This window comes from Cannabis sativa, chromosome 5, assembly GCF_029168945.1.
Source record: "Cannabis sativa cultivar Pink pepper isolate KNU-18-1 chromosome 5, ASM2916894v1, whole genome shotgun sequence".
Taxonomy (NCBI): Eukaryota; Viridiplantae; Streptophyta; class Magnoliopsida; order Rosales; family Cannabaceae; genus Cannabis; species Cannabis sativa.
This window is the reverse complement of record NC_083605.1, coordinates 10808729-10880817: the sequence shown is the minus strand read 5'-3', so window position 1 is coordinate 10880817 and position 72089 is coordinate 10808729. Positions and strand designations below refer to the sequence as shown.

The following is a 72089-nucleotide window of genomic DNA, read 5'->3' as shown; positions in this document are numbered from 1 at the left end:
GCTTAATCAGGAAATTAACACTAGTAGTTTAAGGCAATTTGGAATGGTTCCAAAGATGTATAGAACTTTCCTTAGACTGAATAAGTACCTTTCCTGCAGCTTTAACATTCAGTCTCTCTCTGGTAGACCTAGAGACTTCATATAGGTTTTTACACTTCTCCAAAATCACTATTCCACCCCTAGAGTAATCACCATCTTATCAGAAAGATTTTCTAGCACAAAGGCAAATTTCGAAATCTGATATGGTGTAGTCTAAGAGTTTTAAACACACCCTTATAGACTAACATATAGTTCCTCTTCTTAATCTTAAAATTTACTTGATTGTCTTCCAATGTTCTTCTCCTGGATTAATCTGATACCTACTCATTACTCCCACTCAACGGTACAGTGTCTGGTCTAAGGCATACAAAAGCATATCTAAGACCTCTCACTGTTGATATAAGAAATTCTTTCATGGCTTTATCTTTTCTGGAATAGTTAAGACTTTTCCTTAGATAAAATCTATGCCTAAGAAGTTGTGAAGCTTCTATAGATTGCCATTAGAAAGAAAATGCTTCAGCATCTTACTAGAGTAAGTTGCTTGCATTAGAGTAAGTAATTACCAGGTATACCACAAGCCATAGGTTGAGATAAACTCAAACCTATAATACTAGGAACAGGAAGTTTCGTTAAGTCCATTGAATGGACTTATAAACGAAAATTTCCTTTTATGTCCTTGTAATAGAAAACTTTAGGTTACTCCATGTCAATGAATTAAACCATAGTTCTATTGGCTTTCTTCTTATTTTCTTATCTTGACAATCCATTACTTGTTTAAACTCACAATGGATTTTAATCACTAGTGTCTCCCAAGTCATAAGAAGGTGAGTTCCTAGAAACTTTCCCACTACGACAAGGCACCGTGAATTATGTCTAAGAAAACTAAATCGTATTTATCTCTTCAGTTGTGACAAGACAACAGAGGCAGTGGGATCATCATGTGTTATATAAGATGATAGAACACTTTTGGAATCAAGAGTTATATATCTCCTTTATTTGCTACTTGTTTTTCAGACTTAGTCATTTTCTTAGAAAAGTAGTATTTGTTTGAACAAACACTTTCTTATCTATTGACAATGGGATGGTCCACCCCTAATCACTTAGAATAGCTAACAAACCATGGTTAACAGTTCTAGCTTTTCTTAAGATTTTGATTAGGTCATCCATGAATCTAGTAATGATTTACATTAAGTATACAACCATTACATCATTCTGAAATTGTATTATCATAGAAGGAATTAGGCAACGACTAGTAACTAATCATCAACATGCAACTCGAAATTTCTGGGGAGGTAAGTTTGGATATAATTCAAAAATCAAATTAATGATCTTTGAACTGCATATCTACTAACTATTTCTCCACCCCTATCAGTTCGCAAGATCTTAAACCACTTACCTTAATGGTTTTAACCATTGCTAGAAATTAATGAAATTTTTCAAACATTTCAAATTTCTTTGCTAAAAGGTATAATCTAGAGTTATCGTTTTAAGAATACAACGAAAAACTCATATCCACCCCTGAATGTGCATCCATCTGCGAATGAGATGAACTTACTTTCAGTGGATATAGGCATATTAACTCTTTGTAGAGATTGATCTTGTCAAATCCACTATGAACAAGATACAAGTGCCATAGATTAAAAAAATGTGGTAGTGTCTATGATGACATAGGTTTAGTTACATCAAAGAGTTCTTAGAATACTGCAAGTGGATCCTGGTCACAGAATACCTAACTCATATTCCATACAGTTTGAATCCATTAATAAAAGATGGATATTAAACACTTGAGAAAGTGTAAGTGTATTGTATCTGGAATTAGAAATATAAGAAAATTTCTGTTTGGATTCTAAAATTAAAGTCAAAGACTTAAATTCAACCAAATATAATGAGTAATTCTTTCTTGGACCACCACTACTAATACAAACTCTAAGTCAGATTTGCCCATACAAGTAGGAGATTTCTAAGATTGAGGATTTATATCAATTGGGAATAGAATTTTGGGATTATAATCATATGCGTCATTTAATTTCTTAAGAGAAAATATAGAATGACATGAAATGATTTATAGACCATTCATCCAATGATATGTTTTGAAGCTAATTCGAAATGAATAAGCTAAGAGGAATTAGGATAATTTCGTTTATAAATAAGAATCCAACGATGCTTCGATTAGCGAAAGACAAAGTAATCTTATTTATGTAATCTTCTTGTTTCATATTGTAAAAATACTAGTCTAAGGTGTCATCAATTGATGAACAGTTAGATGTCGCATATACAATACTTATCTTTCGAGATCTTACACTATTATGTATGTCTAATGGTGAAAATCCATTAGGGATTTATCTCATTAGAAAAACAAACATGTTAGACCAACAATGAAGATTCGAAATTAAACTACAACTTAATAACAGAAAATAACATGGTTCAATATAAATTCATACACAATTCAGAAATTATAAACATATAGCAAGTAGGAATGAATAGTGAAAATACTAAAACATACAATCCTAAATAATTTCCAAGGTTTTCAACAACCGATACGAGTGTCCGGTAGGCGAGAGTCAAAGCATCATTTATTGAATAGAGTTGTCAGCTCATCTAAAATAGAAACCATTCTAGCAACCTTTTATTCGATCAAAATAAGAATCCAACGTTGTCCCGGTAGGCGAGAGTCAAGGTTATTCTCATTTCATGAGCCTCTACCATTGTTTCATGTTTCATAAGTTTATCTCTAAGTAGTCACCGTAGGGGAGAGTCTAATAGAGACGAAAACTTACAAAACACTTATCAAATGAAATCTTACGGTGTTAAATGCGTTCAACGAATAACCATCCATAGGGGGACGAAGTCTAGCGTCTCGAGGTTATATTGAAAACATTTAACTTTTGTAAGACCAACAATGGAGATCGAATATCTTAATAATAATCAAGCTCATTATTTAAAGTGAGTTGTATTTTCTTTGATTCTCTTAATTTATTCTATTTATTTTTAAATATATATATTTATTTAATTAAAATTTCTAATTTAGAATGAAAAATTCTAAATATAAATTTTAATTTAATATTTATAAATTTTACTTAGATGGATATGAAATAATATGAATTATTTCCATCTTAGTAATAATTTCCAATAAATATTTAGAAAAATATTCAATTTAAGTTGTTACAAAATTAATATAAATTAATTTACAACTCAAATTTAATTTTCTATTAATATATATTGCATTTCGAAAAATTAAAGTATTTAAAAATACAATTTTCGAAAAAATGCATATTAAAATAAAGAATAAATCCTGGAAAAATTATTCTAATTTAATGTTGGCCCAAAATTAATTAATAAAATTAATTTACAACAAAAAAAATATAATTTTCCTATTTAATTAAATATATAAGAAAAATTACAAATATTTAAGTATGATGATGAAAATCAACTTAAATATTAATTTTCTATTTAATTAAATACACTAAAAAAAATACTTCAAGCAAAAATATCACCTATCTAGATTTTCCTTTGACTAATTAATTCAATTTCTAATAATATACTTTAATTCAATTTATTTTAAATTAATCAATAAATGAAAAAATCATTGATTTAAGTTGATCCAAGAATTAATTAAAATAATTAATTTACAACTTAATCTATTTTTCAAGATAAAATTCGAAATTCTAGCATTTAAGAAATGCAATTTCGAAAATTGATTAATAAAATAAAGAAAAAATATATTTTGAAAATTATTTAAATTTAGTTGAAAAATTAAATTTCAACTAAAAATAATTTTCTATTTAATTAAATGTCATGAAAAAGAAATATTTAAGTATGATGATAAAAATCAACTTAGATATTTAATTTTCAAATTAATTAAATGTATTAAATTCAAGAAATAAATAATTAAGTGTAGAGAAGGCTTAATTATTAATCTCTAGTTTAATACTAGGAAAAATATACTTAAAATAAATTGTACCAAAATTAATTAATAAATAATTAATTTCACAATGTATAATATTTCCTATTTAATATTAGAAATAATAAGTAGTCTAGAAATAACTATCTAGAAAATATCTTATTTAACTAAGTATCTTTCCACAAAATTTGAAAAAATATCTAATTTAAGTTGTATTAGAAAAAATCTAGAACTTAAATATTTTTCAAATTTAAATTTAATTAAATATCAAAAATTAAGTTGTAACCACTTAATTTGAAAATATTCCATTTTAAGTTAATATTCGAAAAGATATTAACTTAAAAAATATCTAAAGAATCTTAATAACCAATGCCTAAAATTCCTCAACTTAATTTTGAAATTTGAAATTCAAAAAATATTCAGATTTAAGTTGGTTAGTTGAAGATAACTAAATATCAACTTAAATAGGAATATTTAATGAAGAATTTAAATTAAGTTCCAGAAAGAATCTAGATGGTTATAATTCTATATTTAATTAAATACAAGAAAATACATATAGTTTAGCTTAGAATATAAAATTCCTTAAACTATATTTTTCTTAAATTAATTTCAAAATAAATGAAATTAATTATGTTGCTGATCAATTTTACTAGGTTAAACTAGTTTAATTAACCTAGTACAGTTATTCAAATCAGGCAAATGGGCCTTCACAATTGTGGTGGTTTGTGTGAGGGGGTGCTGGGTTCAATATGTCGTACCCACTTCTATGGCTCCCAACTCTCACACAAGGCCCAAAAGAGAGGAATTTAACCTTAATAGAACAACTGTTATTAATTGAATAGGCCCAAAAACTAAATGTGCCTAAATAAATTCTATGAAAAACTATGATAATTTATTTTAGCAACATTAACCTATATGCATCTATAATAAAATTAAACACATAGGCTCACACAGGCACACTTTGGATGGGTCCTATCATGTTGCTAGGTCATACACAGATGAAAGAAGATTGTAAATATACCTGTTACAAATTATTATCTTGACCAAGGGAGCCATCAGATCATTAGATCTGGCAAAAGGTAACCATGGCTATTTGCAATCAAGTAATAATAGGTTTTAAAAACTTACACATAAGCTAAAACACATACTCCTGCAACAAGGTTAGCTGGATAGTTGGATGTAGGATTTATTTAATTTTAAATTAAATAATTAATTTCGAAATAATTAATTAAATAAATAAAATATTTATTTTTCGAAAATTTAAAAAAAATAATAAAATTCGAAAATTTAAAAAAAAAAATTAAAATTAAACCTACAATTTTTGAAAAATTAGGTTTCAACCAACCTAAATTTCATTTCAAAAAAAAAAAAAAAATTGCTAACTACTTTTAAATTTTAAATGTTATTTTATAAATAAAAATTAAATAAAAATTAGAAAAGATAAATGAAATATCTTTTCAGATTTTAAATTTAATTTAAATAAATAAAATAACAGAATTTAAAAGTTAGCAAAATATCTTACATCTATTTAAAATTACATGATTATAAATATCTTATTTTAAATTTAAATAAGGTCAAAATATCTAAAAATATTTTAAAAAAAAATCTTAAAAGATAAGATATAATTAAAAATATCTTAAAAGATAAGATATCTTAAAAATATCTTAAAAGATTTTATAAATATCTTATAAAATCTGACCTTAAAATTAAAAAAAAATAAGATATAATCAAATTTAAAAAATAAGATAGATTTTTAAGCAAGAAGATAGATACTAATTCTATTCAAATTCAAATTACACTAATATCTTGAATTAAATTTAAAAAATATTAAATTAATTCAAAATGATAATTAGAATTGAATTAGGAATAGTAATAGTATAAATACAAAACTATACAAAAAATTGGAAGTTAATTCCATGAAAAAGCATGAAAAATTGAAGAAAAACAAAAAATTTCGAAACTGTACGGACAGATTTGCGATTGCAGGAAAATATCAGCACAGCCCCGATTTTTTCAAATCTTCAAAAAATCATAACTAATTCAAATAAAATCCAAATTAAGTTCTGTAAAAGGCTAAGAGCATGTTTGGTATTGTTTTCTGTTTTTTGTTTTAAAAAATTGTTTTTAGAAATGAGAACAAAAAATAGTTTTTAAAGTTTTTAAAACACAAGTCATGTTTGGTTAGTGATTTTTAAAAACAATATTGACTAAAGGTGGATTGGTTTTTAAAACAGAAAACAACATTTTGTTGTTTTTAAAATTCTTGTTTTTTGTAACTTTGTTTTCTGAAAACTGTTTTTAAAAAACAAGGCCAAACAAGCCAAATTGTTTTTAAAAACAATTTTCTGTTTTTAAAAACAAAAAACAGTTTTTTAGTTATGATGCCAAACATGCACTAACTTGCTTAATTTTTTCCATACTATCCAATAAAAATAATTCCAGAGATGAAATCGCAATTATGTTTCACGAAAATTTCACAAACATCAATCAATCATCAAATAACACTCAATACAACATGATACCATCCAAAGAACATACAAACAATCATTTTAAAGTCCAAATTTCTTGCAAGTAAATCAATTACCATGGCTCTGAGGCCAGTTGTTGGAAATTATTTTACCAGGATCTTAGATCTACTCACAAGTATGTTTATTAACATCCTAAATATGAACTTTCTAAAACGATGAAATAAACACATATAAAGTTTAAGAAACCTTACATTGGTTGCAGCGGAATAATATGACTCCTTCCGTTCAGATATCTAGCCCTTGATTCCTTTCTGTAGCAGAGCATTATCAATATCTGAACCTGGATCTCTTTCTCTGAATCTTTGATGCTGAAACTCCTTTGCTAATGATCTTTCTTCACGATCTTCCTCACTATGATTGAGGTATCACTTGATGTGTGTGGGCACTACTCATACACTAAGGATTTTGAAATTCTAAGGAAGAAGAGAGAGAGTGGTCAGCTAAAGATAGGGAGAGAGAAGGCTCAGTTTTTTCTAATTCAGAAAGTCTGAAGAAAAGTGTAATTTTCCTGAAGCCTTCACTATCTATTTATAGCATTCCACTAGGGTTAGATTTGAATTATATGGCATTAAAATAATGAAAAAATCAATTTAAAATGCTACAATAGGTGGTCGGCCATGCCTTTAATGGATTGGGCCTTGGGCTTTGCAATTTTGCAATTTTTAACACCTTTTGTATCTGATTTTCTCAAAAATGCCAATTTCCTAATTCAATCATTTAAATGCCAATTCTAACTATTTAATAACTATAAATAATTATTAAATAATATTGTCATTTATCATATTTATTAATTGAACCATACAAAGTATCATAATTAACAAATATGCCCCTATAAACTCTTTCTTTACAATTTCGCCCTTACTTAGTGAAAATTTCACAAATAGACATAGTCTAATTCGTGAATTATAATTGATTAATAAAAACCAATTACATGAGTCTTACAAGCAATATTATCTCAACTAGTGGGGGGACCATGGGTCTATATAACCGAGCTTCCAATAAGTAGATCAAGAATTTAGCACTAAAATTCACTAACTTATTAATTCCTCGTTGAATCCACGCATAGAACTTAGAATTGCACTCTCAGTATATAGAATGCTCTATATGTTCCACCATATAGACACATCATTAGTTATCCATTGTTATAATTCTAATGTGATCAATGATCCTCTATATGAATGATCTACACTGTAAAGGGATTAAATTACCGTTACACCCTACAATGTATTTATTCCTTAAAACACTTGACCCCGTATAAATGATATTTCAGCTAATGTGAAATGAGTACTCCACCATTTATGTTCGTTTGGTCAAGCTCGAAGGAGATCATCCTTTGCTTACTATTCGCCAGATAGAAGCTATAGATTCCATGTTTATGATAGCACTCCCACTCAATTGCACTACCGTGTTCCCAAAATGTACGTATCACCCTGACCTAAAAGTAGGCTTAACTAACAAATCAAAGAACACGAATAGCCTCTCGAGATTGAGCCTAATCATACCAGGATTAAGATCATTTGATCTAGGATCAACTAGGCGATATTGACTTGAATAGATATTACGGTAAGTTTAATAAATCTAAGTCAAAGTTCAATATCGGTCCCTTCCGATGCATACTCCATGCATCCAACCTGAGCTTTACTTTAACCAATGTTCTGGAAAGAACATAGTATTTCTCCAAATACAAGTAAACTCTTGTTGTAGATTATCATATCAGTAAAACCCTGTGTCTGATAAATCTAGGAAACTTTATTCACATAGTCATGTTTACTTTCCAATGTGTTGACGGCACAATAAACAGGATCAAGTATGTGAAAAGGGTTTCAGATGAATTTATACATTATGTACATATAATCATGAAATAAATCATGTGAACCATGCAACATTAAATGTTATTTCTGATCTATATTAATAAGTAAATCTGATTATATTGAAATGAGTTTTATTTAGGGCATAAAACCCAACACAACTAAGTTAAGATATTACAAACTTACCGTTATACATATCTTTCCAAGTCAATATCAGTAGTTGATCTTAAGATTAAAAGAATCTAAATCCTGATATGCTTAGGCTCAACTCAGGAGTGCTATTCATGTTCTTTGATTTATTAGTTAAGCCTACTTTTGGGTCAGGGTGATACGTATATTTTGGGAACATGATAGTATAATTGAGTGGGAGTGCTGAACATAAATATGGAATCTATAGCTTCTACTGGTGTATAGAAGTCAAGTGATGATTCCCTTCGAGCTTAGCAAATAGAAGTAAATGGATGAGCTCTTGTTTAACTGACTAATTATTAGATCACTAAACACCATTTACAGGTAGCTAAGTGTTTTAAGGGGCAAAATACATTGAGGGGTGAGAACGGTAAAGAAATCCCATCTCGATGTAGATCATCTATATAGAGGATCTTTAAATCACAATAAGATTATAACAATGGTTAAATGAGATAGTATATTGATATCGTGGAACATACAATATGCTCTATATAAGTCTGAGAGTGCAATTCTAAGTTCTAAGAGTGGATTCAACGAAGAATTAATAAGTAGGAATTTACTTGGTAAATTTGGTTCACTTATTGGAAGCTCAGCATATAGATCCATGGTCCCCATTCTAGTTGAGAACATTCTGCTTGTAAGACTCATTAATTGATTCGTGATTGATCAATTATAATTCTAAAGTTAGACTATGTCTAATTTTATGAATTTTCACTAAGCAGGGGTGAAATTGTAAAGAAAAGAGTTTCTAGGTTTATTTATTTATTAATAGACTTTATATGTCTAATTAATAATTAAATTAAATGACAATATTATTTAATAATCTATTTTAGTTATTAAATAATTAGTTTTGGCATTTAAAAGGTTAGAATTGAAAAATTGGCGTTTTTGAGAAAATAGAGATAAAATTTGATAAAACTGCAAAATCAAATGAGGCCCATTAACACACCATGGCCGGCCACTTAAATAGGTTTTTCAAATTAATATTTTCATTATTTTAATGTCAAATAATTCCTAACCTAAACCTAGTAGTTGCCTATAAATAGAAAGTGATGGCTCAGTCACATAACATGTTTTCATAAGTTTTTCAGATCATCTTTCTGACAGAAATTTCTCTCTTCAGAAAAACTGAGCCTTCCCCACTTTCTATACCTGGCCGAAATCCCTTTCTCTTTTCTCCTTCATCAATTTCGTGACCCTAGTGAAAGAGTGAGTGCCCACACACAGCAAGCAGTAACTCAATCATAGATTGGAAGACTGTGAAGGATCAAACTTGAAGAAGAAGGACATTCGGGCTCAGATCTTGATTATACTCTGCTACAGAAAGGATTCAAGGGTTAGAGATCTGAGTGGAAGGAGACATTAATTCCGCTGCATCAATGTAAGGTTTTCTTAACTTTATATGTGTTTAATTTATCGTTTTAGAAAGTTCATATTTAGGGTGTTTAAACAACATACTTGTGAGTAGATCTAAGATCCTGGTAAAATAAATTCCAACACATACATGGTAGTAAATCTAGATCTTGGCAAAATAATCTCCATCAATATTTTGGCTACTCCCATTTCTTTGGAAATGCATGATTCCCTTATTTGGCATTATAATCCATCAGGTAATTATACTATTGAACGTGGGTATTCAAATGCCATCAAACTATTGGATTGGGGACAATTTTCATGTTCTGAAGGCAATGATTAGTGGTGAAAAACTCTTTAGACTTTACCTATACCCACAAAGGTTAAGGTCTTTGCTTAGAAAGCTATCTTGAATTGGATTCCAACTATGGCTAATCTAGCATCTCATGGCATCCCTTCATCTAGTGGTTACCTAGTCTGCTTTGAAGTTATGGAGACCACATTTTATGTACTTTGGAATTTTCCTTGTCAATAGTCTATTGTCTTTATGGCTCCTTTTGATACTTTATTTGCCTTTCCTCCTCATACTAATTTTTATATCTTCCTTTGCAAGTGTGTTGCTATGTTGAGGAAGGATGAATTTATCATTCATGTTAATTCTACTTTGTCAAATTTTGTACTAAAAGAATAAGGTGGTTCATGAACATTTTATTCTCTCTGATGGCATTCTTGGCTAGGAAGTTAACTTTGCTCTTCGGTGTAGAAGGGTCAATATTTTAGATTTTCTTATGCTACTCGACTTGGGAGAGAACATGTGAGGAGTGATATTGTTTGCTTTGGCAAGGTGGCACCTGTGGTGGGTTATTTGAAACTTAATATTGATGCTGGTCTTGTTGTGAGTGATAGGAGAGTTGGTTATGGCATGGTGATTTAGGACCACACAGGTGCTTGCTTGCCCTCAATGATGGTCCCTGTCCAAACTTTAGTCTCTCCTCTTGTTGCTGTGAAGCCATTGCTATTCTTCATGGCCTTATTCTTTTCTCGTTGGCTTTTAATTTTTTTGAGGTTGAGTCTGATTATAGCAAACTTTTCTATGCTTTGTCTTCAAAGGTCTTGCTCTTTTGACTAAGTTGGGTTTTGCAATTAGTTGATATATCATCTACTTATAATAATTTGACTGTGTTGAGCTTATCATTATTATTGGTCTGCGAACACCATTACTCATGAGCTTACTAAACTTACTCTTTCTCTTGATGATACTATAGTTTGGTGGCTAGGTCTCCCAAGTTGTTTGAGCTTTGATACTCTTCTCTAGGCTTTTGTATTTTAGTGAGTATTCATTTCTTTTTGAAAAAAATAAATTATATTTCTCCAATAAGAAATTTTTAAGATTTTTTAAAAGTATAATTTTCTTAGAGATATATATAATTGAATCTTGAATTGTCCACAAATAAATGTAGTGAATTTTTTGTTTGTCTCTGGAGAGTCTGGTATAGGTGTTATATTCTTGTAAATAAAAAGAAAGTGATTCATGATAAGTTTATTATTGAGTAGAGTTTTATGTACGTTGAACGATTTTATAAGGCCAATGGATTGTCTTCTCGTAGAATTATTAATGGCTCTACGCATATTATTGTTCATAGGTGGGTGAAGCCTTCGGATGGAATTATAAAAATAAATTGTGATGCTAATTTCGTTTTCTTAATGCTAGATTGAGTTGGTTTTTGAGTGGTGTTGCGAGATTCTTCTGGTGGTAATTTAGCCACTACCACTTGGCCTTTTGATGGTGTGTTGTGGCTGAAGCTATGGCTATTTTAAATGGGCTTGGACTTTGTGTTTTTCTTGGCTACGCTCATGTTACGGTGGAATCGGATTGTCTCAATGTTGTCAATGCTCTCAGAACTCATTCGATTGATTATTATTAGCTAGGTTGCATTGGTAGAGATATTTTGACTTTTTCTAACCTCTTATTGGAGAACATTGTCCCACATGGATTAAATGTAAAAATATTAAGCCATATACAGTATAAGAACATGGGCTACTCCACTCATCATTAATTAGTTTTGAGATAGAACCCCATGATTCTTAACATGGTATCAGAGCTATATTCCTAGCGGGCTTTCTATCCTTATCTATCAAAGAGTTAGCCAGCCGCAAGCAAGCAAAATGGTGCTCCCAGCTGCGAACAAGAATAAGCGAGCAAATAGAACTCCCAGCTGCAAAAAAAAAATAAATAAATAAGCGAGCAAATAGTACTACTTATGATAAGGTGATTCAAGATTAGTGAGCAGAAATAGCCACCATCTTGAGGAGGGATATTGGAGAACATTGTCCAACATGGATTAAATGTAAAAGTATTGAGTAATATATAAGAACATGGGCTACTCCACTCATCACCAATTGGTTTTGAGATGAAACCTCATGATTCTCAACACCTCTCTAGTTTTTTTTTTATTATTATTTTATTAGGTTACTAATAGTGTAGCTCACTCATTAACAAAATTAGCTTTTTCTTTGGATAATCATTGTTTGTGGTCTGACTATCTTAGCTGTATTAATGCCTCTTTGCAAGCTGACTCTCTAACTGATTATTGACATTGTTTAAGCACTCTTTTTCCTTTTGCGGTTTCTTCACTTTTCCTCTTGAGATTTCTCCCAGTAGGTTTACTAAAAATATTTTAATAGGGATGTTCATCGAAATAAAAAACCCGCAGTTTAAATCCAGACTGTGACAATCCAAATCGTTGTAGATGGTAACTAAAAAAATTATTTTTTGTGGTCCGGGTAATCTGGACCGTTTACCGTATAATGGTTCGGTTGCGGTTCGTAATAAATAATTAACAGTTAAACTAAACTGGACCGTTTATAATAAATAAATGATTTATATTTATACATTTATTTTTTATATATGACTATTTGTATAATGTGCATATATTTTATTTTTTTTGTGTATCAAGTTTTTTATTGCATGAATTTTAAATTTTTATATTATGTTTGATTTATAAGAAAATGTTTATATTTTTATTTATATGTTATAGATTTATTACTTTTAAATATATATTTTGAAAAATAAAATTAAAAATTTAGTAAAAACAATATAATTACTTAAAAAATATGAATAATTATAAATTTTACTTAAAATAATTAATGTCGTTTCGAACCAACCCAAACTGTTTTAATTTTTATGATTTAGTTTGATTTAAAAAATTTATTGATATGATTTAATTTTAAATATTAGAAAAAGCTTTAAGGAGGTCAATTTTTTTTTTTAAAAAAATAATTAATAATTACTAATAATTGAAATTTGAGCTTGTCATGATTACAAAAGTTTTTGATAACTTTTTGTAAATTAAACACATTATTTATTGAGAAGTTATCATTTTGATATTTTTGTTAGAATTTACATCTATAACTTTTTATACGTGTTAAGTAAAAAAAAAAAAACAAAAAAAACAAAAAAAATTATACGTAAAAGATTTAAATTGTTAATTAATAAAAAGACTAATTAAGATTTTTGCCCTTTAAATTTTGACATGTACTAAATCATGCTCCTATACTTTTAAGGTCGTTAAAAATGTGTCCTGAATTATTATTTTTTATGAATAAAAGTGAGGCTATTGGGATTTGAACTCTCAACATTTTAGTCGTTAAACTAATTATATTACCATTAGGCTATAACATATATTTTAATGTCTTCTGAATTATTAAGATTATTAGATTTAAGGATTTTTATTCAATTTTAATAAAAAAAAAGTCTAACATGAATGAAAGTTCAAAAGACATAATTTAGTACATGTCAAAGTTCGAGGGGCATGATTTGGTAGATATTAAAGTTTGGGGAGCATGATTTAGTACATAAAATAATTACTGAAATAGTAAAATTGAATAAAATTCTTAAATTTAACAATCTTAATAGTTCATAAAAAATTTTTAACTAACAGATTAATTTGAAGGAGATAATTTAATATATGTTAAAAAATTTAAAGAACAAAAAATCATAATTAACCGTATAAAAATATGTATAAGTGCAAGAGTACATGTGATTTGCGACAACCCTAAATTTTTACAAAAAGCAATTGAGCATTTAATTGCTCCTCAACTACTACAAGCCGCAATCATATATAATATTGCATATTTATATTTGTACGTAAGTGTGTACCACAAATAATACAATTTAATTATGATTTAACATATTGTTAAAAATATTTTTTTAGATTTCGTTGCTTGCTTAAAAACCCTTATTTATTTATCCATATAATTATGTATATTTATAGTAATTAAAATCTCATGGATCATGTCCCGCAATTAAGGATGCATTTTCTCCACGGGGATGGCCCCGCGGGGACCCGCCCCTAATGGGGCGGGGATTCCCCGTCTAAATGGGGAACGGGACGGGAACGGGGATCACTTTTTGTTCCCGAATGTTAAACGGGGCGAGGACGGGGATCACACTCCCCGCCCCGACGAGGACCCGTTTAGTATTTTATCTTATATTTTTAATAATATTTTATAATTTATAATTTATGTTTGCATTTTTTTAGTTTATTAGTATCTTTTTTTTATGAATTTTAAGTTATATTTTGGATAATAATTAGTTTATTGAATAATAATTAATGTAATATTTTAATTTTTATGTAGTTTAATATTTTTGTATATTAAAAATTTAATTATAAACTTTATTTTATTATTAGGGAATTCCCCGCCCCGTCACCGCCCCATCCCCGATGGGAAATAAGCGGGGATGGGGATTAAAATTCTTAACGGGGATGGAGACGGGGGAGCACTCCCCGCCAATTCCCCGCCCCGTGTGCATCCCTACCCGCGATATTAATATATATTTATTTGTTTATTATAATATTTTGAGTTATATGTATATATAGCAACTAATAAAAGTTGAGCATTGACTAATTTTTAGGTTTCATGACCACTAGAATCCAAAAAATACATTATATATTAAGTTAGATCTCCTCCCTATAATTATAATGTCATTTTTTTTTTTTGATGAATTAATTATAATGTCATTTGAAAATACATAAAATATGATGAAAATATAGGAAGGAGGGCCGCAACAGACCAAGTCAAATAATATATATACTATAAAGTATAAACAATAATAATTAAAGGGTTTTCTAAAAAGTCATGTCCACGTCATTGCATGCTATTGCTGCGGATAGCCAAGTAAAGGGTTTTCGTTCACATTCACGACAGACAGTTGACCACTTACAATAAATGATGAAACAATATTTATTTTATGTCTCTATTTCATAATTTAATTTAAACTTACATATTTTATATTAGTTGTGTCTATTTAACTGATATTTAAATTAATAGTTTAACGTTTGCTTGTTTTTTTTTTGGGTTAAAGAACAGTTAAACTATATAACAGTGTTACATTAATTAATTAATTAATTAATTATATTTACTTTTCTTTAAAAAAAACTTAAATATCTAAATTGAATTTATTTATTAAGTAATAGTAACTTTAATACAATTCTGAACAATACCTATTATATATATATTATAAGCAGAACAACACAAAATAATAAAAGTCAACTATATTATATATATTAACTGTTTTCACACATTATTTTCTGTGTAAACAAAAGAAAAGAATTGGATCGGTTGGAAATATATATAGTAGCAAAACCAATAGTAGTGAGCATAAAATTAGGTTTTTGCTAATTAATGAAAAGAAAAGAGAAGTAGAAGAAAGTATATAGTGATAGTGAAATGTATTTGTATTGGTATAGCTAGCTATAGTCTTATTCTCAACTAAGTGGTTTGTCTTAATAAATTAAAGCTAGATATTAATTTGACATAGACAAGTGTGAGGTGGCCATGCATGCAAAAGAATTTGTGGAAAAAGATTATGCTACGTCTGCAATGACACAGCTACTATGTATGTTTCTTTCTTTGTATACATATTGTCATTAACACGTGATATGAAATCCTCATGCACCTTCAATTAAAATTAGCTACAGTGGAGAAATCAAATCTTGTCTTCATAAAATAGGTTGATATAACGTACGAAATAATTTTGTAGTTGACAATTAAAACCATATTTCTCTAGCTATATAAGTCAGTAAATTTTGTATTTATATTATAGTCAATTATTTGGAAAACTCTTGTGAAAAATATTCAATTCAAACCAATATTCATTATTTTTCAAAAGAAAAACAAAACATTATGAGAATTAACTTTATTTTGTAAACTGTATGGATAATATTAAACACTTTATTTTGTTTGGTAAAAGTAACTAATAATTCAATTTATATCTATAAAAAAATTTTATGGTAGGAACTCTTATTTTGTCTTCATAATATGAGGATATTTTCTCAACCATAGATTTAGTAGACTTTTGAAATTACAAATGACTTATTGTATACTTGTACGTAGACAATTAGAATTTTAATTAAAAAAAATTAAAGTGCATTGCTACTATAAAAAGTTGATGAAATTTATATATATATTCCTTCCACTTGTCAAATTATATGTACTCGTGCTATTAACTTTTGACAATAAATTTTTTTTTTCCCTATACAATTAATATATTCTATCACATATTTTTTTTCATTGGTTTTAATAGTTTCCTTTTTTTTCATTAAAGAAAAAAATAAAAATAGTTTCCTTTTTATAATTTTATTTTTCCTTTATGTATAGTCTATTATTTTTGTAGTACTTTTTTTTGTCTCCTTTATACTCCAAAAATATGTTATTTTGTATTTTATTTTCCTTTCTTTTATTATCTTGTTTATATTTGAAATCTTTTTTATTTTCTTATTTTTTTCCCTTGCATATATATTTAACATTTTATTCATTTATTCTTTATCTGAAGTAAAAAAAAATGTACATATTTATTACACAGACAACATTTTCTTTATTTTTTATTTAATTTCTTATAATTAATTTGTTTATTTTGATAAAATACCGATCCCTTTTTAATCTGTAAAGTTCTTTTTGGCAAGTTAGTTGACAAAATATTTTTTTATTTAATGGTAAGATTTTATGCATTTATGATCGATTGTCTTACCTTGTATATTTGGATTTAGTTGATCTTTTCTTGGTTAGGAAAGATGCTTTTAATGCTGAATCTTTCCTTTGTTTGGAAATTTCTTGTAAAAGAATATCTTTTCTCTTATGGAAAGTTAGTTTATAAAGGAAACCTTGATTAAATGTCTTATCCTCATTAAATTCGATTGTATCTTGATACAATCAGAATATATAATCTGTTTATGACAGGAATCAAGACTTAATCGGGGATCAGACTCGATTATAGCAAGTTTCCTTTTTCTGGTCTGATTTGCTGTGTCAGCTTCCGATTCTGATGCTGCAGATCGTGTTTTTCTTAGGAAAGTTTTGTACAGCTGTAGATTTGATCTTGTGGCTGTCTCTAGAGTTTCTATGTTCTATAAATAGGACCTAGAGAGCAGTCATTCGAATTAACTCTTCCATTATTCATTTTTTGCAGTTATCTTATTTGAGAGAAGAGAGTTTCTTTGTTATGTGAGAGCCTAGTTGTTCATCTAGGTTCTAGTATTTTATATATCTGTTCTTACTCTATCCTAGAGTTTGTTAAGAACGACTTGATTGAACAAGACAGTGGTCTTCAGGAGAAGACTTGATGAAGCCTTACTTCGGGAGGAAGTTAGAAGCACTTTGGTCTTCGGGAGAAGACTTGTTGAAGCCTTACTTCAGGAGGAAGTAAGCACTCACACTTCAAAGACGAAGGGAGTTCGGGCTTGAAGGTGTTTCAGAAGTCAGATTCATAAAGTGGATTACAAAGGATTGCAGCAATAATTTAGAAGGAGTCTTAACTTGTTTAAGTCAATGGTCTTTGTAATTTTGATACTTTATTAATTGATTTCATTCTCTGGGCGTGGCCCCGTGGACTAGGAGTGTTTGGGAGAACACTGATACCACGTACAAATCTCTTGTGCCAAGTTATTTAATTTTTTGTAAATATTTTTATATTCTGTCTGTTCTGTTTTGTCGCTGCAAAGCTGGTTTCTGCAGTAACAAAATTACATTTTTTTCTGCAAGTGTATACAATTTTATATTTTTGTATATATTATTGACATTTGCAAAAACTCGGTTTTTCAATTGGTATCAGAGCGGGACACTAAACTCTTAGTGTGGTCCTTTAACGGTTTTGTGTAAAATGTCATTTTTTGCAGAAGGAAGTTCGATTCCTAGACCACCTTTGCTTAATGATTCTAAGTATCCTTATTGGAAAGTTAGAATGAGGGCTTTCATCAAATCTCAAGATGAGAAAGCTTGGAGGATGGTTCTATCAGGTTAGTCTCCTCCAGTTGAGACAGATTCCTCAGGTAATTCTACAATAAAATCTGAACTGGAATGGTCTATTGAAGATGATAAACTTTCTACCTACAATAGCAAAGTGTTGCATGTTGTATTTATTGATGTAGGTGAAGGTTATATTAAACTTATATCATCTTGTGTTTCTTCCAAGGAAGCTTGGGATATCCTTCAAACTCAATTTGAGGGAACTTTTAATGTTAAGCGCTCTAGATTTATTATGCTTCAAACTAAATTTGATGAGCTTAGGATGTTAGACAATGAAACTCTAGCCGAATTCTATGAAAAACTATCTGATATTGTTAATAAATATTTTGCTCTTGGTGAAAAACTTGATGATTCTGTTCTTGTGAGAAAAATTGTTAGAGTTTTTCCAGAGAGGTTCGATACTAAGCTTTTGGCAATGGAGGAAGCTAAAGACTTTAGCACAATGATGGTGGAAGAATTAATGGGTTCCTTGCGTACTTTTGAATTAAATCAACAAATTAAACAAAAGGACAAACTCAAATCCATTGCTGATAAAGGTAAAAGTATCGCTTTAAAAGTTGCTGATAATGAAAATTCTGAAAGTGAATGTGATGATAAAATTGCTTTGTTAACAAAGAATTTTCAGAAATATATGAAAAGATGGGTGGTAAAAAGAATAACTCGAAATTTTCAAAGGGTAATACTCCTATTAAACAATCTGTTTCTAACAAAAAGAGAATTCAGTGCAGGGAATGTGAAGGTTTTAGGCATATTCAATCTGAGTGTGCAAACATTTTGAAAAAGAATAAGAAAAGTTTCAATGTCACTTGGAGTGATGATGAGACCGAGAGTGATGAAGATAATTCTGAGAATGTTTCCCTAACTTCTGTTATGACTAATATGTTGTGTGGTTCACAGGTGAAAGCTAGACTGGTATGTTTGAAAAATACCACTAAACAGGAAGAATCAGATTCTGATGATTCTGAGATCTGTGAAGAGTCTCTTGCTGAATCATACAAAGTCATGTATGAAAAATGGATTCGGGTTACTACTGAAAATAGAGAGTTGATTAAAATGAATAAAAAACTGTCTCATCAAATTGAAATGTTTGAGTTAAAAATAAAAGATTATGAGACAGATTTTTGTGTTAAAGATGAAAAAATCAATCTTTTAAAGAAGGAACTTGAAAATTTTAAGAAAAATTTTCAAATGCTTAACCCTGGATCTTCAATTTTTGAAAAAGCTCAGAATGCAGGTCAAAGAGGTTTTGCAGGCATTGGATCTAATGGTATGGAAAGTTCTGGAATCACGAAGTTTGTAAAATCTAGTGTTCCAACGAATTGTTCTGATACTACAAATGTGCAGTCTACTGTAACAGTTTCACAACCTGTTGTTGCAAAAACAAAATCTGTTGCTTCAAAATCCTCAGGATTTACTTAAAGAGTAAGATCTAAGGTAAAAAGGTTTGTTCCTAGCTGTCATTTTGTGGTAGAAAAGGTCATATCAGACCTAAATATTTCACTTTGCAAAATATGTTTAAAATAGATTATTTTGGTAATTTGGAAAAATCTCAAAAGAAACATAAAGGTTTGAAGCAAAAATGGGTAAAGAAAAATTTTCTAGCTGGGTTTTCTGATAAAAGTGCTGCATCTCAAATGCGGTGTTTTGATAGTGGTTTCTCTAGACATATGACAGGTGACAAGGACTTTTTGATTAACATTCGCCCTATGCAGTGTGGGGAAGTCACTTTTGGCAATGGCTTAGCTGGAAAAGTCGTTGGTATGGGAACTCTCATTTTTGAAGGGTTACCTAGATTGAAAAATGTGATGTTAGTTGAAGGACTAAGGGCTAATTTACTTAGCATTAGTCAAATTTGTGACCAAGGGTATACTGTCTCATTTGACAGTGATCATTGTTATGTACTTAATGATGATAATCAATGCATTTTGCAGGGATTTCGATCCAATGATAATTGTTATACCCTAACTCATGTGTTTACTTGTCATTCAGCCATCAACAACACCACGAATTTGTGGCATGCCAAGCTTGGACATATTAATTATAAAAATCTGAAAAAACTGTCAAATGCAGGTATTGTTCGTGGTCTACCAAAGCTTGGTAAAGAAAGTGTTGGTAAGTGTGAACCCTGTCAACTTGGTAAATAATTAAAAATCACTCACAAACGCGTGTCTGATATCAATACCTCAAAAGTATTGGAATTGCTTCACATGGATCTTATGGGTCCAATTCAAGTTGAAAGTCTAAATGGTAAGGGATATATTTTTGTGTGTGTTGATGACTTCTCTCGTTTTACTTGGGTAGATTCTAAGAGAAAAATCTGACACTTTTGATGCTTTTAAAACTCTTTGTTGGAGATTAAGAGTTGAAAAAGGTTGTAATATTGAAAATTGTTTGAATTCGAAGTGATCATGGTAAGGAGTTTGAAAATTCAGTGTATGATGATTTTTGTAAGTCTACAGGTATAACTCATGAATTTTCTGCTCCCAAAACTCCTCAACAAAATAGAGTTATTGAGAGGAAGAATCGAACATTACAGGAGATGGCAAGAGTGATGTTAAATAGCAAGAAGCTGACAAAACGATTATCGGCAGAAGCTATCAACACAGCCTGCTATATAATAAGCAGAGTGTTTATTCGTCCAGGTACCTCAAAAACATCCTATGAAATTTGGAAAGGTAAACGTCCCAATGTAAATCTTTTTCACGTTTTTGGATGTGTTTGTTATGTTTCTAGAGATCGTGAGCATATAAATTTGATGCTAAAAGTGATGTTGTGTTTTTATTGGATATTCCTTAAACAGTAGAGCTTATCGTGTGTACAACATGAGAACTCAAACTATTTTGAAATCAGCTAATGTGGTTATTGATGATTTTAAAGATTTTTCATAATTTTCTACAGAAGCCGAGATAGATAGTGTAAAGACCGCTTAGCTTTAATTTGGAAATTAGCATATAATTAGGGCTTTATTATGAAAAATTATTTATTAATATGGAATTAATTATTTATGATGATTTATTTGAATTCAGAATGCATTTTATATATCTTTTATAGAAATTTCATAATTTTGCATGTTTTGTGTCCGACAACATTAGAACGCGGTGTATGGCTATTAGAATCACATCCTAGTATTTTTAGTATAGCGGGACAATAGTTTAGACATTGGGAATGTCGAGAATATTCGGGATGTTAGAGTTTCCCAAAATACCCCTTAGTGTCATTTTATGACTTTTAGTGTTGGCAAGGACATTATTGTCTTTTCGCCTAGTGGGTTTTTGTCCTTTAGTGGACTTAGTATTATTTTAATAAGTTGATTTTAAGTGATTTCTTGGCTGAAATAGTAGATAGAAAACTCTTTTTATTTTCTTTAATATTTCATTTCTACAAAATATCAAAAAAGAAGGAAAAATCATTTTTGGTCTATTCTCTCTCTCTCTCTCTCTCTCTCTCTCTCTCTCTCTCTCTCTCTCTCTCTCTCTCTCTCTCTCTCTCTCTCTCTCTCTCTCTCTCTCCTTCGAAATCCTTGGGGAAGGAAGCAACTTGGAGTGTTCTCAGCTGGTTTTTGCTGGTTTAGGTTGATTCTTGGAGGATCCTTTGAATGTATAGCTTTAGTAACCTTCTCTTTAGCTTTCTTTGGTTTTTAAAGAAATAAATTTTTGCATGAATTGGTATTTTGTTGATGTGGTTGCTATAGCTGTTAGATGTTGATTTATGTAGTTAAAATATGTTAGATTATGTTGTCTTAAGCATGAATTGGTAGTTGTTTGAAGGTTTAGCCAAGTTTTAAGTTTTGGAACTTAAACTTGGAGCTTTAATGGTGAAATTCAAATCTGAGCTTTGATTGTTGTTTTGTTGCTTAGAATATGTTTATTGGGGTGTAATGTACAAGTCTGGAAAGTTTGGTTGAGTTTGGAAACGATTTGGTTAGGGTATGAATTTTTGTTGGTTTTCTGGGTAAAACCGGCTAACTGGTGTTACACTGCTTGTAAAACCAGTTACCCGGATTTTGCAACAGGGGGGAAAACCAGCTTTTTAGCTTGTCGTTTTGTGCCAGTTTCAAGTTTCTAGTTGGTTGATTCCCTGCTAGTTTGGGATATTACCATATTAAGTTGCAGTAGATAGGGTTGTGATTGTAAACCTAGGTCCCGGTTGTGATTTAGCATATCACTTATCCTCGTGGTTATCGATGTGATTTAGGAGCCTGTAATTTACCGAGCAGTTGTTCCACTCAGGTTGGTCGGCACACCTGAATTCGGAATTGAGGTAAGATTAGTATAATATTATGCATATGTTTATACATGTTTAGCGTACATATCAGTTGCCGTCAGAATAACATATCAGGGTATCGGTGAGGTGTACATAGAGTTGCACCGAGATACCAACAAATATATGTTAGGCAAATCTATAGCCATCAGATTAGCATATCAGGGCAACAGTGAGGTGTACATAGAGTTGCACCGAGATGCCAACAGATATATGCTAGGCTATCAGATAGTATGAATTATCTGCTACCACATCAGTACGACTAGAGTACTGAGTATAGGCTGGATTCGCAGTTAGTCATACTTTGTCGAGAACGTTCCTGACTCAGTTAGGGTTATGGTTAGGTGTATGGGCGCCTGGTTATAACCCGGGATATTATTATGTTTTAAGTTATGCTTTTCTTACTGAGTCTGTCGACTTACAGTGCTATTTCCATGTGTAGGTAAGGGCAAGGTTAAAGCTGAGGAGCCGTGAGAGCGAGCAGATGAAGATTGTACATGTCGGGCCGGTTAGGCCTGGAGCGTACGATCTTTGGGACATGGAGGCTTGCTGTATAATCGTTGGGCGACAAACTTTTGTTTATGTATATAGTAAACTTTTAAAAAGTATTTTGTAAACGGGATCCCGAAATTGTATATATGTAATACTTTAAGTTTCTAATTAAATAAGCAAATTTTAATTATTCACGATTAAATCTAAAGTTACAAATCATTCAAGATTAAATATTATAGTCATCTAAAGTTCTAAAAACTATTAAGATTGTCCATAACAAACATAAAGAAAATCAAAATCAGTTTTGATATCGGCCTCAGTCAACAATCTCAACGTCAATTGTCTTTGCTTTTGGTGATGATTCATTAACCTTATTTTTTTGTTCTGCAATTATAAAAATATAGTTACCAGTTAGTCAACTTATTATAAATAAATAAATAAATAAAAACATAATAAAAATAGAAACATATTTAATATTCATGAAGAAAATTATATTTACCTAGAAGAGAATCATAAGCTCCCTCATAAAAAAAAAAAAAACAGATTATAATAATAATAACTACCAAAAATTTTGTTTATTATATACTAAATATCATAGTAAAAATAACAATATAAAAAATAACCAAATTCATAAGATCACAAATAAATAAAAAATCAGTAGAAAAGAAAAGATTATAATACCTTTGTTTTATGCTAATTGCTATATGCTCAAGATCATAGCAAAAAAATAATAATACAAAAAATAACCAAATCATAAATAAATAAAAAAAATATTAGACAGTAGCAAAATGAAAATAAAAAATTCATATAGACTACATTTTTATCAAAAAAAAAAAATAGTAAACAAACATCACATACCTAATCAAAATTCAAATCATATTATATTATTTATCAAAAATTAAAAATAAGGTCAAGTGAAGAAAGATCAAGATCTGCATTTGTGGTGACTTGAAACGAACAGCACCTGTCCAACCGCCAAGATACTTACGAAATAGAAAAAAAAAAAAAAAAAAGAGCTCGAGTTCCTTCAGCACAGAAAAAAAAAAGTAAAAATATTAGTTTCATTTCCATCTAGCAAAACAATGAGAAAAAAATTATTTCCATTTCAGCATAGCAATGAGAAAAAAAAAAGTGTTACAAGTTGAAAATAAAAACTTAGAAGGTGCGGCTGGCTTGTGGAGAGCTCAGTTGGACGGTCGCTGGTTCCTGGTGTGCAGTGGATGGCTGGCGCGGCTGGAGATTTGAATGGTGTGCTGGTGCAAGATGAACGTGAGAGGAGCAATGGCTGGCGTGCGAGGGTGCGTGAGACTGAGAGTAGCTGAGTGAGAGAGAAGACAACTATGGACTATGGTCCAACTCCATGGAGGTCTGAGCTTTTTCTTCAAAAAAAAAAAAAGGCTGAGTAAAGTGAGATGATGAGAGTGACGGCTGTTAAGGTTTGTTGGAGAGAGATGAATGGGTTTAGGTTATGTTGTATTAGGTTTAGCTTTGCACATATGTATATATATATTTTAGTTGGGCTTGGGTTGGTCGGCCCAGTTTGGGTTGATTGGGTTGAAAAACTATCAGCCCAAATATCAACCCATTTGGTGCGGGTTGGGCTTTTTTCAACCCATGTGATGTTCGGCCCATTAAATCTGACCATGCTTCGGCCCATTTCGGGTTGGGTTGGTCGGCCCATTTCTAACCCATGCTCATGTTGGGTTTTGTGCCCTAAATAAAATCCATTACAATCTAATCTTATTAGTTATCAATTTAAGAGATTTGAAGTGATTTATGTTAACATGTATTTTTCATGCTTATGGTTTAATATATGCACAAAATCAGTTAAGTCCAGAACATATATTCATTCATAATTACAGTAATGTCAACACAGTGGAATGTGATTGTGATTATATGATTCAAAAGACTAAGTCTCTGTTTCATCAGTGTTTTTGGATTTACACTGATGTGATAATCAGCGATGAAGTATACTTACACTTGGAGTAAGTGTTATGTTCTTTCCAGAATATTGGCAAAGTATACTAGTTTCGAATGTATGGAGTATGCATTGGACTGGACTGATATTGAACTTAGTCAAGATATTATAATACTTACCGTTGTATCTTTCCAAGTCAATATCACTAGTTGATCTTAGATCAAAAGAATCCAAATCCTGATATGCTTAGGCTCAATCTCAGGAGTGTTATTCATGTACTTTGATTTATTAGTTAAGCCTACTTTTGGGTCAGGGTGATACGTATATTTTGGGAACATGATAGTATGATTGAGTGGGAGCGCTGAACATAAATATGGAATCTATAGCTTCTACAGGTGTTTAGAAGTCAAGTGATGATTCCCTTCGAGCTTAGCTAAATAGAAGTAAATGGATGAGCTCTTGTTTCAGTGATTATATCTTAGTTCACTAAAACATCATTTACAGGTAGCTAAGTGTTTTAAGGGGCCAAATACATTGAGGGGTGAAACGGTAAATTTATCCCTTCTCGGTGTAAATCATCTATATAGAGGATCTTTGATCATATTAAGATTATAATGATGGTTAAAAGTGATAGCGTATCTATATCGTGGAACATATAGAGCGCTCTATATAAATCTGAGAGTGCAATTCCAAGTTATAAGAGTGGATTCAACAAGGAATTAATAAGTTAGGGAATTTACTTGGTAAATTCGGTTCGGCTTATTGAAAGCTCAGTAATACAGGTCCATGGTCCCCATTCTAGTTGACACAATACTGCTTGTAAGACTCAATAATTGATTTATGATTAATCAATTATAATTCTAGAATTAGACTATGTCTAGTTTGTGAATTTTTCACTAATCAAGGGCGAAATTGTAAAAAAAAGAGATTCTATGTTTATTTATTAATTAAGAGACTCTAATGTCTAATTAATAATTATGTTCAATGACAATATTATTTAATAATCTATTTTAGTTATTAAATAATTAGTTTTGGCATTTAAATGGTTAGAATTGGAAAATTGGCGTTTTTGAGAAAATAGAAATAAAAATTGTTAAAACTGCAAAATTCCAAGTGGGGCCCATTAACATCATGGCCCACCACTTGAATAGCTTTTTTTTCCAATTATTATTTTCATTATTTTAATGCCAAATAATTACTAACCTAAACATAGTGGTTGCCTATAAATAGAAAGTGATGGCTCACACCAAAATAAGAGTTATTCAGTAATTCAAGAGATTGCATTTCAGAAAATTGAGCCACTCACTTTCTCTCTATAGCCGACCCCTCTCTCTCTCTCTCTCTCTCTCTCTCTCTCTCTCTCTCTCTCTCTCTCTCTCTCTCTCTCTCTCTCTCTCTCTCTCTCTCTCTCTCTCTTTTACTCTTCTAATTTTGAAATACCTTGAGTGATAGAGTAGTGCCCACACACAGCAAGTAGTACCTCAATCATAGTCTGGAAGATCGTGAAGAATCCAAATCAAGGAGAAGGACATCCGGACTCAGATCTTGGTGATACTCTGCGACAGAAAGGATATACGGGTTAGAGATCTAAGTGGAAGGAGACATATTATTCCGCTGCAACCAATGTAAGGTTTCCTAAACTCTATGTGTGTTTATTATCGTTTTAGAAAGTTCATATTTAGGATGTTAAACAACATACTTGTGAGTAGATCTAAGGTCCTGGTAAAATAAATTCCAACAGCTCAGCCCTAGCACTAGTTGCAATAGGGGTTTCTGTACGATTTTTTGTTGCAATTTAAGTTGCGGCGCTAGTTGCAATAGGGGTTTTTATGTAGAATTCCGTAAAAATGCAAACAAAAAAATTGTTTTAAGTATAAAAATAAAAAAAAGCCCATAATTAAAATAGTAAAATAAAAATACTTTAATAATATAAAATTGTTTATGTTAAACACTAATTTAATATAAATATTAATTTTTTAAAATATTTATATAAATTCTCTAGTCATTTAAAAATGATATATAATTTTATTGTCATATTGTTTCTCTTAGAATCAATTTAAGTAACTATTGTTTAATTAACAATATTTTAAATTTTAAAAACTTATGTATAATAATTTAAAATTATACATTTTAACTAATTTTAATGAATAAGTTTTTGATAAGAAAAATTTATAAATAAATGTGTGATAAATCTTTCATTTAAATTCTTATTAAATTTAAAATATATTAATATAATCAAAATTAAAAAACGATAAAAAAAATCTCATCTGCATGGGATTATTTATCCCACCATGCTGGATGGGATAAATAATCCCAGACAGATGAGATTAGCTGGATTAGTTATCCAGACATCTGTCATGCCCAAACACTGGATTGGATAAATTAGCCTGTCTAATCCAATCCAGTCCTATGTACCAAACGGGCCCTTCAAGTATTTGATGGATTAATTTTAGTAGTTGAATATTATTGTTTTGTTTTAACTGGATTAATTTTAGTAGTTGAATATTATTGTTTTGTTTTAACTATGAAAAGTTAACTTAAACTTACTCAATGTACGGTTGGACCTTGTCAATATTTTACAACATAAGCCGATGTGCTTCTTCACGATTAGCTCGACTTACACCGCAAAGAAAAACACCCCTACTCCCTCTACTTATTTCACTATTGACCTGAGTAGGGCGAGAGCCAACAGTTGTAACTAGGGCTGAACATCGGGCGGGTTTATCGGGTTCCGGGTTGGCGGGTTTCGGGTTCACGGGTTTCGGGTTCAAAAAATTGAAACCGAACCCGGACCCGAATAGGGCACGGGTTGGTGGGTTGGCGGGTTGGTGGGTTGGCGGGTCACGGGTTGGCGGGTTTTGGTTGGTCGAGTTTAGCGGGTTGGCGGGTTGACCCGGTCAACTCAGTCAACTCGGTCAACTCTTTAAAAAAATTAATTTTTTATTCAAATAATTATTTTTTTTTATTTTTTTTATTTATTAAATTAAGCATATATAATATAACAATTTGTTCATAGTATCTATTATTGAAGAAAAAATGCATTAATCAATCCAACCAACAAACAAACAACCTATTTATCAAAGATTCAAATCAAACTTCATATTCATGTTCATGAATCATGACAAAAGTGAAAATTAAAATATTTCAAAATACATCCATATCCAATATCCATAGTCCATAAAAATCTAAAGTCCATATTATATATATATAAAAACAGTAAAAAATATATATATATATATAATATATATTTATAAATCGGGTTGGCGGGCGGGTTCGCGGGTTCAACCCGAAACCCGGTACCCCTAAAATCTAAACCCGCCAACCCACCCGAACGGTACTGGGTTGAACCCAACCAGCCCGAAACTTTTTTTTAAATTTTTTTTTGCGGGTTCACCAGTTTGGGTTCGGGCGGGTTGCTCGGGTTCGGGTCAAACCCGCTCAAAATGTTCAGCCCTAAAGTTGTAACCTCTGACAAGTAGTCTGAGAAGAATTCAATCGTCTCTTCAACGATGTACGATTCAACAATACAACCCTTAGGCCTACTTCTAAGTCTGACATAACCCTTCAAGATTTTCATGTATCGTTCAAATGGGTACATCCATCTCAAGTACACAAGTCCACACAACTTCACCTCTCACCAAATGAATTGTTAGGTGAACCATTATGTCGAAAAAGGATGGCGAGAAAAAATATTCCAAATAACACAAAACTTCTACAATTTCTAACCTGAGATTCTCTAACTTAGTCACATCAACCACTTTACAACAAAAAAATTGAAAAACAAGCACAACCTTGTGATTTCATATCAAACTTTCTTAGGCAACACAGAACGGATACTCACCAGTAGAATGTATTGAATCAATATATGATGATCGTGAGATTTCAGACCACTCAAAATTACTTTCATGTTCATATCTACCCAATTTGAGACATTTGAGGAGTACCTTCACCTAGGAGATAGAACCACACAAAGATTTTTTTTTACTTTAGTTAGAGCATGACAAGTTGGTGGTAAGAACGTTCGTCCACTAACAACTTGTGGGTGTGTATTGGCTTGAATACCTAACTCTTTCAAATCTAGGCGAGATTTGATTCCATCTTTTCTCTGCCCAGGAATATTGAATAAGGTATTAAGCAAGTTGTCTGACACATTTTTCACAATGTACATCACATTTAAATTATGACGTAACAATAAATGCTTCTAATACTCGAATTCAAAAAATATTGACTTCTTCTTCCATGGCCCTTGAGGTTCATTTGTAACAACATCACTTTTCTCACGGTGACCTTTTCTTTTCATTGAAGTCGCTTTTTGCTTTCCAATGTGGAATTGAACTTTATTTAACTTTTCAAATACTTGTTTCCCATGCAAATTAAGGTGGTGGTGGAAATTCAAATTCATGCTTACCGTCAAATGCTTTTTTCCAAGTCTGAAACACATGTTCGATTGGCAAAAACCTTCGGTGTCCCTTGTAACACATTTTCTTTGAGTTTTTAAATACATAGAACATGTTTTCTCCTCACAAATAGGACATGCATTATACCCTTTCACACTGTATCCAAAAAGATTTCTGAAAATTAGAAAATTATTAATGGTTCACAGTAATATGGGCTTAAGATAAAATTCTTCTTTCCTAAAGGTGTTGTATGCAGGAACACCCTCATACCACAATTGACTCCAATCATTAACTAGAGGGGTTAAGTATATATTAATGTCATTATTAGACTGTGAAGGGCTTGATATCAACAGTGTAGGCATAGTCCATCATTGACTACAAACAACGACAGTTTTAGAGAGAAAAAACCCACCTTTGCAATTGTCCATCTTCAAAAAAAAAAAAAAAGCTTTACTAACGACATTGTCGTCATTAATATATTTATCAATGATGATAATATTACCATTAGGTGTTTGTCTCCATTAATTTATTATTTTATCAAACAAAAAATGTATTTTTATCACTAACGACACTTAAATATCGTTGGTGATACTTTTACTATAGTGAAGACTCTATGGCGTTAATAATAGTGTCGCTGGTGATGCCCATAATTCTTAAAAGGCTAATTTGCAATTCCCCCCCCCCGGAACTATGACACTTGCTAAATCGTGCCCCCTGAATTATTTTTGATGTTAAAAATTTCCCTCAAACTATTGACAATGCTTAATTTAAGGTATTCTGTAGTGTTCCGTTCATTTTAGTAACGGGGTGATGACGTGGCTGCCATTAGGCAGTCCACTGTTGGAATTTATTTTACCAGGATCTTAGATCTACTCACAAGTATGTTTATTAACATCCTAAATATGAACTTTCTAAAACGATAAATTAAACACATATAAAGTTTAAGAAACCTTACATTGGGTGCAGCGGAATATAATGACTCCTTCCGTTCAGATATCTAGCCCTTGATTCCTTTCTGTAGCAGAGCATTATCAATATCTGAACCTGGATCTCTTTCTCTGAATCTTTGATGCTGAAACTCCTTTGCTGATGATCTTTCTTCACGATCTTCCTCACTATGATTGAGGTATCACTTGATGTGTGTGGGCACTACTGTAATCACTAAGGATTTCGAAATTCTCAAGAGGGAAGAGAAGAAGTGACAGCTAAAGATAGGGAGAGAGAAGGCTCAGGTTTTTCTCTGAAGGAAAAATAGAAAATTTAAGTGTAAATTTCCTGAAGCCTTCACTATCTATTTATAGCATTCCACTAGGGTTAGGTTTGAATTATTTGGCATTAAAATAATGAAAAAAATCAGTTTAAATTTCCTACAAAAGTGGCTGGCCCTACACTTAGTGGATTGGGCCTTGCTTTTTGCAATTTTGCAATTTTAACACCTTTTGTATCTGATTTTCTCAAAAATACCAATTTCCTAATTCAACCATTTAAATGCCAATTCTAACTATTTAATAACTATAAATAATTATTAAATAATATTGTCATTTATCATATTTATTAATTGAACCATACAAAGTATCATAATTAACAAATATGCCCCTATAAACTCTTTCTTTACAATTTCGCCCTTACTTAGTGAAAAATTCACAAATAGACATAGTCTAATTTGAGAATTATAATTGATTAATCAAAACCAATTACATGAGTCTTACAAGCAATATTATCTCAACTAGTGGGGGGACCATGGGTCTATATAACCGAGCTTCCAATAAGTAGATCAAGAATTTAGCACTAAAATTCACTAACTTATTAATTCTTCGTTGAATCCACGCATAGAACTTAGAATTGCACTCTCAGTTATATAGAATGCTCTATATGTTCCACCATATAGACACATCATTAGTTATCCATTGTTATAATCCTAATGTGATCAATGATCCTCTATATGAATGATCTACACCGTAAAGGGATTAGATTACCGTTACACCCTACAATGTATTTATTCCTTAAAACACTTGACCGTATAAATGATATTTCGGCTAATGTGAAATGAGTACTCCACCATTTATGTTCGTTTGGTCAAGCTCGAAGGAGATCATCCTTTGCTTACTATTCGCCGAGATAGGAAGCTATAGATTCCATGTTTATGCTAGCGCTCCCACTCAATTGCACTACCGTGTTCCCAAAATGTACGTATCACCACGACCTAAAAGTAGGCTTAACTAACAAATCAAAGAACACGAATAGCCTTTCAAGATTGAGCCTAATCATATCTGGATTAAGATCATTTGATCTAGGATCAACTTAGGCGATATTGACTTGAATAGATATTACGGTAAGTTTAATAAATCTAAGTCAAAGTTCAATATCGGTCCCTTCCGATGCATACTCCATGCATCCAACCTGAGCTTTACTTTAACCAATGCTGCGGAAAGAACATAGTATTTCTCCAAATACAAGTAAACTCTTGTTGTAGATTATCATATCAGTAAAACCCTATGTCTGATAAATCTAGGAAACTTTATTCACATAGTCATGTTTACTTTCCAATGTGTTGACGGCACAATAAACAGGATCAAGTATGTGAAAAGGGTTTCAGATGAATTTATACATTATGTACATATAATCATGAAATAAATCATGTGAACCATGCAACATTAAATGTTATTTACGATCTATATTAATAAGTAAATACGATTATATTGAAATGAGTTTTATTTAGGGCATAAAACCCAACAAACTCCCACTTGCACTAATATAAAACAAAAAGTGCGTTTCAAATAATCTCAACACCTTGATATACAAATCAAGTGTAGTAGTAGTAAACTCCTCGTAATAGGATCTGAAAGGTTGAATTAACCACAACCTTTTCTCCACCATTACTCTTCCTTTAATCACAAAATCATTGATAATGTGAAATTCCTCTCTATATGTTTACTCTCTTGGGATCTTTTTGGATTCTATACCTTTGGCAACTACTTTTGGTTAATCAGGAAATTAACACTAGTAGTTTAAGGCAATTTGGAATGGTGCCAAAGATGTATAGAACTTTCCTTAGACTGAATAAGTAACTTTCCTGCAGCTTTAACATTCAGTCCCTTTCTGGTAGACCTAGAGACTTCAGATAGGTTTTTACACTTCTCCAAAATCACTATTCCACCCCCAGAGTAACCACCATCTTATCAGAACGATTTACTAGCACATAGGCAAATTTCGAAATCTGATATGGTGTAGTCTAAGAGTTTTAAACACACCCTTATAGACTAACATATAGTTCCTCTTCTTTATCTTAAGATTTACTTGATTGTCTTCCAGTGTTCTTCTCCTGGATTAATGCGATACCTACTCATTACTCCCACTCAACGGCAGATGTCCGTCTAAGGCATACAAAAGCATATCTAAGACCTCTCACTGTTGATATAAGAAATTCTTTCATGGCTTTATCTTTTCTGGAATAGTTGAGACTTTTCCTTAGATAAATAAAATCTATGCCTAAGAAGTTGTGAAGCTTCTTTAGATTGCCATTAGAAAGAAAATGCTTCAGCATCTTACTAAAGTAAGTTGCTTGCATTAGAGTAAGTAATTACCAGGTATACCACAAGCCATAGGTTTAGATAAACTCAAACCTGTAATACTAGGAACAGGAAGTTTTGTTAAGTCCATTGAATAGACTTATAAACGAAAATTTCCTTTTATGTCCTTGTAATAGAAAACTTTAGGTTATTCCATGTGAATGGATTAAACCATAGTTCTATAGGCTTTCTTCTTAGTTTCTTATCTTGACAATCCATTACTTGTTTAAACTCACAATGGATTTTAATCACTAGTGTCTCCCGAGTTCATAAGAAGGTGAGTTCCTAGAAACTCTCCCACTACGACAAGGTACCGCGAATTATGTCGAAGAAAACTAAATGGTATTAACCTCTTTGGTTGTGACAAGACAACAGAGGCAGTGGGATCATCATATGTCATATAAGATGATAGAACACTTTTGGAATCAAGAATTAAATATCTCCTTTATTTGCTACTTGTTTTTCAGACTTAGTCATTTTCTTAGAAAAGTAGTATTTGTTTGAACAAACACTTTCTTATCTATTGACAATGGGATGGTCCACCCCTAATCACTTAGAATAGCTAAGAAACCATGGTTAACAGTTCTAGCTTTTCTTAAGATTTTGATTAGGTCATCCATGAATCTAGTAATGATTTACATTAAGTATACAACCATTACATCATTCTGAAATTGTATTACCATAGAAGGATTTAGGCAACGACTAGTAACTAATCATCAATATGCAACTCGAAATTTCTGGGGAGGTAAGTTTGGATATAATTCAAAAATCAATTTAATGATCTTTGAACTGCATATCTACTAACTATTTCTCCACCCCTATCAGTTCGCAAGATCTTTAACCACTTACCTTAATGGTTTTAACCATTGCTAGAAATTAATGAAATTTTTCAAACATTTCAACTTTCTTTGCATAAGGTATAATCTAGAGTTATCGTTTTAAGAATACAACGAAAAACTCATATCCACCCCTGAATGTACATCCATCTGCGAATGAGATGAACTACTTTCAGTGGATATAGGCATATTAACTCTTTGCAGAGATTGATCTTGTCAAAAACACTATGAACAAGATACAAATGCCATAGATTAAAAAAATGTGGTAGTGTCTTTGGATGATATAGGTTTAGTTACATCAAAGAGTTCTTAGAATACTTCAAGTGGATCCTGGTCACAGAATACCTAACTCACAATCCATACAGTTTTAATCCATTAATAAAAGATGGATATTAAACACTTGAGAAAGTGTAACTGTATTGTATTCTGGAATTAGAAATTTAAGAAAATTTCTATTTGGAATCTAAAATTAAAGTCAAAGACTTAAATTTATACCAAATATAATGAGTAATTCTATCTTGGACCAAAGACTACTAATACAAACTCTAAGTCGATTTGCCCATACAAGTAGGAGATTTCTAAGATTGAGGATTTATATCAATTGGGAATAGAATTTCGGGATTATAATCATATGCGTCATATAAAATGACATGAAATGATTTATAGACCATTCATCCAATGATATGTTTTGAAAGCTAATTCGAAATGAATAAGCTAAGAGGAATTAGGATAATTTCGTTTAAAATAAGAATCCAACGATGCTTCGATTAGCGAAAGTCAAAGTAATCTTATTTATATAATCTTCTTGTTTCATATCGTAAAAATACTAGTCTAAGGTGTCATCAATTGATGAACAGCTAGATGTCGCATGTACAATATTTATCTTTCGAAATCTAACACTATTATGTATGTCTAATGGTGAAAATCCACTAGGGATTTATCTCATTAGATAAACAAGCCAAGTTAGACCAACAATGAAGATTCGAAATTAAACTACAATTTAATAACAGAAAATAACATGGTTCAATATAAATTCATACACAATTCAGAAATTATAAGCATATAGCAAGTAGGAATGACAAGTGAAAATACTAAAACTTACAATCCTAAATAATTTCCAAGGTTTTCAACAAACTGATATCAGTGTCCCGTTTAGGCGAGAGTCAAAGCTACCATTCATTGAATAGAGTTGTCAGCTCGTCTAAAATGTTAAACATTCTAGCAACCTTTTATTCGATCAAGATTGGAATTCGGCGTTGTCCGTTTAGGCGAGAGTCAAGGCAATTCTATCTTATGAGCTTCCACCATTGTTTCATAATTTGCAAGTCAAGTATGGTCGCCACCATTAGGGTGATCCATACCATACAAAACACTTACAAACTACTTATCATGCGAGGTTAAACGGTGCGAAATTGCTAATGAACGTTCCTCCATTATGGAGGATTACTCACTAAAACAAACGCGGTGTAAAACCCACAATGGAGATCGAATGTCTCTATAATAAAGCTCATTATTTGAAAAGAGTTGTATTTTCTATTGATTCTCCTTATTTATTCTATTTATTTTAAATATATATTTATTTAATTAAAATTTCCAATTTAGAATGAAAAATTCTAAATATAAATTTTAATTTAATATTTATAAATTTTACTTAGATGGATATGAAAATAACATGAATTATTTCCATCTTAGTAATAATTTCCAATAAATATTTAGAAAAATATTCAATTTAAGTTGTTACAAAATTAATTTAAATTAATTTACAACTCAAATTTAATTTTCTATAAATATATATTGCATTTCGAAAAAATTAAAGTATATAAGAATACAATTTTCGAAAAATGCATATTAAAATAAAAAATAAATCCTGGAAAAATTATTCTAATTTAATGTTGGCCCAAAATTAATTAATAAAATTAATTTACAACAAAAAATATAATTTTCCTATTTAATTAAATATATAAGAAAAATTTAAATATTTAAGTATGATGATGAAAATCAACTTAAATATTAATTTTCTATTTAATTAAATACACTAGAAAAATACTTCAAGCAAAAATATCATCTATCTAGATTTTCCTTTGACTAATTAATTCAATTTCTAATAATATACTTTAATTCAATTTATTTTAAATTAATCAATAAATGAAAAAATCATTGATTTAAGTTGGTCCAAAATTAATTAAAATAAATAATTAATTTACAACTTAATCTATTTTTTAAGATAAAATTCGAAATTCTAGCATTTAAGAAATGCAATTTCGAAAAAAATTGATTAATAAAATAAAGAAAAAATATATTTTGAAAATTATTTAAATTTAGTTGAAAAATTAAATTTCAACTAAAAATAATTTTCTATTTAATTAAATGTCATGAAAAAGAAATATTTAAGTATGATGATAAAAATCAACTTAGATATTTAATTTTCAAATTAATTAAATGTATTAAATTCAAGAAATAAATAATTAAGTGTAGAGAAGACTTAATTATTAATCTCTAGTTTAATACTAGGAAAAATATACTTAAAGTAAATTGTACCAAAATTAATTAATAAATAATTAATTTCACAATGTATAATATTTCCTATTTAATATTAGAAATAATAAGTAGTCTAGAAATAACTATCTAGAAAATATCTTATTTGACTAAGTATCTTTTCCACAAAATTTGAAAAAATATCTAATTTAAGTTGACTAGAAAAAATCTAGAACTTAAATATTTTTCAAATTTAAATTTAATTAAATATCAAAAATTAAGTTGTAACCACTTAATTTGAAAATATTCCATTTTAAGTTAATATTCGAAAAGATATTAACTTAAAAAATATCTAAAGAATCTTAATAACCAATGCCTAAAATTCCTCAACTTAATTTTGAAATTTTGAATTCAAAAGATATTCAGATTTAAGTTGGTTAGTTGAAGATAACTAAATATCAACTTAAATAGGAATATTTAATGAAAAATTTAAATTAAGTTCCAGAAAGAATCTAGATGGTTATAATTCTATATTTAATTAAATACAAGAAAATACATATAGTTTAGCTTAGAATAAAAAATAATTCTTTAAACTATATTTTTCTTAAATTAATTTCAAAATAAATGAAATTAATTATGTTGCTAATCAATTTTAATTAGGTTAAACTAGTGTAATTAACCTAGTACAGTCATTCAAATCGAGCAAATGGGCACTTCACAATTGGGGTGGTTTGTGTGAGGGGGTCTTTGGGTTCGGTATGTCGTACCCACTTCTATGGCTCCCAACTCTCACACAAGGCCCAAAAGAGAGGAATTTAACCTTAATAAGAACAACTGTTATTAATTGAATAAGCCCAATAACTAAATGGGCCTAAATAAATTCTATCAAGAACTATGATAATTTATTTTAGCAACAACAACCTATATGCATCTATAATGAAATTAAACACATAGGCTCACACAGGCACACTTTGGATGGGTCCTATCATGTTGCTAGGTTATACACAGATGAAAGAAGATTGTAAATATACCTGTTACAAATTATTATCTTGACCAAGGGAGCCATCAGATCATTAGATCTGGCAAAAAGTAACCATGGCTATTTGCAATCAAGTAATAATAGGTTTTAAAAACTTACACATAAGCTAAAACACATACTCCTGCAACAAGGTTAGTTGGATAGTTGGATGTAGGATTTATTTAATTTTAAATTAAATATTTAATTTCGAAAATAATTAATTAAATAAAAAAAAATAATTTTTCGAAAAATTTAAAAAAAATTTGAAAAATTCGAAAATTTTTTTAAAAAATTTAAATTTAAAATTAAACCTACAATTTTTGAAAAATTAGGTTTCAACCAACCTAAATATCATTTCAAAAAAAATTTGCTAACTACTTTTAAATTTTAAATGTTATTGTATAAATAAAAATTAAATAAAAAATTAGAAAAGATAAATAAATATCTTTTTCAAATTTTAAATGTAATTTAAATAAATAAAATAACAAAATTTAAAAAAATTAGCAAAATATCTTATATCATTTAAAAATTACATGATTATAAATATCTTATTTTAAATTTAAATATGGTCAAAATATCTAAAAAGATTTAATTAAAAAATCTTAAAAGATAAGATATTTTTAAAATATCTTAAAAGATATTATAAATATCTTAAAAGATATTATAAATATCTTAAAATATCTGACCTTAAATTTAAAAAAAATATAATCAAATTTAAAAATAAGATAGATTTTTAAGCAAAAAGATAAATACTAATTCTATTCAAATTCAAATTACACTAATATCTTGAATTAAATTAAAAAAAATTTAAATTAATTCAAAATGATAATTAGAATTGAATTAGGAATAGTAATAGTATATATACAAAACCATACAAAAAATTGGAAGTTAATTCCATGAAAAAGTATGAAAAATTGAAGAAAATTGAAAAAATTCGAAACTGTACGGACAGTTCTGCGATCGAGGAAACTATCAAGACAAATGGCCGATTTTGTCAAATCTTCAAAAAATCATAACTAATTCAAATAAAATCCAAATTGAGTTCTGTAAAAGGCTAACTTGCTTAATTTTTTCCATACTATCCAATAAAAATAATGCTAGAACCGAAATAACAATTATTTTTCACGAAAATTTCACAATCATCAATCAATCATCAAATAACACTCAATACAACATGATACCATCCAAAGAACATACAAACAATCGTTTTAAAGTCCAAATTACATGTAAGTAAATCAATTACCATGGCTCTGATACCAGTTGTTGGAATTTATTTTACCAGGATCTTAGATCTACTCACAAGTATGTTTATTAACATCCTAAATATGAACTTTCTAAAACGATAAATTAAACACATATAAAGTTTAAGAAACCTTACATTGGGTGCAGCGGAATATAATGACTCCTTCCGTTCAGATATCTAGCCCTTGATTCCTTTCGTAGCAGAGAGCATTATCAATATCCGAACACGGATCTCTTTCTCCGAATCTTTGATGCCGAAACTCCTTTCTTGATGATCTTTCTTCACGATCTTCCTCACTATGATTGAGGTATCACTTGATGTGTGTGGGCACTACTTTGTAATCACTAAGGATTTCGAAATTCTCAAGAGGGAAGAGAAGAAGTGAGCTAAAGATAGGGAGAGAGAAGGCTCGGGTTTTTCTCTCGAAGGAAAAATAGAAAATTTAAGTGTAAATTTCACGAAGCCTTCACTATCTATTTATAGCATTCCACTAGGGTTAGGTTTGAATTATTTGGCATTAAAATAATGAAAAAATCAGTTTAAATTTCCTACAAAAGTGGCTGGCCCTACACTTAGTGGATTGGGCCTTGCTTTTTGCAATTTTGCAATTTTAACACCTTTTGTATATGATTTTCTCAAAAATACCAATTTCCTAATTCAACCATTTAAATGCCAATTCTAACTATTTAATAACTATAAATAATTATTAAATAATATTGTCATTTATCATATTTATTAATTGAACCATACAAAGTATCATAATTAACAAATATGCCCCTATAAACTCTTTCTTTACAATTTCGCCCTTACTTAGTGAAAAATTCACAAATAGACATAGTCTAATTTGAGAATTATAATTGATTAATCAAAACCAATTACATGAGTCTTACAAGCAATATTATCTCAACTAGTGGGGGGACCATGGGTCTATATAACCGAGCTTCCAATAAGTAGATCAAGAATTTAGCACTAAAATTCACTAACTTATTAATTCTTCGTTGAATCCACGCATAGAACTTAGAATTGCACTCTCAGTTATATAGAATGCTCTATATGTTCCACCATATAGACACATCATTAGTTATCCATTGTTATAATCCTAATGTGATCAATGATCCTCTATATGAATGATCTACACTGTAAAGGGATTAAATTACCGTTACACCCTACAATGTATTTATTCCTTAAAACACTTGACCCCGTATAAATGATATTTCAGCTAATGTGAAATGAGTACTCCACCATTTATGTTCGTTTGGTCAAGCTCGAAGGAGATCATCCTTTGCTTACTATTCGCCAGATAGAAGCTATAGATTCCATGTTTATGCTAGCGCTCCCACTCAATTGCACTACCGTGTTCCCAAAATGTACGTATCACCCTGACCTAAAAGTAGGCTTAACTAACAAATCAAAGAACACGAATAGCCTTTCAAGATTGAGCCTAATCATATCAGGATTAAGATCATTTGATCTAGGATCAACTTAGGCGATATTGACTTGAATAGATATTACGGTAAGTTTAATAAATCTAAGTCAAAGTTCAATATCGGTCCCTTCCGATGCATACTCCATGCATCCAACCTGAGCTTTACTTTAACCAATGCTCTGGAAAGAACATAGTATTTCTCCAAATACAAGTAAACTCTTGTTGTAGATTATCATATCAGTAAAACCCTATGTCTGATAAATCTAGGAAACTTTATTCACATAGTCATGTTTACTTTCCAATGTGTTGACGGCACAATAAACAGGATCAAGTATGTGAAAAGGGTTTCAGATGAATTTATACATTATGTACATATAATCATGAAATAAATCATGTGAACCATGCAACATTAAATGTTATTTCTGATCTATATTAATAAGTAAATCTGATTATATTGAAATGAGTTTTATTTAGGGCATAAAACCCAACATCCACGTCATTTTACACATGTAAATTTAATATTTTTTTTTAAATCTAATTAGGGTAAACACTACCCCACCATCATACACACAGCCACCCCACTGTATCTTCACCAGCCACACGAACCCATCCCCACGAACCCACACCCCACCCACACGAACCCACACCCACCAACGCGAACCCAGCCACCCCCATCCACCATCGGAGTGGAACCGACGCCGGTCACCGCTCCAAGCAGACGCAGCAGCCCCACCATCGACCAGACGCGAACCCAACCACCCACCAGCCACGAACTCGCATCTCCATTGTTTTGGGTCTTCTCCTTCTACGGTAAGTGAAATTGGAATATTAAAGGTGTGAGTTTTGGTATTTTTTTTTTTTTGGTTTTTTTTTTATTTCTAAGTTTGGGTGGGAATCTTTCATAGTGCTTCCATAATAATTATTTTTTTGATCTTTGTTCAGGTAGTATTTTTTGATATTTGAACACCTCTAAATGGGGAGGAAGAAGCAATATGCTGGAAGGAAGAAGGGTTGGCCAATTCCTAAGGATGATGAGAATGAAATTCCATTTTATGGTCAGTTTTTTTTTTTTCAATTCCTTTATGTCTCTATTTAGTTTAAAATATTGTTTCTTTACAGTAAAGAGAGGTGTTTTTGGTCATTTTGGTGATGTTTGTGTGGTTTAACTTTGTCTTTTTGTACTAATTGCACATGTATCGGTATGGATGTGTGTGTTTGACCCTAGCTTTAGCTTTGTTATTTGATTCTTTGTATTGAATAAGTTAAAAGTTGTAGGGACCATTGATTGTTTAGTTAATGACAAATACTTATATTATATTCTATTATTGTCTTTGCAGAGCTCATTAGTACCTTTTTCACTCTAAAAGTGCATCACAAAGGGACAATTGATTACACACTTAATGTTCCTACTAGTTACAATGGTGGGGTAGTTGAGTATGTTCGTTGGCTAGATTTGAAATATATGTCTATGTTTGAGTTAGAGCTAATAGCAAGGGATTTAGGTTATGTGAAAGATAGTAGTTCAATTACTTTTTATTTCAAGTGGCCACAATGTGTGACATTGGAGTGTGTGACCACAGACTTTGTGTTAACCGAGAAAATTGCAGCTACTTTGAAGGATTATGATCATGAGATTGAGTGTTTTTTTAGTCATCCACAATTAAATGAAAATGTAGCTTATGAAAGTGAAGCCACTTTTCCTACTGTGGTTGAGTTGGGTGATGTGGGTAAAGATGCTGGGCCTAATTTGGATGATGAAAATGTGACCCCAATAAAAGAAGGTGGACCTAGTTCGTAGATATCTCATCTACAAAGTGGGCTGGAAACCGGAGAGAATTCACAAGTCAAGAGGTGTGTAAATTACTATATTTTAATCTTGTCATAGTGTATGATTATTATATGGGTTGATATTACTAAGCATATGTGAATCTTGATTTTGATATCCATATCAATTTCAAGAAATGTAACACTATGTAACATATCCTAGCTAGTGATAGGGAAGAGGTTGAAACTTGATTTTTGTTCATTGTGTGAGATTCTGAAGTTGTGTTTTTGTTCCCAAATTAACTCAAATTTAAATACAATATAAATGATTTAATTTCAATGACCATCTTACTGTCACTTGCTTTAGTATTGATAAGCAAATGCATTGCCTCCAAGTTTCCCATAATAGCTCGTATGTAAGAACATCTAGGATTCTTGTCTGCTGTCACGACTTTCTTCGCCTCAGTCATAACAACTTGCATCATCTATGCCTTCTCTGCCATTACTATCATACTTTGCAATTTCTTGTTTTGAACTCATACATATAATATACGTATTGTTGTTGTTGTTGTTGTGATATCTCTCATATGTGTTGGGTTTTCTGACACGATTATATATATACTGCATTTGTTTTACCTGGTGAATGTTGATGAAACAATGTAATTATAATATGTGGTTTATATTTATATATAGTGCTGCATTTCTATAGTGGTGAAATGTTTAATTTTTTTTTTGTTAAAGAGAGAAAATATATCATATGAAACTGTATATATCGATCTACCAAGTCTCACTGTATTTATGAGTTTAGTTGTTTAATTATTATTACCTTTTTTAAAAAAAAAATACAGATGTGATTCCTTTGATTATAAATGAAAATGAACATGTTCTTTTAAATCTGAATAGATTTACGATTAATATGAAATGTTCTATTATTATAATATTCCTTTTCCAGCCTAAAACACATTTAAAATAGAGAATAACTAGGTTTTTTTCATGAAAACGGCATAGATTAAATAAGTTTTGTGCTACATCTGTAAGTTATTTCAATAAAAAATCTCCTAATATACACTGTGTTTTTCAGGAATTTTCAGCATAATGTGGCACAAAGTAAGGATGATAGGGCTGATTTGGTTAATGAGGCTAAAAAATGAAGATGAAAGTGAGGAGGGTAGTGAGGATGATTATGAAGAAGATCCAGAGTATGCACAAGAAGACGATGGCATATTAATTGATGAAGGAGCAGAGCACCATTTGTTAAGGAAAGGAAAAAATCATGTTGAAATAGATGTAGAGATGAGGACATGGTAGAATCTGATTCTGAACAAGTTGCTAGAGATGACTCTAGTGAGGAAGATGAAGGTGATGAGAATAATGGCATACTAAAAAACCGAGTTTTTGCAAATGTCAGTTGTATATACGAAAATATAAAAACTGTAAGCGTTTGCGGCGGCGAAAAGTAATTCTCGGCAAAAGAACGGGCGAGAATATAAAATATTTGCAGAAAAATAAATAACTTGACACAAGAGATTTGTACGTGGTATCAGTGTTCTCCCGAACACTCCTAGTCCACGGGGCCACGCCCAGAGAATGAAATCAATTAATAAAGTATCAAAATTACAAAGACAATTGACTTAAACAAGTTTAGACTCCCTCTAAAGTATTGCCGCAATCCTTTGTAATCCACTTTATGAATCTGACTTCTTGAAACACCTTCAAGCCCGAACTCCCTTCGTCTTTGAAGTGTAAGTGCTTACTTCCTCCCGAAGTAAGGCTTCAACAAGTCTTCTCCCGAAGACCAAGTGCTTACTTCCTCCCGAAGTAAGGCTTCAACAAGTCTTCTCCCGAAGACCAAGTGCTTACTTCCTCCCGAAGTAAGGCTTTATCAAGTCTTCTCCCGAAGACCAATCTCTTGTTCAGTCAAGTAGTTCTTCACAACCTCTAGGATAGAGTAAGAACAGAAATAGAACAACTAGAACCTAGATGAACAACTAGGCTCTCACAAAACAAAGAAAGACTCTCTTCTCTCAAAAGATAAATGTAGAAAATGAATAATGGAAGAGGTAATTCGAATGGTTGCTCTCTAGGCTCTATTTATAGATCATAGAAACCAAAGAGGCAACCACAAGATCGAATTAGCAGCTGTACAAAGACTTTCCAAAAACAAACACGATCTGCTACATCAGATTCGATTCTTTGACGAAGCAGATCCGCCTTAAACGGAAACTTACTAAAATCGGGTCCGATCTTCTTTCAAAGCTTGATTCTGCCAAAAAGCAGTTAGATATTACGATTGTATCAAGATACAATCGAAATTAATAAGGAAAAGGCAATAATCAAAGTTTCCACTTAAAAGGACAACTTTCCAAAAGAGAATTCCTTCTCTTTTGAGAAGTTTTCAACAAAGGAAAGTTAAATTTGAAAGTGCAACTTTCCAAACAAGGAAAATGGCAACTTATAACCGAATAAAAGAGGTAAGATTTCGAAAATGAATGCAAAGCAATCTTACCATAAAAAGGAAAAATTATTTTGTCACCTAACTTGCCAAAAAAGGACTTTACAATCTCCCCCTTTGGCACTTTAGATGAACAAAATAATTTTTACCATAAAGTACCTGCAATGCAAAGTTAGCAAGAGCAAACAATACTACTCCCCCTGAGTAACACAATCGAATATCACAATAAAAACAAAGAGCATGCTAACTTTAAACAATAAGTTCACAAGTACTAACAAACCACAACTCCCCCTAAAAAAAGGGTCCAGAGTTGGGCAACAAAAACCAAAAAATATCTCTCCCCCTTTTTGTTTATCGGAGTGCCAAAGTAAACAAAGAACAAAAATAGACCAAAGTTTAAGTAAAAAGAAACAAACTATAACACTTTAATTTTTGGAGAGTTTAATCAAGGTGGACGATTACTCGGACATGTCATGCCGGACATCGGCCATTGCTTCAAGACGAGTGTACACATTCGAAGTTCGTACTTGACTTCCGGGAGCTCTGCGGCAGCGAGCCCGAACTTGCACCCGGCGAAGCGACGGCAGCACCAGCCTTTGGCCGTTTTTGGAACACACCATCAAAATATTCAGAAGGTTGGAATGTAGGGCCAGTGATGGGAGGCTCAAGAGTTTCATGTGCTTGGGCCACATTCTTCTGAGAGGATAAAACCTTATAGATGAGATTTGGAAATACAAGTTTGAAGGTTGGCTTTTTACCTCTTCGAAAGGTGACAATCTGGTTGAGAATATGAGAGGCTAGATCAATGGAAGTTCCAGAGGTGATGCGGTATAGGAGTGTAGCCACTTCTTGAGACACCACGGTCTTGTTCGAATTTGGAACCCAATTGCTTAGTGCAAACCGCATAAGGGAAGCATGAGCAAAAGTGAGGTGAGTAATTCGAAGTCTCTCCCCTGGTTTCAATTCTGAACGAGCACCAGTGAGTTCAGAGTGCATCAAGTTACGATCCATGGACATCACAGCATTGGATACATTCTCAGGCAATTGCAGAGCCTGAGCAATGTCCTTTTCAGAAAATGAGAACCAGTGACCCCTAACATACACTCTTCTATACAGTCTAGAGTTTCTTCTTGGCTGGAGGAGCAGTCTTCTCTCGAGATTGAGAGGCTTGAAGTTCTTTCTCAGCCGAGGCTTGCTGGGCTCGAGTTCGAGTGGAAGGGCCTGTTGGAGTGGTGCCAGCCATTGATGCGGCGGGGAGGAGGAACGGCCAATGGAGGAGGAGATTCCTTCAAGGATTCAGAAGAGGAAGTCCAGGTGCGATAGGGCCTTACCGATTTGCGAGCTACTTGCTTGGGTGGACGTTTTGGCTTCACGGCTTGAGATTCACGGCGGGAAGCGATGAATCTCCAGGCTTTGCAACAGCAGGAGAAGGAACTGAGGCAGCAGGGGGAGCACTAGAAGGAGTTGGAACGGTTTCTTCTAATTTTTTAGAGTGCCCTAGATTCTTGGTTCTCACCATTTTGAAACTGAAAGAGAAGATGAATAGTGTCTGACAAAGAAACAAGAAGAAGGTTCGGGTAGGTGGTGAAATAAGTGACAAAATTTGGTTTATATAACCTTGGAATCAAAACAAGAAAAAGGAAACCAATTTTGAAAATTCAAATGATAACCGCCAGCCCATGAACCAAAAGAGGAAACCGCCCACTTCTCAACTCCTTTCCCCTTTCCCTTTTTTTTTTAAAAAAAAAAATAAAAGGAAACTAGAAATGCCAACAAATTTTTCCAAAAATAAAGCAATCTTTCAAGAATAAAGACACATTACCATATAAAGATTAATCTTTACTTGGAAAAATATCATAATAAATCAAAGAAAGAATGAATGTTGATACTTACCATTTATGCACAAGATTTTCCTTGACCCATGAAGCAAGTCACACGCCTCCCTATTTTTTTTTTTTTATTTTAAAATAAAACCGAAAATAAAAAATAATGTGTACAGTGAGTATATGTGATTCGAATCAAGCAGAGAAATCAAATATCATTGACAATTGACAAAGTAGATTACATGTTATGCTTTCAAGGAAAATAACTAATTAGAATCTCATGAAATGATCATACTTAATTGATGTTGAGGAAAAAGATATGCATGTTGCGAGAATTGTGAACCGGGATTATTAATTTAATTTTAATAGAGGAGACTTACGAGTTGAACACACTTGTCGGACATAAGTGTGTGCAGTGAAAATAGGATCATTGTCCTTGGCATGATTTTTCATTTTCGCCTTTTTCAAATTGATCCCGCAACTGGATGCTTTCACACCATACTGAAGGTAGCCCTTTTCTATGGTAGTGCATCCTCATCATAGTTGCTAATTACAATGTTCCGGCTTACTCATCGGATGGCTTTCACACCTCGGTATGGGTAGCTCTATTCAATGAAGGGGCCTGACAAGAATGAAACAAAAATTGCTCAACTCTGTATAAGAACATTATTTAATCCTAGACACAAATAAAGAGTAACAAGAATCTTTTAACACAACATCACAAAGTATGATCAGACTGAGATCCTAACTAATTATAATCCAAAAGCATAAACATGTTTTGTCAAAATACAATGAGAGAAGATTAAGAGCTAAAGAAGAATCACATAACACTATTGTACACGAATTATGAACAGATAGAATTAAACAATGGAAACTCCCAAAGATTTTCTGAGGGAGTCAAAGCGACTTGCATCTAGGGCCTTGGTGAAAATATCAGCTAATTGTTTTTCAGTATCAACATATTCTAATTGCAATGATTTATTTTCAACAAGTTCCCTAATAAAGTTGTGTCTTATATCAATGTGCTTTGTTCTAGAGTGTTGAACAGGATTTTTGGAAATATTTATGGCACTAGTATTGTCACAAAAAATAGTCAAAACACCCAAATCAAACCCATAATCAATCAACATTTGTTTCAACCACAATAGTTGAGTGCAACAACTGCCAGCAGCTATGTACTCATCTTCGGCAGTGGATAAGGAGATGGAAGTCTGTTTCTTGCTATGCCAAGATACTAGATTATTCCCAAGGAAGAAGCACCCTCCACTTGTGCTCTTTCGATCATCAGCATTTCCTGCCCAATCTGCATCACTAAAACAAGCAAGATTTGAATTGGTATCTTTTGAGTACCAAATTCCATAATCAGGAGTGCTATTAACATATCTAATAATCCTTTTTACAACTGATACATGAGATTCCATAGGATTACTTTGATATCTAGCACACACTCCCACACTGTAACAGATATCAGGACGACTAGCAGTTAAATACAAAAGACTTCCAATCATGCTACGATAGAGTGTAGTGTCTACCTTTACTCCATTCTCATCTTTTGTTAATTTCAGTGTGGTGCTCATAGGAGTACTTACCTGCTTAGCCGATTCAAGGCCAAATTTCTTGACTAGGTTCTTAGCATACTTGCTTTGAGATACAAATGTACCTCCTTCCATTTGTCTCACTTGAAGACCCAGAAAGAAATTAAGCTCACCAACCATGCTCATTTCAAATTCACTTTTCATTTGATCAACAAATACCTGCACTTCATGGTTAGATGTAGAACCAAAAACTATATCATCAACATAAATTTGAGCAATGATAAAATCAGATTTTATATGTTTGATGAAAAGAGTTTTATCCACACTACCTCTGTGATAGCCATGAGAAAGTAAAAATTGAGTCAACCTTTCATACCAAGCTCGAGGAGCTTGTTTCAGACCATACAAAGCTTTTTCAAGTTTGTATACATGGTACGGAAATTGAGGATCTTCGAATCCTTTTGGTTGCTCAACATAAACTTCCTCATTCAAAATACCATTTAGGAAGGCAGATTTCACATCCATTTGAAACAATTTAATATTCAGAATACAAGCAATACACAAAAGTAAACGAATTGATTCTAACCTTGCAACATGAGCAAAAGTTTCATCAAAATCAATACCTTCTACCTGTGTGTACCCTTGTGCCACCAAACGAGCCTTGTTTCTCACAATTGTACCGAACTCATCACTTTTATTTTTAAATAACCACTTTGTTCCAATAACATTTATACCTTTTGGTCTTCGGACCAAAATCCATACCTTGTTGCGAACAAATTGGTTGAGTTCCTCTTGCATTGCATTGAGCCATTCCTCAAAGGTCATGGCTTCCTTCACATTTTTCGGTTCATATTGAGAAACAAAGCAAAGAAAGCCGATTAAATTAATATACCTTCTGCGAGTTACCATGCTTTCTTCGGGATTTCCAAGGATGAGATCTTTTGGATGATTCGGTTTGACTGCGGTGCTTGGTTCTTTACGAATAGAGTCGGTGATGATGTTTGGATGAGTCAAGATAGACGGTTACGGTTCTCCGGTTTCGCTTGCAGCGAGCGGATTCGTCATTTGCGGCATCGACAATGGGTTCTGTTTGCATCGGGATCTCGTTGTTACAACTTTTGGAGGAGTATCCATGAGACTATCTATCTTGGCTTCGTGGAAAACTGCGAAAAATCTCTAAAATCATCAACAACCACATTAGCTGATTCCAAAACAGTTTGAGTTCTCATGTTATAAACACGATAAGCTCTACTGTTTAAGGAGTATCCAATAAACACACCAACATCACTTTTAGCATCAAATTTACCAATATGCTCACGATCTCTATAGACATAACACACACATCCAAAAACATGAAAATGACTTACATTGGGGCGCTTACCTTTCCAGATTTCATAAGATGTTTTTGAGGTACCTGGACGAATAAACACTCTGTTTATTATGTAGCAAGCAGTGTTAATAGCTTCAGCCCATAAGCGCTTTGTTAATTTCTTGCTATTTAACATCACTCTTGCCATTTCCTGCAAAGTTCGATTCTTCCTCTCAACAACTCCATTTTGTTGAGGAGTTTTGGGAGCTGAAAATTCATGAGTTATACCTGTAGACTTGCAAAAATCATCATACACAGAATTTTCAAACTCCTTACCATGATCACTTCGAATTCGAACAATTTTCCCAATATTACAACCTTTCTCAACTCTTAATCTCAGACAAAGAGTTTTAAAGGCATCAAAAGTGTCAGATTTTTCTCTTAAGAAATCTACCCAAGTAAAACGAGAGAAATCATCAACACACACAAAGATATATCGTTTACCATTCAAACTTTCAACTTGGATTGGACCCATAAGATCCATGTGAAGCAATTCCAATACCTTTGAGGTATTGATATCGAACACGAGCTTGTGAGTGATTTTTAATTGCTTCCCAAGTTGACACGGTTCACACTTACCTTCACTTTCCTTACCAAGCTTGGGAAGACCTCGAACAATACTGCATTTGACAATTTTTTTCGTGTTTTTAAAATTAATATGCCCAAGCTTGGCATGCCACGGATACGTGGTGTTGTTGATAGGCGAGTGACAAGTAAACACAGGGGTTAGAGTGTAACAGTTATCATTGGATCGAAATCCTTGCAAGATACATTCATTGTCATCATTCATAACATAACAATGATCACTATCAAAAGAAACAGTAAACCCTTGATCATAGATTTGACTGATGCTAAGTAAATTAGCCCTCAGTCCTTCAACTAACATCACATTTTTCAGTCTAGGTAACCCTTCAAAATTTAGAGTTCCCATACCAACAACTTTTCCTGATAAGCCATTTCCAAAAGTGACTTCTCCACATTGCATAGGCCGTATGTTAGTCAAGAAATCCTTGTCACCTGTCATATGTCTAGAGCAACCACTGTCAAAATACCACATTTGAGATGCAGCAGTTTAATCAGAAAAACCAGCTAGACACTTCTTTTTCACCCATATTTGTTTCAAACCTTTATGTTTCTTTTGAGATTTTTTCAAATTATCAAAATAATTTGTTTTAAACAGGTTGTTCAATGTGAAACATTTAGGTCTGATATGTCATTTTCTACCACAAAAATGACAAATGGGAACAAATCTTTTTACCTGAGATCTTACCCTTTTCGAAAATCCTGGAGATTTTGCAGCATCAGAAGCTGTTCTTGCTGCCACAGGCTGTGAAACTGTTACGGCAGAGTTTGTAGCCTCATGGTGATTCGTTGGAACACTAGATTTTACAATCTTCGTGACTCGAGAACTTTCCATTCCATTAGAACCAAGGCACGCAAAACCTCTGCGACTCGCATTCTGAGCTTTTTCAAAAATAGAAGATCCAGGATTAAGCATTTGAACATTTTTCTTAAAGTTTTCAAGTTCCTTCTTCAATAGAGAGATTTTTTCATCTTTATCACAAACACTTGTCTCATATTCTTTTATTTTCAACTCACACATTTCAATCTGATGAGACAATTTTTTATTCAATTTATTCAACTCTCTATTTTCAGAAGCAACCTGAATCCATTTTTCATACATGACTTTGTATGATTCAGCAAGAGATTCTTCACAGATTTCACACTCATCTGAATCTGATTCCTCTTGTTTGGTGGTATTATTCAGACATACCAATCTATCTTTCACCTGTGAATCACACAACACATTAGTCATAACAGAGGTTAGGGCAACATTTTCAGTAATATCTTCATCACTTTCGGTTTCATCATCACTCCAAGTGACATTGAAACTTTTCTTATTCTTTTTCAAAGTGTTTGCACACTCAGATTGAATATGCCCAAAACCTTCACATTCCCTGCACTGAATTCCCTTTTTGTTAGAGACAGATGGTTTAATGAAAGCATTACCTTTTGAACCTTTCGAAATATTCTTTTTATTTCCCATCTTTTTCATATATTTCTGAAAATTCTTAGTTAATAAAGCAATCTCATCATCACATTCACTATCAGAATTTTCATTATTAGCAACTTTCAAAGCAATACTTTTACCTTTATCAGCAATGGATTTGGGTTTGTCCTTTTGTTTAATCTGTTGATTTAATTCAAAAGTACGTAAGGAACCCATCAATTCTTCCACTTTCATAGTGCTAAAATCTTTAGCTTCCTCCATTGCCAAAAGTTTCGTATCAAACCTTTCTGGAAGAACTCTAACAATTTTTCTCACAAGAACAAAATATTCATTAGCAATGTCAGATAATTTTTCATAGAATTCAGTTAAAGTTTCATTATCAGACATTCTAAGCTCATCAAATTTAGTCTGAAGCATAATATATCTAGAACGCTTAACATCAGATGTTCCTTCAAACTGAGTTTGAAGGATCTGCCAAGCATCCTTAGCAGATTCACAAGAAGATATAAGCTTAATATAACCTTCACCTACTCCATTAAATATGGCATGTAAAGCTTTGCTATTATAAGCAGACAAATTATCATCTTCAGTAGACCATTCAAGTTCAGATTTTAATTTAGAATTACCTTCAGAATCTACCACAACAGGAGGAGACCATCCTGAAAGAACCATCCTCCATGCTTTCTCATTTTGAGACTTGATAAAGGCTCTCATTCTAACCTTCCAATAAGGATAGTTGGAATCATTGAGGAGTGGTGGGCGAACAATAGAAGTTCCTTCTGCAAAGGGAAACATATTGCAAAAACACAAGAAAACGTAAAAAGGACCACACTAAGAGTTTAGTGTCCCGCTCTGATACCAATTGAAAAACCGAGTTTTTGCAAATGTCAGTTGTATATACGAAAATATAAAAACTGTAAGCGTTTGCGACGACAGAAAGTAATTCTGCTACAGCAAAACTGAACAGGCAGAATATAAAATATTTGCAGAAAAATAAATAACTTGACACAAGAGATTTGTACGTGGTATCAGTGTTCTCCCGAACACTCCTAGTCCACGGGGCCACGCCCAGAGAATGAAATCAATTAATAAAGTATCAAAATTACAAAGACAATTGACTTAAACAAGTTTAGACTCCCTCTAAAGTATTGTCGCAATCCTTTGTAATCCACTTTATGAATCTGACTTCTTAAAACACCTTCAAGCCCGAACTCCCTTCGTCTTTGAAGTGTAAGTGCTTACTTCCTCCCGAAGTAAGGCTTCAACAAGTCTTCTCCCGAAGACCAAGTGCTTACTTCCTCCCGAAGTAAGGCTTCAACAAGTCTTCTCCCGAAGACCAAGTGCTTACTTCCTCCCGAAGTAAGGCTTTATCAAGTCTTCTCCCGAAGACCAAGTGCTTACTTCCTCCCGAAGTAAGGCTTTATCAAGTCTTCTCCCGAAGACCAATCTCTTGTTCAGTCAAGTAGTTCTTCACAACCTCTAGGATAGAGTAAGAACAGAAATAGAACAACTAGAACCTAGATGAACAACTAGGCTCTCACAAAACAAAGAAAGACTCTCTTCTCTCAAAAGATAAATGTAGAAAATGAATAATGGAAGAGGTAATTCGAATGGTTGCTCTCTAGGCTCTATTTATAGATCATAGAAACCAAAGAGGCAACCACAAGATCGAATTAGCAGCTGTACAAAGACTTTCCAAAAACAAACACGATCTGCTACATCAGATTCGGTTGCTGACGAAGCAGATCTGCCCAGAAACGGGAAACTTACTAAAATCGGGTCCGATCTTCTTTCAAAGCTTGATTCCTGCCAAAAACAGATTAGATATTCTGATTGTATCAAGATACAATCGAAATTAATAAGGAAAAGGCAATAATCAAAGTTTCCCTTAAAAGGACAACTTTCCAAAAGAGAATTCCTTCTCTTTTGAGAAGTTTTCAACAAAGGAAAGTTCGATTTGAAAGTGCAACTTTCCAAACAAGGAAAATGGCAACTTATAACCGAATAAAAGAGGTAAGATTTCGAAAATGAATGCAAAGCAATCTTACCATAAAAAGGAAAAATTATTTTGTCACCTAACTTGCCAAAAAAGGACTTTACACATACAGTTGAACAAAAGAAAGAAAAGGTTCAAAAAGGAAAAATTGCCTGAGCTCCCAGAGTTTAGACCCGAAACTGACATGGGGAAAGCAATCTTTGATTTGGAGATATCATTTGCATCAGGAAAATTGTTTAAGCAAGCAATTAGGGAGTACGCCCTACGTGAAGGAAAGGATATATTCTTTAAGAAGAATGACCCTCATAGAGTTAGAGCACAGTGTAAAGGAGTTAACTGTCGATGGATGTGTTATGCTTTCAAAATTGATGATAGCCTCACTTTTGTCATCAAAAGCTATGAAGCAGAACACAAGTGTTGTAGAACTAATAGTAACAGATGGGCAACTGCTCAATGGTTGAGTGCAAAATACAGGGAAGAGTTCAAGGTCAATGAAAATTTAGGTGTCTCGTCATTTCAGAAGAAGGTTAACAAGGATCATGTGCTTGAAATATCTAGGCATAAGGCATATAGAGCTCGACTTCTTGCAACTAAATCGATTGAAGGGAGCTATGAGGAACAATATGCTGCTCTATGGGACTATGCAGAAGAAATCAAATACACTAATAAGGGATCAACAATAGAATTCTTGACAGAAAATGCTGAGAATGGGGTTCCACGGTTCAAAAGGATGTACTTGTGCTACTCTGGGTTAAGAGAGGGTTTTAATGAGGGTTGCAGGCCTGTTATTGGTTTGGATGGTTGTCATATAAAAGGTGTACATCCAGGTCAGCTTTTGACAACAATTGGAGTAGATGGGAACAACCAAATGTTTCCTATTGCATTTGCCGCGGTGGAAATAGAGAACAAAGATTCATGGAGTTGGTTTCTAAATCTGTTGAGGGTAGATTTGAAAATTGAGAACTCCAACCATTGGACTTTTATCACAGACAAGCAAAAAGGATTGGAGCAATCTTTGAAGGGTATGTGGGATGAAGGGGTACCCGAAGCCGAACATCGTCATTGTGCTAGGCATTTGGAGAAAAAATTTATCAAGGTATTCAAGGATAAAACTCTAAAAGACCTCTTGTGGAAGGCTGCTAGAGAACCAACAATTTGAAGGTTTGAGGGTGCAATGGAGGAGATTAAAAAGATCAGTAACGAGGCTTATGAGTGGTTGATGGCTGCAGGTCCAAGTCATTGGTCTAGATCACACTTTAGGACTCACCCTAAATGTGATATACTCCTGAATAATATGTGTGAGGGTTTCAATGGGACACGATCAATACTTGCAGCTAGAGAAAGACCAATATTGTCTATGCTAGAGCGAATAAGGATGTACTTGATGCAAAGGATGACCAAACATAGACAATCTGTGCTCATGTGGGATTCTAACATTTCACCAAAAGCAGTACAAATTATTGAAAAGAACAAAGAGGAAGCTGGATCCCATTTGCCAACCAAATCAGGAGAATTGATTTACCAAATCCATAACATGTATGGAAATATTTACTCTGTTGATTTAAGGTCATGGGTTTGTTCATGTAGGCGATGGGAGCTTACTGGGATCCCATGTAGCCATGTTGTGGCTGTAATTTGGCACAATAAACAGGACCCAGAGCTGTACGTGAGTAAGTGGTACACAAAAGAATATTACATGAAAGCTTACTCTCACCAGATATTCCCAATTCGAATTCAAGATGAGTGGCCTCGAAGTGGGAAGATTGGAATGATAAATCCAATTCACAAGAAGCAGCCAGGAAGGCCAAAGAAAAGCAGAAAACTTGAACTTCAGGAACTTGTTTCGGGCAAGAAATTGAAGAAGAAATTTGTGATAATTAAGTGTTCGGTTTGTGGCGGCAAGGGGCACAATTTAAGGACATGTGGCAGCAACAAGACAACTTCTGTGAGTAATTCTATACTACTGCTACTACTATTTGTTTATAATGTTTATGATCTCTTTCAAATTAGCTACTATCTACTATTATTGCTCCACTTGAAACTGATAAATTGATCACTACTACTATCTACTGCTACTACTACTATGTACTGCTAATTTGCAATCTACTGCTACTATCTAATAGAAGTAAAAAAGCATATAGTAGTTGAAACCATACCTAAGATTTTCATAGCAATTGTTATAGGTTTTAGATTCCCAAATATTATTGTAGTTTCAATATATATACACTTAATGAGAAAAATACGATTTCCAAATCATTAGTATCCTGAAAGGGGCAAGAATTTATTCATTTTGAAATCATTTTCTCCTAACTTACTTGCTTGGATGAGCTGCATGGACCTTCCTTTAATTTATATTTTCTTGTAATATTTGTATGTTTGGGAATTTTAGTTTGCTTTTTGTTTCGTTTGATCTTACTGTAATCACTCAAAGTCAAGGCAAGAGTTTACACTGCTTAATTGCTTTTTCTTTACTAGATGAATTTTTAGATTTCATTAACCAATTTGGTCTACGTATATGTGCATCATTAGTATGAAACTCTCCCTGGGTTTGTAATATAATTTCTTTTGTGTAACATCTTTTGATTAGTGGTCGTTTACATTACAGGTTACATTATGTATTTTAATCTCACTTTGAGGTAAAGCCTAGTGGATGCTCAATATTTATGCATCATTTTGAATATGAGCAGGGCTTATGCATATTTTGATATCTTTTCATGAATTTGTATAAATTCATAATATATGAAGATCTTTTGATGAATTTGGATCTTTTTTATGAATTTGTATAAGCCTTTGTATAAATTGACATATGAATTTGGATCTTTTTTATGAATTATGAAGTGATCTCTTATTGAACCTTGAATGTTCATTATCATAGTTCTATGATACCATCAAAGTTGGTCAAAAGTGAAGGAGTTAGAACAATAATAACAAAGAATCCTGCTATTAGAACAATATAAAGCTTTGGTGGGACATTAAAGTGTATAATTTGACGATTAAAGTTGATTTCTTTTCTACTTAGAGGCTGGGTACTTGTCGATCATGTTAAACAGAATATGCCTAGTGGTAATTCTGATTCCATTTTATTGTACTTCTTTTAACATTAGAGGGAGATAGTTCACTGTTATTTAGCAATGTAATCTCAGTTATTACATGATCCCAAGAGGGATAATTGGGTGTGGTCTTTTTTAACAACGTTATTAATTTTTGTTTAGATTTTTTGTTTGTGAATTATGATAACTCTATAGGTCTGAATTTGAAGAAGACAACTTTTAGTGGGTTTTGTCAAACTTTGATCATAGTTCTTATTTGAAATATTGTGGCTGGTTAGTTGGTTGTGTATCCAGATCGCAATCTATGGTCTGGAGAACACAGAACGAGTATCCACAATATCCTTTTTAATTGAGCTCTTTCTAACTAAATACTCAATAGTTGCTTACAGTGGCAAGATAAATCTTATGCCTGGTTGGTTGCTGGTTGTGTATTTGAATCATATTCTACAGTTTGAACTCTGAGCTATTATCCTATGCTTTGTAACTGAGTTCTATTCTGTAGGAGTTGGTCAAAAGTGAAGGAGTTAGAACAATAATAACAAAGGATCCTGCTATGAGATACCAATTTCTGGAACAAACCATGTCTTACTTATATTTTTTATATTACAAAACAAGTTATTTGGGTCACAAAAAAGCTTCACTCCAAGTTAATCTAACTTGGTGCTTAAACTTACTAATTTATACTGTTACTTTGATTGTTAAATTGTGTAGATACATTTGTTAAACACTAAATAACATATATAGAATAAATAATATTCCAACACAAACACATATAGCAAATTTGACATTTTTCAAAAGCTTAATTATTCTAGCAATTTCTTCATCTCTTCCTTGAATCTGAAGCTCTAACTGTTTAACATTGGCCTCAATTTCGTCCAACCTTCTAAGCAAGTCGCTGAAATCATTTCTACTTCTTCGCCCACTTGCTTCTATCCACATAATAAAATTACATCCCCGATTCAATTCATTCTGCCAAAATAAAAACCAATAACACTCGATAAAATATAACAAATTTATAAGACAGATATAACAAATATACAAATGTACATTTAGTTTTCAGAAGGGTTTTATGGACAATCATCTCCTCATAGAAGGAGTCTCAATCCTGGTTTAAATATTGGGACAGATTTCATTGCAAACAACAGAATCCAACATTGATCTGTTTTAATAAAATGGCATACAGTAAATGATAGTAGTAAAGCATTACATGTTCAGGACATGAATGTTGTTGTTCAAGCTGGTATTGGATGGATGGAGCTTAAGGATTGACTACAAATGACTGTTAAAAATTCCCACACAACCACCACAGTATTCTTCAACGGTACCAAATAATCTATTGGAAAATAAATAAACTTTTGGCCATCGAATTTTGTTGAAAACCAAATAATATTTTTTAATTCATGGATTTCAAGAATAAATTTCAAAACTTGAATATCAATATTGGAAAATAAAAAAAAAAATAAAAAATTTAAAATCTCTAACCTTGTAATTTGGGCAGCCATAGAATTTTCTGTTTGGATTATCAACAGTTCTTGACGGGCGGATTACAGATTCAAACCCACAACCACAGATGGGTCTACTCCATTGAATCTCTTCCTTATACCTCCTACCACTGTTGACTGAGTTGCTAGATTGCGACATTATGAACGACAATGAAGAAATCTAGATAAAACATATTATTTTAGTTATATATAAACATTCTCAAAATGATAAAACATTTCTCCATCAATTCTTTATTATTCCACAAGCAAATTACTTAATCATCACCATTATCTCGAGATAGAGTGAAAAGAATAAACATATATATACATATAGAGGCTGTCTCATTTTAATTACTTTTTCCTTAACTATCTCAATCTGGTCTTTGAAAACTTGATTCTGAAATATATAAGATAAATACAAAAATGAGTTTTTCATTTAAAAGTGAGTGACTAATTTACTGTGATGTTATCATAGTCTGCTTTTATACACTATTCAAAATATGATAGTGTTGACTATATATATATATATATATATCAATCCCTGAATTAGAGTTGAGGCAATTAACAATAATCAGCAGTAATAACAAGATATACAAAAAAATACCAAAACTCACACCTTTAATATTCCAATTTCACTTACCGTAGAAGGAGAAGACCCAAAACAATGGAGACGTGAGTTCGTGGCTGGTGGGAAGTTGGGTTCGCGTCTGATCGATGGTGGGGCTGCTGCGTCTGGTCGGAGCGGTGACCGTCGTCGGTTCCACTCCGATGGTGGATGGGGGTGGCTGGGTTCGCGTGGGTGGGTGTGGGTTCGTGTGGGTGGGGTGTGGGTTCGTGTGGGTGGGTTCGTGTAGCTGATGAAGATACAATGGGGTGGGGTACAGTGGGGTGGCTGTGTGTATGATGGTGGGGTAGTGTTTTACCCTAATTAGATTTAAAAAAAAAAATTAAATTTACATGTGTAAAATGACGTGGACTGCCTAATGGCAGCCACGTCATCACTCCGTTACTAAAATTAACGGAACACTATAGAATACCTTAAATTAAGCATTGTCAATAGTTTGAGGGGAATTTTTAACGTCAAAAATAGTTCAGGGGGTACGATTTAGCAAGTGTCATAGTTCGGGGGGGAAAATTGCAAATTAGCCTTCTTGAAATGATAATCTCATTTTCTAACAATGTAGGCTCCCTTATCTACTTTCTAAAATATCTTATTATAAGATCTTGCATGCATGATACATGAAGAGACTCTGAACTGTGAAGACACTTGTTTTTCTTTGTTTGATCTGATTCAGATTGTTTTTATTTTGGTAGAACATCATGGTTGGGCTTGAATTTTATTTAGGGTACGAAAAACAATAAAGACCATACAAAAGGAGAGAGAAATAAAGAGTTATCCAAAGGTTCAGCACAATCACGTGTATTTCACTCATTGGCTGACTCCGTGGAGACGCTATGCTTGAATTTATATTTGGTCGCAAATTCAGAATGCGAAACACCAAACAAATAAGTAAAAAATTTATACAAAAATAAAATAAAAATAAAAAAGAAGTAGAAGAAGAAGAAGCCACAGTAGCATATAAATTAATTATATATATAATATAGGATTCCAAATTTTACAATTATTTAGTTTAAAAAGAAAAAAAAAATGAAACACGGCCAGACCAAAGCACCTTTTATTTATTTATCATGTTCAAATGAAAGACTAGAAAAATAGCCACACCCCACCTATTCAAAGTAAATAGTAGTATCCTTTCCAAGTCAAAAATCGATCGATCGACTTTGTTGAATCCCATTTGCATCTTCTCCTATAAATACCCATCTCATATTGTACTACCAAATTACTTCATTATTCATTCGAAACCAACATAACTACTCCTACGTACTCATCATCTTCTACGTCGTGCGTATTAATTTCATATCCTATATACGTACATACATATTATAAACAAGAATCCTAGCTTTCGTTTTTTACGTACGTACGTAGAAGTTAGATTAGAACATATATATATACATATATATTTGATGGAGTTTGTTGGTGTAATAATAAGTAGTTTTCAACCTCTAATTAACTGGGTGATCATGATGATGATCATACTGGTTTCATTTGTTGTACTGTGGAGACTCTTTATTTCACCTTCTCTAGCACACATGAAACTTAGGAGAAATGGTTTCAATGGCCCATCTCCTTGTTTCCCTCTCGGTAATACAACTGATATTATGGCAAGTATGACCAAAACCAATGCCTCTAAAGATGGTATAAACCATGATATTCATTCAAGGGTGTTTCCTTACTTTGCTAGTTGGCAAAAATCCTTTGGTAAGAACTAATATAATCTAACTGATAATGTTACTATGTATATATATATATAATTAATGACTGATCATGTGTGTGTGTGGTATATATTAATTATTGTAGGGAAAGTTTTCATCTACTGGCTGGGCACAGAGCCATTTTTATATGTGGCAGACCCAGAATTTCTTAAAAATGTGTCTGGACAAGTCATGGCAAAGGGTTGGGGAAAACCTTCTGTTTTCAAAAACGATAGGAAACCCATGTTTGGAATTAACGGTCTCGTCATGGTCGAAGGTGAAGATTGGGTCCGTCACCGCCATGTTATCACTCCTGCTTTCAACAAGGCCAACTTAAAGGTCCTCTATTCATACATGCATAATAAACCCATATATATATCTACCCCTTTTTCAACTGTTATAGCATAATATCTAATTGTAAGTACGTACATATATATATATATAAACAGGAAATGGCATGTTTAATAGTGGAGTCAGCCACAAAAATGCTGGATGGCTGGGCCACACAGATAAGTTCAGGCAACCCAGAAATCGATGTAGAGAGAGAGGTTATAACGACAGCAGGGGAAGTCATAGCAAAGACAAGTTTTGGCATAAGTTACGAAAGTGGTAGGCTAGTGTTAGAGAAGTTAAGAGCTTTACAAACCACTCTTTTCAAAACAAACCGTTTTGTTGGGGTCCCTTTCGCAAAATTCTTATGCCCAAACAAATCCCTTGAAGCAAATAAACTGGGCAAAGAGATCGACGGTCTTTTGTACTCTATAGTGGAAGCTCGAAAGGTAGAGTCTCAAAATATTACAAAAAATAATAATAAGAATAATGACACTCATCATCGTCAAGTACACAATGACTTGCTTGGCTTGTTGCTTAAAGAAAGTAGTAGTAATGGAGTAGGAGCTGTTAAGGGGGGGAGGAGCTTGAGCACAAGGGAACTTGTCGACGAGTGTAAGACGTTCTTCTTCGGCGGACACGAAACGACGGCGTTGGCTATCAGTTGGACAATGCTACTTCTTGCTATGTATCCTCAATGGCAAGTTGAGTTAAGGGAGGAGATTAAACAAGTCATTGGTGATAAAGAAGTGGATGCCACTTTGCTTGGTGGCTTAAAGAAGGTATGATTATTATTAATCGTGTTTTTTGTACAACTTGAATATATTATATTTTTGTTAAGATTAGTTATATTATGATTAAGTATTCTTTTCTAAGTTAATTTGATCTGTTATATACGGTATAAAATTTGTTTGAACGTACGTAGCGTAAGTTTTCATGTATTTAGAGCGAATAAGCAATTATTGCACCAATTTTGTTTGTTATAGTACCTTATAATATATGATGTAGAATATTCCAATATGTAATCTCCATGTAGAGCCGCATCTTTTATTATTAATTCTATACATTTTTTATAAATATTAGTACTTTCTTATCATATATTTACATTCAGACTCAGACTATCATATACAAAATGACAAATGTTTGAATTCCGACTAGAGAGATGGTCGGAGGTCAAAAGTCAAAAGGATAGATATTGGCCATAATAGAGCAAGCTATATATATATATTCCACGCGTGAAAGCGCGTGACAAAGAAACACATGCTTCCCATGGTTTTGTTTTTATTTTGTTTTTTTAGACCACTCTCTACACCACTTATCCTCAAAATCCTCATACACGTTCTCCATGTCCTTATCATATATATCACTACAAAGTAGCCCTTTTTCTCCTCTTATATATATGTTCCTTTTGGTCCCTACACATCACCATATATATAGTATGAACAAATCAAGACTTTATTACAATATTTATTTTTAAAAAAAATAATCAATAATTTCTTGCTTTCACAAGGCAAGCGTAGAGACAAGAGTGTAGCTTTTCTTGTTTGTTTGCATTTATGATCCACTAATTACCAATTAATTATTTATACTTGTTTTAGAAAATACTTTTGATGTGATGACATAGATGATATTATACTGGGATGTGGCCTAATTCATTATTAATTAATTATTCAATTATTTTTGTGTACAGATGGGATGGGTAATGAATGAAGTATTTCGACTATACCCTTCAGCACCAAATGTGCAAAGGCAAGCAAGAGGAGACATTAAAGTGGGGGACCGTACGATCCCTAATGGCACCAACATGTGGATCGACGTGGTGGCCATGCACCATGACCCAGCCCTATGGGGTGAGGACGTGAACCAGTTCAAGCCACAGAGATTTAAAGATGACATATTATTTGGAGGATGTAATCATAAGATGGGATTTTTGCCTTTTGGATTTGGAGGAAGAATGTGTGTTGGTAGGAACTTGAGCATGATGGAATACAAGATTTTCTTAACCCTTATTTTGTCTAGGTTTTCTTTTAAGCTCTCTCCCACTTATAATCACTCTCCAGCTATTATGCTCTCCCTAAGGCCTACCCAAGGCTTGCCTGTCCTATTCCAGCCCCTTTAAGTTAACCCTAATATATACAATTAAACTAGCTGGCTAGCACTAATTATTACTATATATTGTTTATGTCTAAGTATACTGGGTGGTTATATATCTAGCCCCTCAGTTCATTTTGAGGGATGTAGTCCCTCATCAATTTGTTATATAAAATCCAACAGTAGTTAGTGAAGGATAGTAATGAGCGGTAATAATGAGGGGTATATTTTGTAAAACTTGTAACCGGTTGTTCCGAAGTGCATTAATATAATAAATATAAAAATGCATTATTGTACTGTATCCAATTCCATTTGGCTGGCCTAATTATTTTTTCTTTAGCTTATTTTAACTTTTTGAAGCAAGTTTGGTAGGTTCGGATTATATTGTGTTAAATAATAAGTGACATTATATTTGAATAAAATATTTATTATATTAATTATTACGATCATAAATTTAAATAAAATGTGAATCATATTATTTAATATTTAAAAGATGATTCGTATATTTGCTCGTATTATAAAATTTGCAAAGGGTCCGGGGTTGGAGACCCTGGCCCTAGACCCGACCCAGATCCTGAACCCCTAACTTGGACCCAGGCTCTGACCCGACTCTAGCCCCAGACCCTGGACCCCAAACCCTGGCCTGGACCACAGACCCGACCCCAAAGTCAGCCCCAAAGATCGAACTCGAATTTGGACCTCAGACCCAAACTCAAACCCGGACCCCAGATCCCGGACCCAACCCCTGCCCTAAACTTTGGACCCAGCCCCTACCCCGAACTCGACCTAGACCCTAACACCGAACCTGAACCTTGACCCTAGACCCAAACCTAAACCTAGACCCGACCACTAGACCTGGCCCTGACCCCGAATCCTAGACCCGGACCCTAAATTTGAATCCTGGACCCTGAAATCTAGACTCGAACCCTGACCTCGACCTAGACATTGAACCCCGACCCAAACCTCAACCCGTACATCGACCTGGACCCGGCCTTGGACCCCAGACTCGAACCTTGGACCAAGACCCCGGACCCCCGACCCGAACCTGGCCCCGGACCCCGGACCCGAGCAGGGTTCAGAGTTGAGTCAAATTTATGGTAAAGAAAATATAATTTTATACAAACTACTAATACAAGTTAATATTAAACATAGTATTGTACGTATTAGATAATATTAATACAATACAATACGTGTTAATTTTGTGGTACTAAATCAGGTATGTGACCTAAACATTCATTTAGATTATCATTGTACCACACTCCAAGAATCTCCATATATACATATATTAAATCTGAAATAAAAGATGAAAGGATTTATTTACCTCTAGAAGTAAATCAGGATATCATACTTGATCTTCATTGCTCTAACAAGATTACCTCTTAGTATTGTTTCAGCTTCAACAGTTACTTCTGCAAATATTCCATTTGCTTCATTTCTATTCTTCCACATTTATTTTTGAACTAAACTTCTTAGACATTCAATAATTAATATAATAGGCACCGATCTACATAATATATTGACTTCGCTATGTTTGAAGTCATCATAGTGTACCTCCTAGTTGGGTAGTGGCTTCTGGTCCAAACGTGATGTCCTATATATTTTCCAAGTAAAAAGTCTTATGTGAATGTTAATTTTGTCAATTTCTGACATGTAATGCTCAAATGAGTTGACCCTATATGTTTTGGCAACAAAGTTGATAGTGAGGTCATTTCTATGATCACAAAAGTTTGATTTGATGTTGTTAAGCAAGTGGAATATACAAGCTTCGTGAAAGTGGTTTGGGTAAACGATCTTCACGGCTTTTTCAATACTTTTATGTTTGTCTAATATTATTGTTAAACTTGCATGTTAAAACTAATTTTAAATATGTCTTGTATATATATATATATAAATATATATATTAGTCTAACTGGTTTCTTTATCAGGATTTAAAAGTCATTAATAATGATGTTTTTAGTAAAATTAAAATATAATGTAACTGGTTACTATTTAAAAGTTTATATATTATTGAGATATATATATATTCATAAAACCAGTTTTTAGTAGTGTACCTTCTCTATCACTAAATATTTCTCTTATCTTATTGATAAACTAATCCCAAGAGTCATCATTTTTTGAGTCCCCTATTTCGAATGCCAATATGAAAATGTTGTTGTTTGCATCTATTGTAGAAGCTGAAAATAAAGTCTCCCAAATGTTGTTTTTAAGAAGGTTCCATCTACAACAATAACTAGTTTACAATGGATGCACCCCCTCATGAATTGGCGAATGCTAGAAACAAGTATTTGAAACAATCTTTTTATTCGTTTCCAAGTGTGTGATTGTTCCTAGATTTGATACTTTCAGCATGTATAGGTACATTGGTAGTTATTGATAAGAATAATCTTGAGTCTCCCTCTCGCCAATTCTAATGTTTTTTTTTTGCTCTCCAAGCATTTTGATATCCCATCGACACACCATAACATGTAGCATGTCCATTACGATATCTTCTGGTCTATGCAATTTTTTTCTTACTATTTCTTCAATGATATTGATATTTGCTTGCATCTGGTCTCCCATTACATCTAATGAGCATTTGTGATCTTGGACATACTTCCTCACTTTGAATGTTGTTGCATTCTTATATTTTGATGCTCTTAGTAACCAGTTACAATTATCATCAATATATGTAACCAGGTACTCCCTTGGTTCATATCTCTTTATTTTGAATTAGAAGTTGTGCAATATAGCATAAAAGCATAGTGCACATTTCAATATCTTTTTGTCTTTGTAAATCTCTCATTCTTCAATTTTAAAAATCCTATGATCTGTTATTATCTCTTTCTTTTCTTCCTCCCTTTTCTTCTTGTGTTTTTTTTTCTATTTTCTTAATTATAAAATCAGCAACATGGTTAGCTACTTAAAATATGTTTGACATTGATAGAAACTGGTTATTTATTTCTGAAGCCTCGTGATCTTCATATTCTATGTCTTGATACGATGGCTGGTTTGTAATTTGTAAAACCAGTTTTTGAATATCTGTGTTTTGTATGCTTGCTCCATTGTCAGCTAATTGTTGTGAAATTAATTGCATGTATGTTGTTGAATTATTGTGATGCAAAGTGGAGAGCTGCTACTCCATTCTGCTTCTTTCTTAGTTCAATGTAAAACAGTAATGAGTTGTTACTTATTATTTTTATTGCTGATAAACCTGGACATAGCTGGTAGTGCATTTCAATTAGTGTGTTGTAGTTAATCTCATTATTATTTACTAATTCAACCAATTCATTCAAAAAAACTGATTGCTAGTATTAGTAGTCTAATCATTGTGTAGTCTTGATAATTATTTACAACAAAGTTTAGTTTTATCATTTTTTGCTAATAATGTCAAGTAACTAGTTTGATATATATATATACATATTTTTTTAAAAAAAAGTTTCGTTTGTTATCATGTGATTATTTTAGTTATGGTAATTGGTTTTATTCTTTTGTATTTTTTTTCCTTTTAATTTTAATTTTTAATTATGTTCACTTATTGTAAAAGTTTATTGTGTCATAGTGTAGTTAACTTAATTGATTTTATATTTACATTATTTCAGTTTATCATGCAAGTTTATAATTTGTTATATGAGATAATGTAAATTATACTTATCAATGTGTATTATTCATTCATGGTTACTAAATAATTTAATTATAAATATTAATTTTAAAAATACTAAATTATTAGATTTTGATCTAATGATGAATAATAAATGAGGAATTTAAATTTTTATGCTTAATTTAACTACTTAATTAAAAAAAATATCAAAAAATATCACTTTTTACACTTGTTGCCCCTGATTTCGCCCAATATACGTGGACCAACTAGACAAGGACACGTGGATCAAACAATTTATCATTCAAACTATTTGCTAAGTCTTTATGTAACAAGGAAGCATCCGGGGCATGCCTCCCGGAGTAGACATATGGAATCCCATATGCTCCCGGAAGCCCAAGTAACGCTAAGGCATCTCCGCGAAGTGTCAGGCTTCCCCTGAGCAATCAAGTCGCATTTAATGCCGCATGGGAGGAAGCGTGTTGGGACTACTACACGCAATAAAGTCTGACGGCACAACCTCCAACCTGCAGCTACAAAGTAATGATCATTTAAGTCTATCGACAGCTACACTGTGAAGAGTCACATCAGTCAAAAGACAATAAGGACATTCCACATAAAAGCCCTACAGCACCTAGGGACTTGACCATGCATTACTCATGGTATATTCATTGGGAATGCCCAACTTTATGGATACTTACAGATACACTTGTACAATAGTTCTGGGGATCACCCCACCAAAAACACTATAAATACCCCCTCAAAGCTCATTAAATGGGGTCGACAATCTTGGGCTACATAAGAGCAAGAAGAGTAAATACTCACCAAGAACATTCTCTATATTTATAAGAGTGAAACACTCACCAAATACATTCTCTGTATTAAATACATCCATAAATAACAAAGACTCGTGGACTAAGGCTCATTAACGCCCCAACCACGTAAAAATACTTCTCCAATTTTCTTACAACTCTATAATCTTATAATATATTATTGGTTGCCGAAAACCTCGGTCAATATTTTGGTGCTTTCATTGAGAGCTGAAGAAAGCTACTGCAAACATACACTTCACTTCACAAGAATGGTGGAGACTAGAAGTACTCGTCAACCTCGCCCACTAGAAGATGCTCAAGATCCAAATGAGGAAGATGTAGCCTCAAGAGCAGCTGAGGGTTTTGAGGAAGAAGAAGGAATTCCTGATGATGACTACGAGGGAAACCTCGATGAGTATGCCTACGATGAAGGTAGCTACTCAGAGTTGGTGCTTCTCAGGCAAAAAGCCATCGATCACGAAACAGAGATCGAAGCCCAAAAAGCACTAAACCAAAAAATACAAGAAGTAATGCTGGCCATGCAAAAGGCCATGGAGGCGACTGGCATTCACGTGCATCCCAAGGCAATGACTGCTGGACTCGGTAAGGAACGAGAGGAATCCTCGCCTAGTACCCAACAGCAGAAGTCTAGGGAGCCTAGCCCCATAAGGTATCCCGCTGAAGGGAACCAAAAGAAAAACCCTACCTCTACTCCTGGGCGAAAGAAAAAGGCACAGGATCCGCGAAAGGTCCGCTCAGATTTCTCTAAAGGGAAAGGTCCGCAGAGGGGCAAGCCCCAAAAAGGGAGTCTTGGCCCTCAGGATCGAGAGGACCGAAAAAGCATTTCCGTGCACCAAGAGCCCGAAGGTATAGGAAGAAGAGGACAGAGATGTCCTCCCGTTGATTTGAGAAATAAAATCAATGGGAATCAAGGTGACCTCCGGGATCACCTTGACCAAAAAAGATACGGGCCCGCGGTCTCCACGGGTACGTTGAATGAAGGAATTATGGTGGAACTCGCCATACTTCGAAAAGACATTGCCCGGGTCTCCCGAAGACAAAAAGGGGACGACTCCAACTCAGACTGCGAAGACCGGGAGCCATGTGCTAAGCACATCCTGGAGGCGGAGCTCCCCAAGAACTTTAAGATGCCCGAAATGGCAGCTTATACCGGGAACTCCGATCCAAGCGACCACTTGTCGCGGTTTAACCGTGTCATGACGGTCATGAGAGTCAGCAATGACGCAAAATGTCTGTGCTTCCCACTTACTTTAAGTTGGTCCGCAGAGGAATGGTTCAAGAAGTTGGAACCAGGATCTGTGGACTGTTGGAACAAGTTACAGACCAACTTCCGGAGACAGTTTGTCGCCGCAAGAAAGGTCAACCTAGAGGTCAGTGCCTTGACTAACATCAAGCAACTGCCCACCGAGACCTTGAAAAACTATATAAAGAGGTTCCGAGAGGAAGCCTCGAAGACCAAGAAAGTTGATGACGGACAACAACTTGCCCTTCTCCAGGCAGGCATCCGTACAGGGACTCCCTTCTGGAATGAACTACAACAAGAGGGGGCTGCTAGCCTTCAGGACTTCCAGAAGAGAGTCCAAAAATATATCAACCTTGAAGAGGCCCAGATAGTGGCCTATGGAGGATACTATCCCACTAGGATAGCAGGGTACAAGCTCGGAGCACCGCCCTCGGGTACTGTCCCGACCGCGACTCCACCAATAAGCGGCATACAGTTCTCTGCCACCCCCGGGTATAGTCAGGGCCAGGCTTTGGCGCCCGCATCATCCCATTTTGGAAATCCCTCAAGGATAAATGGACAAGCTCCCTCGCACTCCGCTCCGACTGCTAGCCTAGCAGGCCCTTCCCAGGGCTCGAGGAGTAAGAGATCCTCCAAAGGCAGCACCCGGACGGGGGAGAAGCGCCAGAAAAGGGGGTACACTCCCCAGTATACCCAGTACACGGAGCTGACGGGCTCCCAAGAGCGTGTGTACTTTGCTACTAGGCAAAATACGCACTACCGGAGACCACATCCCTTATACAAAGATAGCTCTCGGAAGGATCCGAGCAAAAGATGCGAGTACCACAAAGACATTGGTCATAGCACCAACGAATGCAAAAATCTCAAAGACGAGATTGAAAACTTAATCCGATTGGGCCACCTCTATGAGTGGATCAAGAATAGGCTGCCTCACCTCAATCCGGGCCAGGCGACGGGGGTTGTGCCTCAGGGAACACCGGGGGGTGCAGCAGGAGTATTGGCTCCAGTTGCTCCCACGGGCGATGCCCAGCACATCCCCGGTCTGCCGCCCAGACCAAACGAGAGGGTAGCCATGATCTCCGGAGGTCCCCATATTAGAGGAACTACCCGCAAGAAGCTAAAGCGGTACGCGGGGGCCGTGAAGCATAATGAGGTTTGGGAGGTTACTCAACTCACAGCTCAGAGGCCTCGACTGATGGACCAACCCATCACGTTCACGGAAGAAGACGCCAAGATGGTGCGCTTCCCTCACCATGATTCGCTGGTTATCGAGACCCCCATCGCTAATAAGGTGGTGGCCAGAGTCTTGATTGACAACGGAAGCTTCGTGAATCTACTCTTCAAGGAGGCCTTCACTGCAATAGGCCTGACGGACCGAGACCTCTCACCTAGTGGCTCCCAACTCACAGGGTTTAATGGAACGACATTTATCCCAATGGGAAAAGTGAGACTTCCAGTCACCTTGTGTCTGGACACCCCCTAAAGCACATTCAAGTACTGCACTTTTGTGGTGGTGACTGCTTGACCGCTTACAACGCGATCCTCGGCCGACCGGCCTTGGTAGATTTTGGTGCAGTCACGTCCATCCGGCACCTGTGCCTAAAGTTCCCTACCCAGGAAGCTGGAATCGGGACGGTGAGAGGAAACCAGGGGGAAGCAAGGCAATATTACAATGTTGCAACCCACCTGCCCGTGCTAATGGTCCGGGAAACCATTGAGCCAGAAATGGCTGAAGAAGATGAGTTGGATCCCCGGGTGGGGTTCGAAAAAATTGTGGAACCAATGGAGGATGTCGAGGAAATATCAGTGTGCGACCTCGACTCCACCAAAGTACTCCGGCTGGGAAAGAGCCTAGATCCGGAGGAAAAAGAAAAAATAATAAAAACACTGAAGGGCGCCATCGACATTTTTGCATGGCGCCAAGAGGACATGACTGGCATAAGTCCCCACATCATCACCCACGTTGAGAATCCAGACATGCCACCGGTCCAACAAAAGCGACGCCCTCTCGACTCGGTGAAAGCCGAGGCTCTAGAGAAAGAGGTGGATAAGCTTCTGACCAACGGCATGATCCGCGACGTATACTATCCGGAATGGCTAGCCAATCCGGTCCTGGTGCCCAACCCGAACGGAACTTGGCGAGTTTGTATAGATTTCACTGATCTAAACAAAGCTTGTCCAAAGGACTGCTTCCCGCTACCCAGGATTGACCAGAGGGTAGACGCCACTTCTGGATTCAAACTACTATCCTTAATGGATGCCTATGCCGGGTATAACCAAATAAAGATGCACACGGCAGACCAAGAATGCACTAGCTTCAGGACCGATAAGGGGGTATACTGCTACCTAGTCATGCATTTCGGACTGAAGAACGCCGGGACGACTTACCAAAGAATGGTCAACCGGATGTTCAAAGGCCTCTTGGGACGAAACATGGAGGTATATGTAGATGATATGCTCCTCAAGTCCAAAGCATGCAATAGCCACGCGGACGACTTAGAGGAGTGTTTTGAGGTAGTCCGGAGATATGGTATGAAGCTCAACCCTAAGAAATGCACCTTTGGGGTCAAGTCAGGGAAGTTCCTGGGCTTCATCGTCAGCCAGAGGGGGATTGAGGCAAACCCAGAGAAAATCCAAGCCCTCCTGAGCATGCCATCCCCCAAAAAGCATAAAGATGTGCAGAGCCTAACCGGAAAGGTTGCTGCCCTGAGCCGTTTCATCTCACGGTCTACAAACAAGTGCATCCACTTCTTCAACATACTGAAGAAGTGTCAAAAGTTTGAGTGGTCGAACGAGTGCGAGGAGGCATTCAAGAAGCTGAAAGAACATATGGCCAAGCCTCCTATCCTGTCAAAACCTGTTCTCGGAGAAGACCTATTTCTATATTTGCCTGTCTCCGAGCACGCGGTTAGCGCTACCCTAATCCGGGAAGAAGAGAAAACTCAACATCCCGTATACTATGTTAGCAAGCGCATGATAGGAGCAGAAAAAGGGTACCCCATCATCGAGAAGCTGGTCTTCTGCCTCCTGATGGCCTCAAGAAAATTAAGGCCATACTTCCAAGCACATCCGATCAAGGTACTAACCAACCACCCACTCCGGCAAGTCCTCCAAAAACCTGAAGCATCCGGAAGGCTCCTCAAGTGGGCAATGGAGTTAAGTCAATTCAACTTACACTACGTTCCCCGAATCTCCATAAAAGGCCAAGCCTTGGCAGACTTCATTACCGAATGCAACGAGGCCGAGGCAACCGCAAATATGCCAGCACCATCGGTCCCCACATGGAGAGTGTTTGTGGACGGAGCCTCCAATGAAAATGGATCCGGAGCAGGGGTGGCAATGATATCTCCGTCCGGACTGCGACTCCAGGCAGCCCTACAGTTCGACTTCCCAGCTTCGAACAACGAGGCAGAATACGAGGCCTTGATAGCAGGGCTGAGGTTAGCAAAAGCCGTATGGGCCAAAAGAGTGGAAGTCTATAGTGATTCCCAGTTGGTTGTAAATCAGATATCGGGACAGTACCAAACACGCGGCGAGCGAATGGCCGCATAAGTAACAATAGTCTGGGAGCTGCTCCACGAGTTCACGGACTACAAAGTAGAAAGAATCCCCCGGGAAAAGAACGCTCACGCGGACTGTCTGGCTAAGTTAGCTTCAGATAGTGAAATCGAAGGGCTGGGGGTAGTACCAGTGGAACGCTTGGCAGAGCCAAGCATCAAAATAAAAGAGGCCACAATAACGGTTGGGCAAGAACCCAGCTGGATGGTCCCCATCATAGAATACATAACAAAAGGTGAGTTGCCCCAAGAAAGGGCACTGTCTCGAAAGATTTAGTATCAGGCTTATCGTTATGTAATGATGGATCAAATTCTCTACCGAAGAGGACTCAGCATGCCTTATTTAAGGTGTGTATCGGACCCTGAAGCTAGACAAATCATGCTAGAGATCCACGAAGGGTTCTGTGGAGATCATACAGGAGGACCCAGTCTCTCAAAGAAAATATTGAGACAAGGATACTTCTGGCCAACAATGAAAAAAGATTGTATAGACTACGTCCAAAAGTGTGATTCGTGCCAAAGGTTCGCAAACATACTGAGAGCTCCTCCCAATGAAATTACCCTGATGACTAGTCCCTGGCCCTTCGCGGTTTGGGGAATAGATCTTATTGGATCCCTGCCAACAGGAAAGGGAAGAGTAAAGTATGCAATAGTAGCAGTAGACTACTTCACCGAATGGACGGAGGCTGAGCCCATGAAGACTATAACTGCTAAAAAAGCACTAGACTCTGTTATCAAAAACATAGTGTGTCGATATGGCTTGCCTCACAAAATAGTCTTTGACAATGGAAAAGAATTTTATTACGAAGAATTTACTGACTTCTGCAACCAACACGGAGTAGTGAAAAGCTTCTCCGTGGTGGCAAGACCGCAAAAAAACGGTCAAGCAGAAGCAGTCAACAAAATCCTAA

At 33.7% G+C, this 72089-nt stretch overlaps 4 protein-coding genes across 4 annotated transcripts; 3 read left to right on the top strand and 1 right to left on the bottom strand.

The window, feature by feature from the left end:
• Nucleotides 1-52890: 52890 nt before the first annotated feature.
• On the top strand, nt 52891-53865 carry LOC115717566 (uncharacterized). Its single transcript, XM_030646551.2, has one exon. The coding sequence runs from the start codon at nt 52891-52893 to the stop codon at nt 53863-53865; it is 975 nt and encodes a 324-aa protein (XP_030502411.2).
• Nucleotides 53866-53880: 15 nt separating this feature from the next.
• On the top strand, nt 53881-54759 carry LOC133038154 (uncharacterized). Its single transcript, XM_061116211.1, has one exon. It carries the CDS (start codon nt 53881-53883, stop codon nt 54757-54759), a length of 879 nt encoding a protein of 292 aa, XP_060972194.1.
• A 1612-nt stretch (nt 54760-56371) lies between these two features.
• Nucleotides 56372-57573, bottom strand: LOC133037804 (uncharacterized). Its single transcript, XM_061115394.1, has 2 exons — nt 57239-57573; nt 56372-56725 (listed from the first exon to the last, which is right to left on the bottom strand). The coding sequence occupies exons 1-2, from the start codon at nt 57395-57397 to the stop codon at nt 56477-56479; spliced, it is 408 nt and encodes a 135-aa protein (XP_060971377.1). The 5' UTR covers nt 57398-57573; the 3' UTR covers nt 56372-56476.
• A 1289-nt stretch (nt 57574-58862) lies between these two features.
• LOC115716972 (cytokinin hydroxylase) lies at nt 58863-62288 on the top strand. The gene is made up of 4 exons (XM_030645900.2): nt 58863-59557; nt 59657-59889; nt 60000-60662; nt 61571-62288. The coding sequence occupies exons 1-4, from the start codon at nt 59263-59265 to the stop codon at nt 61997-61999; spliced, it is 1620 nt and encodes a 539-aa protein (XP_030501760.2). The 5' UTR covers nt 58863-59262; the 3' UTR covers nt 62000-62288.
• Nucleotides 62289-72089: the final 9801 nt, after the last annotated feature.

Coding starts and splice junctions, on each gene's coding strand:
- LOC115716972 (XM_030645900.2), top strand. CDS start 59,263: ATGGAGTTTGTTGGTGTAATAATAAGTAGTTTTCAACCTCTAATTAAC. Junction 59,558..59,656: donor TAGTTGGCAAAAATCCTTTG/GTAAGAACTAAT, acceptor TAATTATTGTAG/GGAAAGTTTTCATCTACTGG. Junction 59,890..59,999: donor TCAACAAGGCCAACTTAAAG/GTCCTCTATTCA, acceptor ATATATAAACAG/GAAATGGCATGTTTAATAGT.
- LOC133038154 (XM_061116211.1), top strand. CDS start 53,881: ATGGAGGAGATTAAAAAGATCAGTAACGAGGCTTATGAGTGGTTGATG.
- LOC115717566 (XM_030646551.2), top strand. CDS start 52,891: ATGGGGAAAGCAATCTTTGATTTGGAGATATCATTTGCATCAGGAAAA.
- LOC133037804 (XM_061115394.1), bottom strand. CDS start 57,397: ATGTCGCAATCTAGCAACTCAGTCAACAGTGGTAGGAGGTATAAGGAA. Junction 56,726..57,238: donor ATGGCTGCCCAAATTACAAG/GTTAGAGATTTT, acceptor TTATTTTGGCAG/AATGAATTGAATCGGGGATG.